Genomic DNA, 72,089 nt, shown 5'->3' on the forward strand with positions numbered 1-72,089 from the left:
TTATGGACAAAACCAGTGCTGGTGTCTGTCAATCATAAATATGTGTACAATCAGAAGCAAATCCTGCCCTTTACTATATAAATTAACTTAAGAAACGAATATAAACACAATCTACTTAATTTTCTATATATATTTTTGGGCCTAGGGGTGCCGTGGAAAAATTCTGATACTCTAGGGTGCCGTGATTCGAAAAAGATTGGGAACCCCTGCTCTAGACTCTAGGGGAGACAGGCAGGTAACATAAGGTGCAGAAAAAGTAACAAATCTACTTTTAGTAACCAATTACCTGAGCATTGGGAAATAGCAGCATTTGTAGTTTTAAGGGGAAGCATAACAGCTACTTTTCCCCCATTCCTACTTTGCCAGTGATCTCTCTAGTATTCTATTACTTCATAGAAATTATCTCAGTGACAAAATATGGCCCTTTTGTTCCTGTCAGAAATCTAAACTGCGGCAGTATGTCATTTCAAAATCAACATGTTTAGACAGGGTGTGTGGTATAGCTCACAGACCATGTCTAATTAGACAGTCTATAGGTCGACACCAAAATGTAGACATGCATTAGTCAGACATTGACAAAAGGTAGACAAGCATTAGTCAGACATTGACAAAAGGTAGACAAGCATTATTAAATATGTGTAAATGGACACTGTATAAGTGTACCGTGTCCCCTCGCATGGTTCACTGTACTCACAATGAATCAGGCATGGTGCCTCGCTGTGCTCTGCACACTATTCTATTCTCCCTCTATGCCCACAGGGATGGTAAAGTATGAACAAGTCGGTTTAAAATAAAAGTTGGTTGTCGGTATATTGAGTGCGTTGGCATTTCTAATTAATTCAAGTCTAATTTTTGTCAATGTCTGACTAATGAATGTCTAACTTTTGGTGTCGACCTATTGACTGTCTGGCTAGAAATTGTCAGCCTTCTAGAACCCCACAATGGCTGACTACTGGAGACTATTATGTTTTCAAATGCTCTCTTCTTATTGTGGAATGCAAAATATTACATACATTAGTGTAAGGAAATGACTATATAATAGCGTAAATCTGCATTATTCCCAAAGGTTTACTGAGCATACACAATCACTCTCATAGAGAAACCTCTTCTGGGGCCACATTACTTGCCCAGCAAGAGACTGTCAATTTTTGAAGGTCTTCAAAAGAGGTGAGAAAGCAGAAATGCACATTTTTAAAACGATTACATTTACATGTTATTGCAATTTATGCTGCAAGACTTTGTGAATAACATTTATGATTTACGTTTTTATCCAGTTTTACACAATGCATTACACCCCAGGCATGTCCAAACTATGGCCCTCCAGCTGTTGTGAAACCACACATCACAGCATGCCTTGCCATAGGTTTAGCATTCCCTAATAGCAAAACTGTGACAAGGCATGATGGGAATTGTAGTTTCACAACAGCTGGAGGGCCATAGTTTGGACATGCTTGCGCCTAATATGTTAATCTTTTTAATGATTTGCTCTATGGCCTGCTCCTAGTAGCAAAACACTAAGAGAAACCAATATTTATTTAAGGAGGGAGACACCTATTAGAATCTTTGGATCATAGTCTCTCTACACCAACCTGCTATTGCCATTTAGTACCTTGTTCTAGTTCCAAATTGCATGTAATCTGTATATGGTTATTTGGACTGGTAGCAATATACTCCATTCCTCTCACATCAAAGATATAATTATACTAATCTATGCCTTGAGGATCTTGTTGGTAGGAAGTGATCTAGCCCTTAGAAGCAGTTAAACTAATCCATCGATCTTTGATTTAGCAGGTGACCCAACAGCATATGTAATAGGGGAAATGGAATTTATATCCCTAGCACTTTCTGTATAAGGTCATGTACCATTAATTTAAGAGACAAAAGACTTCCATTTCCACAACACGTCATACAGTGACCACTCCTCTCCTCATCAGCATGGAAGAGGTAAGGGAACATGTATCCTGAATAGAGTACAACTGGAATATGTTTTGGATTACTATATTGATATGTTTTAATATTGTCATTATACAATAAGACTAGAAAGAGCATTTTCCAACCTTTTCCAATCTAATCTCTACTATAGTCAGTGTATCATATAGCTTTATTATCATACTCTTCTGGCAGGAATCCTGTCCATGTGGTGCAATTTCACAAAGTCATATCTATATACGATTGTCTCCGTTGCATGTACATTAAAGTAGTTGGCCATACACCTAAAGATGTATTGCCCGATCCAGCTGGTTGGAACATCTGGTAACTTATGGGAGCAAATAACAGTTGACCATTTGCTTTGAAATGCTGGAAAACTGGAACAAAAATCTGGTAATATCTGAACGACCGTTTTTGTCAACCAGCCTGATAAATACAATAAATCTTTAGGTGTATGGCCAGCTTAACTTGGTCCAATTAACTTGATACAAAGGTCCAATTGTTCCTTATAATAAAAGTGTAGCATGCTCTTAAAACATTGATCAAACTTCTTTCACTTCTTGAAATGTGTTGACAATAATGGGCCATATACAGATTTGGACACTATTGTAATTTTAAAGTTACTATAAACAAAACATTTTTGCAACCTATTTTCATGTTTGCAGCTGTGGCCCTCTCCCCATCTGAGTTTGAAGCCCTCTTTATTTATGTAAAGTCACTTTTTAACCACAAATGCAGCCGTTTTTATGGTTGAAAATGGGTGTGTTTTAACTGTTTGTGACCAATCAGGCATAGTCATCATCATCATCATCAGTGTGCAATTTACTACAACTTGCACTCGCAAATCCAACACTTTGCTGCAAAATACCAGTACAAGCCCACACAATAGACTTACTGTACTTTAAGAGGCCTATGTACTAAGCCCTGGGGAGAGGTAAAGTGTAAATATCCATCTGAGACTTTGATGCTTTTTTTTTGTCCATTCTGGTGCATGTCTGTTTTAAGATGGATTTGAGACTTCACATCAACAACCCCAAGTAAACTCAAAAGGGTAAATTTCCTAAGATGGGAGTTGAATACTCGTATTCACTATACAATGGAATACGTGTCCCGACCAAAATGACTGCAGTGATCCTTGAGAGGGAGAATGCTCCATTTAACAAAAATAAGTGGGTATGTTGCTAAAGATCTGTAGATTTCGCCTTAATTGTGTTACACAGGTTTTGCAATAGGTCTGTGGAGTCAAAATAATGGAGGGGAAGTACATACTACATCTTTCAAAACGATATTACTCATTGTGTGTGCCCAATCCTACATGCTTGGTCTTCTTGAAAATAAATACATTAAATAGAAAGTCCCTTAAAACAAAAGTCTGGTACATCTGGAGACATAGGTCCTTATTCGGATTGACTCAGACAGGTACACATTCGTTCGGATTGTGTATTCCTGCTGAGTGTGCGTGCGTAGCCTATGCATTGCGCATGTGCAACGGCGGCACAACACACTCGGATGGATCGCTACACAGAAAAAATGTCCACCGAACTGTTGGACAATATGGGCGTAATGTGGGCGTATCTATGGGCACGGTTTCACAAAGCTCACTTTAAATCTGTATTTAATGTTTTCTTTCCTGTTCATTTTCACAGGGTAAAGCATAATGGCAAACTAAAACATAAGTGAAAAAAAAAACACAGGCAGGACAAAATATAGCATCAGCAGAAACATCTCTCACACAACAGGTGTTTTCCCAAGTGATTTACCACACCACCACTGGCTGGGCATCAGCCAATAATCCTTGCAGCCAGGGTCAACATGAAGAAACAAATAAATAGCAACCTGGTACCTGCAATTTGGGTACCCTTTGCACAGAATTGGATAGAGATTACCAACAAGAAGCTGGGCCACACAACAAAGGACAAAAGTAGGGACAAAATAATGGAAGAGATCAATAGGGATGGCACCAAATTATTTTTTCTGGGCACTTTTGGCCTTGGTAGGCCCCTTTGCTGTGCCCACAGCTCTTCAGCCCCGTTGGGCTTGGGGGTCAGCTGCTGCGGAAGGGGGTGATGTTGTTCCCCTTCACCCAGCAAGGAGTGGTGCTGGAGGATTAGTGGCAGAAACGGCAGAGAGTAGGGCCCTATTGGTGGTGATAAGCTCTGCCACAAGCTCATTGTGGCGGAGGAGGAGGTAATTTTGCTGGATGGATCTAGGGAGGTGAGCTCCAGATGTTTTGGAATTCTGCCTGCCAGGTGGTGATAAGCTCTGCCACAAGCTCATTGTGGCGGAGGAGGAGGTAATTTTGCTGGATGGATCCAGGGAGGTGAGCTCCAGATTTTTTGGAATTCTGCCAGCCCCGGTGGTCTGGCTCTGCCTCCACCATCCTGCCAGCTTCTTCTTGAGGTTACTTTTGAAATCATGCCACCTAAAAAATAGAAATGACCACTGAATACAAAATATACCAATATGGCACAGTATTTGCTCCAGGGTCCGGTGCTCCAGGGTCCAGGAGCCGATAAATTCAGCTCCTGATTGGCCACTAGGCGGCCAATAGAATCACTGGGAGGCGAGGCGCTGAAGAGGATACTTCAGCGTCTCTCTGATTAGTCTGTGAGAGGGTACTGGCTGGGACAGTAGCTTTTTTTTAAAGAAGACCTGGACTACATCGGAAAGAAGAGGGCCGAATGATTCTATTGGCCGCCTAGCAGCCAATCAGGAGTCAAATTTCTCGGTTCCTGATCACATCCTGGCTACTGTCTTGTAGAGGGTGCTACATAAATAAGAAGGACACTCATATTGGTTGCCCATAGCAATATCATATGTGAAGGGTATTTTGCATCTAAGTCTATTTCAAACCATACTTCAGACACATATAACCATCATTGACCAACCTATTTGTGGGTGTTTAGTAAAAACAAGGGATGTTTCATTTATCCTGTATAGCTTGCTAAATATCCTATATCCAGAATGTTGTGATGGACACTACAATGCTCAGTACTGTAGCAGCATGCATGTGCACCACACAACTCAACATTTACCTACTCTATACCACCAGATACACATTTGTCAGGTACACGTGACATACTGCTGTTTTGATTTTTGACACTAACAAATACATAACTACAAACACACACTTGCCTTCGCTTCACACGATCCATATCACGATGCTGTGTACGGGGAGGGGCAACTTGCGGCTCCACCCACTCGGCACCAAAGGAGGCCAGGTCGTGCTAGAGTCTTCCGCTCATGGGTGACCCTCTTTGGGATGCCCGATGATGAGGTACTTACTAGGTACAGAATCTCTCTTTAATCAAGAGTGATCTGGAACCTCATCATAGGCTCAAGACAGCAATACCGCCACTCACCCAGGTGTTGGCGGTGTTGCATTTCTGCGCCTCAGGTTCATTCCAGCAAGTAGTGGCAGTACTTGCTGGGATATCCTAGCCTGCTTTCTGCAGAATCCTGAGGCATGTGATGTCTGCCATGTTTAGGCTCAAGGAGCACTTCATGGCCATGTCTTTTGCCCAAGAAATCCTTGATAGGAGTAAGCTGGCATTTCAACAACTTGGTTGCTTCCCTAATGTGATAGGAGCTGTGGATGGGACCCATGTACCATTTGTGCCACCATCACGGAGCGAGCGGATCTACCGGAACAGGAAGATGTTCCACTCGCTCAATGTGATGGTGGTATGTGGCCCATCCATGGAAATTCTTGCCTTCAATTCCAACTTTCCCGGAAGTGCCCAAGACTCTCATGTTATCCGACAAACCGGGATCTGGAAAAGATTCCAAGAACTGGAAGGCCATGATTGGTGGATTCTGGGAGACTCCGGTTACCCCTGCACGCCCTGGCTGCTTACTCCTTACAGTTCCCCAACACCGGGCCCACAGGAGTCATACAATGGGGCGCATGTCGCCACCAGGCAAGTGGTGGAGCACAAAATTGGCCTGTTAAAGGGCCGTATTCGTGTGCTCCACCGCACAGGTGGCGACCTGCAATATTACCCAGAAATGGTGGCAAGGATTGTGGGGGTGTGGTGCTTCCTGCACAATATCGTTGTGAGGCGTAATGTTCCCTTTGCTGAGTCGGAAGTAACAACATCTGAGCCACAAGACGTTGCCCTGCTCCCATCCTGCACCCCTGAAAGCATCCGGGGATACCAGCTGCAGGACTGTGTGGTGGCACACTACTTCAGGTATCTGTGTTAATGGACAATATACAATATAATCTCTTAAATTACTTGATGATGTTATAAATTCAGAAGCAATTAAAAATGTGTTAAAAAGGTGACATCACAGATTATTTGACATTGATAAACAATGCACCTGTAGGCTACATAATAATTGTGGTGTAATGGTTTGGGGGCCCAGTCATGTATGAACTGGGTGATGTATTGCATGTTTGGGAAATGTCCTAAACTATTTATTTTATCTCTATATAGCTGATGATTGACGCCATGTCAGGTGAGTTCATTTGTATGTGTATTATACTGTAACAGTCATGTTGGTATGTGTTTTGTGTGTTTGTTGAAGGTAGGTATTATATGGTGGTTAAGATTGTTGAAATGTCCAAACTACTAGTTGAGTGGGTATACAGTCAGGCAAGTATGGTCAGCAGTCTAAACAATAAAATCATGTAGGCAGGTGACATGCACATATTTGTATGGGTATATTTATGTAAATTGACGCATATACATACATGCATAGAGTAAGTATTGCGATCCGTTCCGATAGCCTTGGCGAGAGAAATTTCGCATACATACTGTTAATGTAAGTATTATCAATAAAGTTAATACCAAATAAGAATCAGAGAACAGCATTATTAATAAATGTTCCTGCATTTGTTCAATGCACCATTGCCAATATGTCTACACAGACGGCAGCACCCTTTTCCATGGCCGAGCTGATGGCCCTAGTGGCCATCATGGAGCGGAGGCTGGGGCGGGCAGGCCCCTATGTTTCACACAGAGACAAGCGCCGGGCCTACCTTGCGGCCCGGCGCCGCATATTCGCCCGCACAGGCGTGCGGAGGATCATCGCCCAATTGGAGCGGCGATGGTCCCACTTGAGGAGGTGCCAGCCGGACCTCCTCCAGCACCTGAGGCGCCGAATTAGACGCTGTGAGTATTTTTCCATTGAACACATATTCGCTGTTTATTGCTAATTTTTGCATGCAATTGTTCTTATTTGCCCATGTTAGGCCAAATGTTTGTATTAGTGTGAGTGTGAATGAGTGTGTGTTTTTTTTTATTTAAAAGCATTTTTACCTAACCTAGTATGCTAGTTTAAAAAGAGTCATGTCTATTGGTTTATAACTTCAGCAGTGAATTCCACCTACAAGAGCAAATCTTCAATTGGACAAAATATACACAGCACGACAAAGATCCAGAGTGGAACGGCGGCAGGCCCGGACCAGGAGGGCCACTCCCAATCCCCTACCCACTACCAATCCCCTACCCACTCCCAAACCCCTACCCGCTCCCAATCCCCTATCCGTTCCCAAACCCCTACCCGCTCTCAATCCCCTACCCCTTCCCAAATCCCTACCCGCTCCCAATCCCCTACCCGCTCCCAAACCGCTACCCACTCCCAATCCCCTACCCACTCCCAAACCCCTACCCGCTCCCAAACCCGTACCCACTCCCTGCCTTCACCACCCACCTACCCTTTCCCCAGCCAATCCCCTCTCCCACCACCTACCTACCCTCCCCCCACCACCCAGCATGCAGAAATGGGAGCACAAGATGGGGAGAGTGGTAATTACATAATATGCCTCATGTACTTGAAATCATGTATTTGGTATGTAGTGTACATGCCACATGTAAGGTACTATGGTGGCCATTGATCACACAATATTTGTGTCTAAAACCCATTAAACACCACTTTTTGGGGTTCAGGCACAAATATTACGTGAGCCCATAATGTATTAATGTGGGTGCTTAGCATGAATCTCTGATCCCTGCTGCAATCCCCCTTCACCACCGTCACCAGCATCCCCGATAGGTTTCTATGGGTTTATCAAACCTGGGCGATGTATCAACATTGGGGAGCCAACTTCATATCCCTGGCCTATTGCCATTCTGAAATGGAAATAGCCCATTGTAAGGTACGGCTACGGGATTGAACTGGGCGTCGGGCAGTGGGCTCAGCAGGGGTCAGCGCATAACCACACATGCGCACACCCCCCAGCTTCCGAGTCTGCGCTTCGCAGTGACAGGTTATTTTTGGAGTCCTGTCCCTGCACTGTCTTGGATCCATAGGAAATGATTACATTTCCAATGTGATCCTGGGTGGTAATATTCCTACAAGATTGCATTGTAAATGCACACACACCACTCCAGTTCAAACAACATTGGTATTTGGTGTGTGCCATCCCACACACACCAATGACTACTGTGTGCCTACCACAAAAAACACTTTAACCTTTGTTGAAGCTTGCCATTGAATCCATGCAGTAAACCTGCAAGGAGAGCCACACCTTACCCCCATTACATTGACTTACTGTATAGTTGGTGATGGTTGTAAATGGCAAGGACCTTACATTTTAGGACCTTATCAGTACATTGCTTACTACAGATAGTGGTCCTGTTTGACACATCCACAAGCATAGAAACATAGAATTTGACAGCAGATAAGAACCACTTGGCCCATCTAGTCTGCCCCTTTTTTTAAACATGTTACTGTACCTCAAACCATATTTGATCCTTAGGGCAGCTTTGTGCACATACATTGTTTTTTTATAGCACAATACATACAATGAATACACTAGACACCTGTGTGTCTCTCCATCAGCGTAGTTAGTAACATGTTGACAGCAGGACTCTCTTTCATCCTGTGTAGAAAGGTTGGTTATGTTCCTAGCTCAATGAAGAGAACTTTAGACACAAAATAATAACATGTGTAAATCATTCTCAACACTAATGTGAAACTTCATTTCCCATGCCAACAGATTACCTGACCCAAATTCCCCGGGCCGTGCAAGGAACCCTGGCAAGGCTGCGGCTTTTCCTGCTGGTGGCAGCCCAGCAGGTGGACCACCTATCCAATCTGTTAAAAAAAAAAAATTAATTTAAGTTTTTTGTTAAAATAAAAGTTTATGACAAGTTAGAAGTTGTGTGTGTATTATTTGTGTATTTTGCTATGGTAAGGGAAATAGGTACATAATGTATACACATTTGTGATTGCATTTTTCTGTGTGGTATAAAGTGAAGGGTAATAAATACATGTTGGTGAACGTGTGGTGGGGTGTGTGTGTTTTCAGAATAATGGGCATAAAGTGAAGGGTAATAAATACATGTTGGTGAACGTGTGGTGGGGTGTGTGTGTTTTCAGAATAATGGGCATAAATATGACCGTCACAATTAATGCATGAATGTATACAATGGTAACAGCAGACACTGGTTTGGCAAACACATGTACACATAGGCACACATTTGAGTCCAATTCAGAAATTGTGTTTTGCAATGCTATCATAGATAAGTGGTCAAAGAGACACGCGTACTGGGCCACATATGTATGGGAATGTAGTATATGGAAGTGACAGCATTGCATGACACAATATTTGTATACTGGAAAATGACAATAATTAATTTCTTATGTGTAATGTTTAGGAAAAATATTAGATGTAGATTAAATAATGGGTACTCAACTGTGGCAGTTATAGAAATGGAAGGGGTGTTGCTTAAACATTATATTGTAGTGGTGCAAAGGTCATTGCAGTATGCAAAATTGTTGGACACATAAATGCAGGTATAATTTGGAAACTGCCACATTCTAACAAATACATTGTAATGTTGTAAGGGTTAATGTAAAGTGCAATTTGGGTGTACAAGCATTTAATTGAAAGTAATAGAGACCATAGAGTTTGGCTAATTGTTTAATGGGTTTGAAGCACGAGTTCCTTGCGGATTTGTGGTGTGTTCAGTCGGCTGTCCGGCCGCTTGGACGCTGAAAGACTGTGTAAACTTGGTGAGTTCCATCCGCATAGTGTTGATGCAGAATCATGCCACTCCCTCTTATGTGGTAGTCCATCCAAACGGAGGCAGTGGCCTTACAGGCGTGTCTTCGCTCAGCGTGTTGGTGTGCCGTGTGTTCGGTACGATACGTCCGAACACACATCCGAACGAGTGAACCAAAATAAGGCCCATAATACCTTGTGTTCTCAAATTTTGATTCCTCTTTGTTTCAATGTTTCCTTTCACATATTTTAGAGATGACAAAAAATTGTTCTTCAAAATGACCAGATCAATACTGGCACAGCTGCTATGGAACCTTTATAGCTGTAGGCACTTTAACATCTGGAAGCACAATTGATACTACAACTGTTGCACCTCTCAGACAACTTACTTGCTCCACCTTTCAGCCTCCCCTTGCAATTATAGCTAAGGTTTGTAGTCACCAGAATACAGAGCAACTAACTTACATGGAGGCTATTGAAATTGAACAATTGAATCCAATTTTGTTGGACTTTTTTTTTTTACCCTCCAATTCATGGAATTATACAGTAAAAAAGTATTTATAGTTGTGTTCATTCTGAAGAACATTTTTCTGATTTATGTGGGATAAGTCGAGCTACAGTGACCTGTTTGCTTTTTATGAAACCAAGAAAAATACAATAAACCAATTTGGGTTTGCAAAAGGTTTTACCAATGTTGCACAATAGCAGGATAAATTAAACGGACATATAAACAAAAATAAACATACTTTTGGAAAATACAAATAGAAAGAGGGGAAAGATTTGTTATCTTTGGAATTTTTTCAAATTGTGTCCAATTTATAGTAAAAGATAAATGACTTCCAGACCTAAAATAGTCCCTTGACGTTAGCAAAAATATATGAAAATTTGCCAAGATACAGTAAGGTTTTGTTTAATCAAGTTTCCCTATTATCACAAGCATTGCATAATGTGCTATGTGCAATTCAATTAGATAAGCAATCATTTTGGCACTCCACATACATGGTCTATTTAATTAAAATCGTACTGGACTGTAAGTCCAAGATCCCTTGCACTGGCGAGCGCCGGCGATAGAGACTGGGATGGCTGCACACGTGCGTCCCAGTATCACGGCGGCTGGGCAGTGCCTCCCTGCCCGTCTCTGCTTCAGGGAGATGCTGCCCAGTTGGGGGGGGGGGGGGTCGGGGCGATGAGGGGGACCAGCGGGGGAGGCGGCGGGGACCGGCGGCTGGCTCCGTTTGCCAAAAGGCCTGCAAGCATCTGGCGGTAGCCGGCCGCTGGCGGGGCTGGCGATAAAATCACCATCCCCTGCAAAGTTAAAGCCGGCTCCATCTGTACAGTAGTGTATAGCCTCAGGTATTTCAGTGCTGAAGATGTGTGAGTTAAAATATCAAAGACATACTATAAGTGAACTTTCACATATGCAGTCTACATGTCAGTGCTTTATATAAGGCAATATTTATATGTTTTATTTATATGTTATTGGATTTAAATTTATTGTTTAAAATAATTATTTGCAACTAGTACTACTGAAAACTATGCTTAAATATTTGAAAGCAGTCAACAAGACCAAATTGAACAAGGAAGTATTATAAATTTATGACACATACTAAACAGCCAAGGTCTGATTGCTTAGGAATTGGTAAGGCAAGGAAGAAAACTTGATTGACCCAAAATCTCACTGCAAACCGTTAACAAGGGGAAGTTAGTGTGTTCCAACATATTAAATTACATCCTGACAAATATGGATATATATCTGCCTGGAACTGTGCAATCTTTACTGACATGCGTGTGTCCAAATTACTTTCAAGATGCATTACATTGCACCAGGGGTTAAAGTGTGTGTGTGTGGGGGGGGGGGGGGGGGGACTGGATGGAACGGAGTTCCACCACCTGTAATGGTAAGGGGAACTGAGTTCCACCACCCTAGCCCTGCACAGTAATTTCAACAGAAAAGCCCTTCCCAGTGGCTTCCTTTTCTGGTATAACGTAAGTGATGTCATGTGTCAAGTGAGGAAGAGCCAGCGAGAGCAGCAGGCCCTGTGCATGCTGAAGACAAGGTGGGAAGGGGATGGAGGGACACAGTGCATGAAGTGACAGAGACAGATGTGTGTATAAGGGGTATGAATGTGGACATTATTTATATAAAGGGCATTACTGTGGGAATTATGTGTAAGGAGTGCTACTGTGTAGCCTAAGTTAAATAAGGGGCACTACTGTGTGAATAAGGGTCACTACTATGTGGTGACATGAAAAACACACACAAAAACAGCACTGGTACTACATTGTACTTCTTTTTGTGTGTTTGTTTGTGATTTATTTATAGGGATTGACTACCCCTATACCCTAGCAGCTGCTTTCTGAGAATCAGCTCATATCTCAGGTGCCCCGATTTATTCTTTAATAGAATAAAGTTATTTTCTCTTTTTTAGTTACTATGTGATGCATTATGAATCAGGGGAACTACATAGAATCAACTTTATTGGCCATGTGTGCCAGTGCAGCATCAAGCAGGGATGAAAGGGGGGGTTGCATTACATACATTGCATTACATTGAGACACTGCATGCACGCTGAGCAGCACAGCGCCTAGGCAGCCATCAGCGGCACACTGGTTGCTGCAGCAGCCAGGTAGGTAACAATATAAACAGGGACAGTACAATTTCACACAGGGAACACATACCCGTTGAGCTGCATGTGGTGTAATGTGAATATGATTGTAATACTGCGTGATGTCATTTTACTTTTGCGTGACCACACCCCTTCCTCGTGGTACCACTATCCTTTTATAAAGTATGGAAGTTAGTGCAATTTATAGCTTACTGGGGGGAGGGGGTGGGGGATAAAACCCTCACTCAGGCTTGGGGTCAGGGAAGATGAGTTCCACCACCTCTCCAGGACCACTTTAAGCTCTGCATTGCACTGATCTAAACTGATAGACATAAAGTTATTTGAAGTATAGTACAGTATGTCAATGGCATTTAGACAGAAATTTCTATAGTGCATCAGTTGGGCACACAGGAAGGACTGTGTAGTGTTGGACTGGGGCATGAAGGGCCCACCAGGAAAATGCACTCACACGGGCCCACCAAGGGGCGCGGTCTTTTTAGAGGGATGTGGCCACCTGACCAGAGAGGAGTGGCTATACACTATGCGATTTTGGGCCATTTTCATCCGATTTTGGTACTTTGGGCCAATAATCGGGCGAAATCGGCCCAAAATCACAGGTGTGTGATATCTGATCTGTAAATCCCCCACCCTGATAATAATGCACATAGGTCCCACAGATAATAATACAGCAAATAGCCCCCCCCCAGATAATACAGCACATAGGTCCTCCACACACAGATAATAGTACAGCACATAGTTCCCCCACATATAATACAGCACATGGGCCCTTCCTCACACAGATAATAGTACAGCACATACAGTAGCCCCCCCAAATATAATACAACACATGGGTCCTCCCCACACAGATAATAGTACAGCACATAACCCCCCCCCCCATATAATACAGCACATAGGTCCTCCCCACCCAGATAATAGTACAGCACATAGGTCTTCCCCACCCAAATAATACTGCACATATGTACCACATATAATACATAACATATAATACAGCACATAGGTCCTCCCCACCCAGATAATAGTACAGCACATCGGCCCCCTCCAATATAATACATTACATAGGTCCCCCCCCCTCAGATAATAGTACAGCACATAGCTGCCCCACCCCATATACCACATTACATAAGTCCCCCCACTCAGATAATAGTAGAGCACATAGGTCCCCCCACATATAAAACAGCACATAGGTCCTCCCCACCAGGATAATACCACACATCTGTACCCCCACATATAATACATCACATAGGTCCTCCCCACCCAGATCATATGGCACATAGGTCCCCTCCCCCCACAAACAATACAGCACATACCCCCCCCTCAAAAAAAAAAAATATATAAAAAAGTTAATACAGCACATGGTTAGTTACCTACCAGTTTGCAGAGGGGAGGCCAAAAGCACCTCACTCTCCACCAGCTGGGAGGAGACCTCCCGGGACTTCTTCTTTTCCACTGCAGCCCCAGAGGCATCCTGCAGCCCCAGAGGCATCCTGCAGCCGGGGAAGGCAGTGGCCATGCGGGCGGGGATCTGTGGTTGGGGCCCCAGCGACGGCTGCTCCAGTCTTGTGCAGACTCCCATGTGCTGCGCCAGCGGGCCCACTGTGCAACATCATAATGCGTCAAATGTCATGACGCAGCGTGACAGCATCCCCTGCCTGTAGGGCTACTTTTCCTACTAGCTTGCAGCCGCCGGCTCAGCCAATAGCTATTGCTATTGTGGCGGCATCGGCGATAATGAGCGATAGCCTGCAAAGGCCCCACCCCCCTAAACAAGTGGGCGGGGTCAGAAATCACTTGGGCCTACCAGGGGATCCCCTGGTTCCCCACCGGGCCAGTCCCAGCCTTGGACTGCGTAATAACAATAGAAAACTTAGATGTCCCCTTCAAACAGAACCTAAAATTAATTTGCAGCAGAGAATTTAACAGAGGGTTCTTTATTTTGTTTTGGATTCTCTTCTATAGTGAATGTAAGCACTGAGCAGCAGCTGAGTATCCTGCTGTATACTGTGGTTCTTAATTATGCATTACCTTTTGCAATTTCATTCCATTTGAATTGTTAATATGTTCATTGTTTACAAATTGATAGAACACAATAGTGTTACATACTGTAGTAACAAAAAGAAATTACAATTTTATCTGAGAAAAAAAATATTTACAACCAGATTCCAAAATGTTGGATATCACTTTTCTGAACAAACTCTTCCATGTTTCATGTAAAGTATACCTGTGCAAAAAGTATATGGGTCTGCATAACCACATGTTTTCTTACTGAGCTTGTGCAGTCAAATTCACATAAGACTAGCGGATATGCCCATTCAACCAGCCAAAGGTTTGATGGGTGGAACATTTTACCACTTTTCACCCCCTTCAGAGTCGATACACCCCTTGGTATCCCTGCTTAGTGGGTGGCTGCACATCACTGGGACAGTTCTAAGGCCACCTGGCAGTTACATGTTCAAGGTCAACAACAGAATTGAAAAACTGTCACATTTTCAATAAGCTCAGTGGTGATGCATTGTGATTGGCTGGCAGACCGATTAAAGCACCAAGGGCCTGATTCTGGTTCACTTGCAAAATCAAATTCACTCTCTAATGGACAAAACCATGTGCACTGCAGGTGGGGCTGATGTATTTTATTTATTTACAGTTTCTTATATAGCGCAGCAGACTCCATTGCGCTGCTGCAAGCTTACAATCTATAGGGATATAGGAGGGAAACACAAGGACAGGCATCAGTAATAGCATAGCAGTCCCACAAAGTTACAAGTCCAGAAGGGAAGCTATATAATCAAATCAATTCAACTTTATTGGCCATGTGTGCTTGCGCACACTAGGAATTTTTTGTGGATTTACAGTGCAGCATCCAGCAGGGATGTGGGTGAGGTTGGTGAGGCATTACATACATTACATTGAGACATTACATGCGGGGAACACATGCCCGCCAAGCAGCACAGTGCCTAGGCAGCCATCAGCAGCGCCACTAGTCCCTGCAGCAGCCAGGTAGGTAACAGTATAAGCAGGGACAGTATAGTATCACACAGGGAACACATACCTGCTGAGCAGCACAGCGCCTAGGCAGCCATCAGCCAGTGCCACTGGTCACTGCAGCAGCCAGGTAGGTGACAATATAAGCAGGGACAGTATAATGGCACACAGGGAACATATAACCGCCAAGCTGCACATCGCCTAGACAGCCATCAGCGGTGCCACTGGTCGCTGCTGCAGCCAGGTAGGTAACAGTATGGGAAAGGACAGCACAGTTACAGCAGAGACAGTACAGTTATGATACAGGAGACACGGGGTTACATATAGCTGAGTGCACAGATCCTAGGCAGCCATTTGCGGCGCCAACTTCCTGTAGGAGAACCAGCATGGGGCGTGGGGGTGATTTGGTGGAATAGAGAGTCACTGAGGCCTGGGGAGAGTCAGTGAGGCCTGGGGCTGGAGTTGGGCCCTCCCTTGGCTGAGTTCCACGCCGCTGTCTCCTATAGTCTAATCATACCTCCTCCCTTGGGGGTGGGGGGGGGCACCGCCACAGCATAGAGGGCTCCCGCATCTGCTGATGCTGGGGGGACAGCAGCTGGGGCCTGCGGGCATGATCTTCCTCTTCCTTAAATACATAGGTGCCTCAGAGGGTTATGCATGTATAAATTAAATATGATAGGCTTGCCTTAAGAGGTGATTTTTCAGGGAACACTTGAAAGTTTGGAAGCTAGTGGAGAGTCTTACTGTGGGTGGAAAGGCATTCCATAGGGTGGGAGCAGCCTGACGAAAGTCCTGTAATAGTGAATGGGAGCTAGTGATCCGTGCCGAAGAGAGACGCAATGTCTGTCGTAATGTGCAGAGAGATTTACATTTGGGTGGTATTTTGTTTCTGTGAGTAAATACTGACTGCTTTATTTTTACACTGTAATATAGATATCCATTTGAAGTATAAACCCCACCCAAATCTAACTCTCTGTGCATATGTTACATCTGCCCCACCTGCAGTGCACATGGTTTTGTCCAGAGAATTTGCTTTTGCAGAATCAGGCCCCAAGAGCTTTAATTTGGCCTATGGGAATGACAAATTGCCACTTTTAACACCATTTCTGATCTACTTTAATGTATGCCAGTTTAGTACTCCTTTCTTCAGGGGCAAACGCAGGATTTTCAGAAGGGGGTTTCCAGAGGGGCGGAGCAAAGCACGGAGATGGACACTTAGGTGACCCAGTATATGCTGGGTCAGTTAAAGTATTACAGATAGACCAAATGTATATAAATAATAATAATAAATAAATATATATATATATATATATATATATATATATATATATATAAATATATATACATAACAGCAGTGTAGACCCCTGGGCATAGCAATGTATTAGGGCCCCCACCTATCCTCCAGTGGTAGGGGTGGGGGGTGCTATGAGCGGAAGCTTTGATGTCCCGCTGGTGGTAGGGGGTATTATATCAACCGCTAAGCATGTAGGGCTCAGTAATTTCCACTAATTACCCCTTTACTGCACAGAAGGTGGGAGATGGGGTGGGAGAAGGATGCATTGGGCTGAATGAAAGGGACCCAATACATAACTTCCAGGGTGGTAGAGGATGTTTAATACGCAGAAGAGGGGTGTATAGTGGAGTGGGCTTATTATTCATAATTTTCTGGTGGGAGGACAGCTTGCTTGACTGCAGATATCTCCAGTTACCGAAACTAGATTTCTTAGTTTTTGAATTTAATGGAATTAAAAACTAGAGAATCCCACCTACCAAATGGTACTGGGGACTAGGGGATCAGAGTTCAGGAGGCAGAGCAATCTTCCAATGAGTATATAAAACTACATACCAGGTGTGCGGAGGTGGAGCAGTAACCAGCTGCTTGAAGGCTGATATCTCTGGTTCTGGGCACAGTAGAGACAAGCTACTAGTGTCCCTCAGGGAGAGAGTCCCAGCTTTTGGAATATACCCTCAGAAAAACTCTAAGTCAGACAGAAACTGAAATATCTGACTGGGGAGAGCAATTAACAGGCTTGGATGGGGACCACTTTGAAGTCGGATATCTCCGGTTCCCCAGGGCCGATTTTTAAAATTCTTGTACCCATGGAAAGAGGGGACCCTCAGCTTTCAGACTAGTGTCCTCAGATTCCTGGGGGGGTTTCTGGGTACTCAGAAACCCCCCTGCGTGCGCTACTGTTCTTCATATATAAATATAAAATTAGGGTTAAGAAGGAAGAATGAACTTGCAGAAAAAGTACTATTTAATACTAAACATTAGTAAAGTAAACAAGGCAAGAAATTACATAATAGTTGCTGAAGAAGCATTTATCCATGTTTGGGAAAAATAGAATTATCACGCTCACTGATTTTATTTTGTTGTTATTAATAACACTGGTAAAATATTACTTGTCCTTTATGAAACCTTGCTTGGACAGGGTGTCTGGTTTGCACATACTCTTACTGATAATGAGTGTATTGTTATGTATACGTTTATTATTTACTTGTTTATCATCTTTATATACTGCCTACTCAATGGATGTTGCAGTCTACAGTATATTCAGTGACGTAACTATGCTGAGACAGACCGTGGCTGCTTGGGGGAGCCAGTGCTGGCGGGGTCTGCCGGGGACGCCAGGGGCGCCCGGTCCAGGATGCTGCTGCGGAAAGTGGCAGGCTCGGAAGCTACTGCCTGCCTGCTTAAGCAGCAGAGACCAGACTCTGTAGCACCTGCTTCCCTCTGCCTTCTCCCTCCAGAGTGCACCACGGGTGTAGGCGTGCGCACGGGATGTGCACACTCCCGTGCTATCCTATTGGCGCCGTATTTGTGTTTTTAATAAAAGTCAGTCATGTCAGCAGCTACTCCAGTTGGTTCTAACGGCTGTCCCCCAGCAGGAGCATGTGGGGGGATGAGAAAGGGGGGAAGCCCATGGAGGGAGACCATTTTAAAGGTTTAAATATTATTGTTAGAAATTTAGCGTGTAGTGTAGGGGTATAGTGCAGCGTGTAGGAAGATGTAGTGTAGCATATAGGGGAATGTAGTGTAGCATATAGTGTAGTGCAGGGCTGGGCAACAGCGGCCCGCCAGATGTTGTTGAACTACACATCCCAGCATGCCTTGCATCAGTTTCAGCATGGCCACATAGCAAAGCATCCTGGGATGTGTAGTTCATCAACATCTGGAGGGCCACTGTTGCCCAGCCCTGGTGTAGTGGTATAGTGCATGGGCAATGTGACTGAGATGATTGGCTCAAGAATCGGTACAACATTTCAAATGTCCAAGGCCTTGTAGATGAAGCTCCGTAAGTGCAGGAGGTACAGGCATGGTGTCTCCCCTTTGAAGTGTGACAGCAGCGGTAAAGGTCAGCCCAGAGTGGAGAGTCCACTGGGGACATTAATTCTAAGAGGAAATGGGGGGGGGGGGTCATTCATTGTAAAGGGAAATGATGGGGGCATTGGTGGAGCATTACAGTGTGTGGTATAACGTGTGGGTGGCAATATGCTGTGTGGCATAATATGAATAATCATTACGGTATGTGGCATAATGTGTGATGAGCATTCCAGTGTGGGGCAAGGCCACACGCCTGGCGACGAGGTCACACACCGTTTTTGGAATGGACACACCATAGGCATGCGCAAATACTTTTGTTCTATATGTTTAACCTTTTTTGGGGAGGGGCACATATTTTCATTGTTCGCATTGGTAGCCAAATTGCCAAGAATCAGCCCTGTTTGTATTACCAAAATGTGTGTGTGTGTGTGTGTGTGTGGGGGGGGGGGGGGCTAGAGACTTTTTGGGCAGGGAGGAGCAACATTTCTAGTTACACCACTGAGTATATTCGTGGTAGGCAATGAGCGGAAATGTAGTTGCTATGGACATGAACATTCAACTTGAAACACTCTTGCTGTTAGAACACTCTAAAACTTTGTCAGGAAACTCTGCGGTGAGTAGTTCTATAGAAACTGGAGTGCTGCAGTGCTGCATGTTTCCTGTCCCTTATCTTAACCCTTTGAGTGCCAACATCTCTGTGAGAGATGTGCAAAATATCTGCTAAAAATGCCAGCGTCGTTCACAATTAAAAAAATTGATTTAAAAAAATTGATTATTTAAGATTATAATTCCTTCATAAGGTAAATCTTACAGGTCATTATGATGAATAAAAATGTTGCTTGACAATTTTAACACCAATTTTGACAAATTCACTTGGCCCTAAAGAAGTTAACATACTTGCCGACATTGGCAAATCCCTTTTTTAGCAAAGGAGGCCATGGTAAGTGGGTTGCGGATGTTCTTTTTGACTCCACTCTATAACCATAGACAAGACGATAAAGAGGTTTTGTCTGCCAAATACGACCTCTTTATCTTCTTATCTATGGGTTCATTTTGTATGGTTGTTTAGGCTGCACCCCCTTGATTAAGACTAAAAAAATATGAAATAGTAGGGATATATATAAATAAGGAAGTAAAGGTCTTACTCTATTAGAGTTCAAGACAAGGGCGCCTATATATGAATATATATTCGAGAACAGCGCCTCTATACTACAATGTATGACACACAATCAATAAAATATAATAATATTTATGTAAAAAAAGCTGGCTTCGACTGTTTGCGACCACTTGGAGAAGTTCAGGGCCACTTGGGTGTTTCAGGTTCAGGAGCACTCGGGTGTTTAGGCACTCATCCGTAAGTCTGTTCAAGCATTCCCGTATTTGGACAACCGAACACACAAATTGTCGACCGCGACCAAACCTACCCAAGCAGGCCTGATCCTCCCCGAGCAGCAACAGGGAGGATCGATGAAGGGGGCGGTGACGGGGAGGATGAGCGGCTGGGGGGGATGGTGGTGCACCAGTGGTTCACCGCTGGAGTCATCACTGGTGCACCAATCCTTTATAGTGGCATGCATGGAAGTTTCTCTGGGTAGCCCCCCCCCCCTGCAGCGCAGCCCAAGAAATTTACGGACATACCACCAAAAGACTAAAAGAACCTATAAGGGTCCATTAAATTAAAAACATGTTTACTTTATAAAACTTTTGAACATTGCCTAAGCATAAACACACACTAACCCACACTAAGTCCCCACAGATGTCCATGAAAGAGGGATGTCCGGGGAGTCTGATGATGCAATTCACCCGGTAAACTTGATATTAAATAGTAGAGGGTGGGGGGCCCCATAGTAGAGGAGGCTCCACCCTTACTTAGACTGACTTGACTTAACCCTCCCAGATAGGGCAGCCAGGAAGTTGGTACGCATGTATTAAATGTTTAAACTTTCAAAAGGATATCTGTACTATTGCGCTTTTTGTGCACTTCATACCCATGGTGGTAATTTACAGGAGAAATGAAACACATTTAATTCTTAGATACAATAAAAAATAAAGGTGAAAAATCTTATTCCTATACATGTTGGATTGCAATAGATTGTAAACCATATCTAGCAGCTGTTGTTGTAATTTTAACCCCTGATGGATATCAGTGGATTTCTTCAGGATGATTAACCCCAATTCTATTTAGTGCTAAGGAGATTTTCTCACACAAGTAACTTGTGTGTGCATGGAAGTGCTTGTTTGTTGCATATAGATTTTTGCCTTGGTTGTGTATTTGGCATTTTGGATGAACACCTCTTTTTGCAATTGTTAGCTGAACGCCTCTATTTTATTCCACAAAATTCTAAGGTATTTATTTCTCTAAAAATGAAAACAGATTCAAAAGCTGTCTTTGATAAATTTACAGAATGTTATCAACAACTTTATGGCCGGGATGCCAATCCTGATCCATCAGATCATAAACTTTTGAAAATGTTGATTACATAACTGAAAGCAGACTACCAGGTACATCTAACAATATATTAATAATAGTACAGGTCGAGTATCCCGTATCCGAATATCCGTTATCCGAATTATTCCGAAAACCAGACATTCAAGAAAGTGAAAAAAAAAACCTGAAATGACTCAGACTTGCAGTCACAGGGCGGTTCACGACGCAGACCTTGGCATCACCGCGCCCTGGCAATGGGGTGACATGTTCTGTTTTCTCCAACACTAGGCCACCACGCCCATCCCTCCCATGAACTCCTCTGTCTACCAATCAGGTAGAGGCATTCACATTAAAGAGATCACAGGACCTGTCCTGCACATGCGCAGAATGGGTCCTGTGCATGCACAGTTTCCAAAACATCAGGAAACTGCACAGGGATCGCTTATGCTACACCTTCAATAGGACATTTAAACAAATAAACCAGTCAACAGAAATAAAAATTTATGAAACAGACACTTGACCAGGCTGAATTATGATACTAGACCAGTAAATGCAAGATTCTCTTCAGGTACTAAAGAGATTTCCAATAAAAAAAATGTAAAGAACACATGCTTTGTCCCTGACCTTAAAATGTGCTTGATAAGGAGTCAGGACCCAGGTTCTTAATGTGTGTGCGGAAGGGGATATCCAATTTTTATGATTAGTATAAACTAAGTGTAACAGGCTGTGTACACTGAGAGCTATATTGACAGAAAAATGTGTTTGAGGTACAGTTTTGATAGACTTTTTAATGTAAAACATTTGTATTTAAAACCTAAACCTCATGCAGAACCATGATCTGTCTTATATCAGTTTGCTTAAACTAAAAATCTCTTCCCCAAATATTTTCTTTCTTTCTTAATAATCTTTTTAGGAAATATCTTGGGATCTCTTTGGGAACTGGTATACAAGAAGAATTGCTGTAGAAAACACTATCACATATTTATGAAACACTTGCAGCACTATTACATGGTGGTTTCCACTTCACACGCACCTCCAGGCCTGGTAACAGTAAAGGAGGTGGGGTAGGCATATTACTGTCCCAGTTGTGCACATACACAGTCCTACCACTGGTTCCATCACTCACATACACATCATTTGAAGTTCACTCTATCAGGGTTTGACCCCTTTCTCTCTGCGTGTCACAGCTATCTATCTCCCACCTGGGCTTCCCAAACAACAATTTCTGGAAGATTTTTCTGCCTGGCTCCCACACTTCTAATCTTCTGACATCTCCCCTATCATCATGGGTGATTTCAATATCGCTATTTACGGGATGCGGTTAATTTCCCGGCGGTCGGGATCCCGGCGGTCGGAATCCCGACACTGGAATCCCGACCGCCGAAATCCCGAAACTTTCTCCCTCCGTGGGTGTCCACGACACCCATAGAGGGAGAATAAAATAGCGTGCCGAGCGTAGCGAGGCACCGGGCCCGCTGCGTGGCGAGCGCAGCGAGCCCGCAAGGGGGGGCGATCCATGTCCCCCCCTTGTCGGGATTTCGGCGGTCGGGATTCCAGTGTCGGGATTCCGACCGCCGGGATCCCGACCGCCGGCAAATCATATCGGATCCCTATTTACAGCCCACTTTCTCCTCATGCCTCTAAACTCCTCTGTCTAATCTCCCAAGGGTCTGACTCCTCTACTCACAACTGCCTTGAGCTTGTATTCACTAGGCTATGCTCTGTTTCTGAATTCACTAACGCCCCATTCCTTCTCTCGGATCACAACCTAATCACCTTCTCAACTTCCTCCATTTCTCCAAACTCTTAATACCTAAATCATGCAAGCCTCCTCTAACCCACAGAAATACTAATGCTATTGATTTTCAACAACTTTCTACCTCTCTGCAACAACTGCTCTCACCCATTTCTACACTTGCCTGTCCTGAGACAGCTGTAACCCACCTCAACCAGACTCTACAAACTGCCCTTGATGAAGCTGCTCCAGCTACTCCTTACAATCCACATAGGCTTAGATGCCAACTGTGGCACTCTAAATTAACTAGATACCTGCAAAAACTAAACGTAGATTTGAACGTCAGTGGCGTAAATCCCAAAGTCCAAGTGACTTTGTCACATTTAAGACTACCTACCACTCCTATTGTAATGCTCTAGACACTGCTAAACAAACATGTTTTCAATCTCTCATCTCTTCTCATGCCACTAACCCCAAGCGACTTTTTAAAACATTGAAATCACTTCTTTACCCTTCTTCACCCTCCCCACCTGCCATTATTAGTGCTTGCTTCCTTCTTCAAGGAAAAGATTGCTAAAATCCAAGATGAAATGGCATGATCTTCTTCAGTCAGTGACTGACTGACTTACTTCCTTTCCTGAGCCATTTGCCACTTTCTCCTCATTTGACCCCACAAATGAAGTATCTACACTCTTCTCATTATCCTACTCCACTAACTCTCCTCTTGATCCTATACCCTTACAAGTCTGTAAAGCTTTGTCTCCTGTGCCTATCCCAGGCTTAACTAAAATCTGTAACCTCTCTTTCTCTACTGGTATGTTTCCTTTTCTGGTCAAGCATGCACTTATTACTCCCATTCTAAAAAAAAAAAACAATTCTGGTCCAAACTGTCTAACTACCATCCTATCTCCCATGCCTCTCCAAGCTACTTGAGAGACTTGCCTACACTCGCCTCACACACTATCATAACTCCTACATCTTATTGGACCCACTTCAGTCAGGCTTTCGCTCTCAACACTCCACAGAGACAGCACTGACTAAAGTAGTCAACGATCTGGCCACTGCTAAATCTGAAGGCCATTTCTCACTTCTTATTCATCTAGATCTCTCAACTGCCTTTGACACTGTTGACCACTCTCTTCTAATACAAACACTACAATCTCTGGGTCTTCAGAAGACAACCTTTCTTGGTTCTCTTCCTACCTATCTAATCGCTCTTTCACTGTTCGCTCTTCTGATTCTACCTCCTCCTCACTACCTCTGTCAGTTGGAGTGCCACAAGGCTCAGTCTTAGGTCCTCTGCTTTTCTCAATCTATACCTCCTCACTTGGGAAACTAATCAACTCTTTTGGATTTTAGTGTCATCTGTATGCTGATGATACTCAAATCTATCTATCCTCCCTGGAATTATCACCATTAGTATTGCTCCGTATCTCTGAATGTCTTTCTGCCATTTCATCTTGGATGTCATCTCGCCACCTCAAACTCAACATTTCCAAAACAGAATTAATAATATTCCCACCAGCCAAGAGTAACTACCAACCTGATATCTCTATCACTGTTGAGAACACAACATATAATCCTAATCCACAAGCTCGCTACCTAGGGGTCATCCCCGACTCTGAGCTGTCCTTCATTCCTCACATTCAATCTGTATCTAAATCGTGTTACAGTATATGCATCTAAAAAAGAACCATAATTTGTCCATACCTTACACAAGACACTACGAAAACTCTAACCCAGTGGTAGCCAACCCTAGCCCTCGAGAGCTACCAACAGTGCACATTTTCCAGACAACCTAGCTGCTGCACAGCTGCAATCATTAATCATTGACACATTTTAAAAGATACACAGATGGAGCTAATTAGCTCACTTGTGATTCTGTGAGGAGACCTGCAAAACATGCACTGTTGGTAGCTCTCGAGGACTAGGGTTGGCTACCCCAGCTCTAGCCCATTCACTCATTATATCACACATTGATTATTACAATAGCCTCCTCACCATCTTCCTAAGAAAAGACTCTGACCACTACAATCCATTTTGAATGCAGCTGCAAGGCTGATATTCCTGGCTAGACGTTCATTGTCTGCTGATCCGCTCTGTCAGTCCCTCCATTGGTTGCCTGTGTATTACCGCATTCAATATAAAATACTTCTACTTACATACAAAGCCATTACTCTAATACAAGTTTGAGGGGTGCTGGTGCTCTGGGGTTGCAGTGAAGGGTGAGTAATGTCTAAAGTCTCTGGGTGTGTAGTCTGTGGCGGGGAGCAAAAACTGTAGGCTGGGTGTTGGGAAAGCTGTCCGAACTGCTTCGCTGTAGTTGGAAGTGTAGAATATGCTGTCCCACGAAGAGAGATGTTTGGCTCAGGGGGACTTATGGCTGGGAGTTCTGCAATGTGGGTCCCTTGCTTCTGAGATAGGGTGTCCGTACCTCAGATGTAAGAGCATGTATCAGGATAGGTCAAAATCAGAAGCAGGTGTTTGTAGTAACTTACCCTTAGGTTTTGCAGAGTCGGCATGCACTCCTTGCCTGGATTGTTCCATGTGTGGAAGTATGATGGCAGGAGGGGAGCGTAGAATAAGTAACTGGAAACTAGTAATTGGATAAAAAGCACAGTTTATTTAACAATATAAGCAATAGTACAAAATTACAAAGATGATAGGTGAAACTATGGGGTGAAAGGGGGGACAAGGACCCCCTTCAGGTGCAGGCTGCTAAAGGTTCAGCACCTCCCCCTTCTGAGCACCGTGCAAACACCATTTATCCATCAAAGCCATTACTCTGACTACAATGACTTATATCTCTTCACTTATCTCAAAATGTATCCCCACCCAACCTCTCCGCTCTGCACAAGATCTGCGTCTCTCATCCACACTCATTACTCGCTCCCACTTGTACTTGCAGGATTTTCATTGGGCAGGACCCACCTTATGGAATGCCCTTCCCTAGCCTGCAAACTTTCAAGTGTTCCCTGAAACCTCACCTCTTCAGGCAAGTTTATAATATTCAGGAACACCCACACAACCTCCAGTAGCATTCCTATCTAACTGCATCCCATCAGGACTGTCTTGTAATCTGATGGGACTGCCATGCTATGGAATTCTATCCTTATGTATACCTCCTATTATCCCTATATATATAGTAATCTTGCGAGCAAGGCCCTCCTACTTCCATTTTGGTTTGTTTCTACCCAGTTTTTTTAGTCACTGTTGTAAACGCAATGGAATATGCTGCGCTATATAAGTAACTGTAAATAAATAAATGTAAAAAATTAGAACCATTACTACCCAATCAGACTGATTGGGTACTGAGCGTTACAGAACCTCCTTGGCTAAGCACTACATGGCCCTGGGAAATTAGCAAAATAAATATTTTCCTAAACCTGTAGTTTTGTAGCATTCAATGGAAACAGTTAAAACACGAATGTCCAACCTCCTTTAACATTTGGAAAAGCTTGAAAATATATGAATCAATCAAAATGATATTGTATTTTATCAATTCAAAGGCCCAGATCATGACTGAGTTACAATCATCAGTAAACCCCAGTTTTATTTATGTTGCTCTTGTTCCCAATTTCCATTTAAGGTTTACTTTTTGTGCACATGACTATTGTTAAAATTAGTTTTTTGGGGGGGATCGGTATTAAGTCTGTTTTAAAACCAAGAGGTATCGTCATTTATTGACATCAGTCTGCAGTGTAAAAATACTGCATTTACTATTCGTCAGTTATGTCATTTAAAAGCAGATGCCAAAAGTTATGGGTTTGGAAACACCTATTTTGCAATAGATTTGAAGGAAAAGACACCATTAATCTGCTGTGGAGTGGAAGCCCTGCACAGATCACTATGATCTATGCAGGCTTCTAGGCACTAGGCTGCTTCCATGGAGCTGATACTATAGCACGGTGACACTCAGGTTTGGATCCCCATGCCATAATGGCACCCACCCAAAATTATACCCCTTTTACACCAAGGAAAAACCCAGGTTGGACCCAGGTCAGCTTTGGTGTAAAAGGGGCCAACCAAGGTCCAGTAACACTGGTCTCCTACCCAGGTCCTGACCAGGGTTGAACACTGGTTGGACCTGGGTCGTGGGCGGTGTAAATGATCCCAACCCAGGTTGGGACATCTGAGTAGTGCTGAAAGGATACCAGAAGTGCTGGACGCCTTTCCACAGTGCGCTGCAGTGGCAAAAGGCAGCAGCCAGGAAGGATACGGGCAGTGCACACAGAAATCATAATTGGGGGGGCTGGGGGGAGCACATGGGAGATTCGGTCTGCTGCTGCAGGGGAAGGGGCTGGGGAGAGCACATGGATGATGCTGCACTTTTATATGTGTGCTTGAGCACTGAATAAAACTTTTTGAAAAATATTTTACAAAATAAACAAACCAACATTTTTCAATGCTAACTAGTCAGGTCTTTTATTTTTTTATTTTAAATCATTGAAGGAAGGTTGGATGGCAGTTTATCAGTCCTAAAATGGACATTTTTAATGTCATCCATAGGGAAAAGCAGGGCTGACCCAGGTTCAGTGTAAATGGCACAGACCTAGGTAAGACCTGGGTCACAGTGCTGTGTAAATGGGGTAGGAAACTGGGTCCAACCCTGGAAACTCCTGTGTTCAAAGACCAGGGTCTGACCAGGGATTTTGGTGTAAAAGGGGTTTTAGCCTAGTGCTGGAATCCCTAAGGGAGGGGCACAAAATATTGTGGTGGCCCCAGCCCAAAGACATACCACACTGCCAGTATGCCTGAACATTAAGGGCCTGTTTTTATCTACAGTTGCTTGTAAAAAATAAAACCATAGACAAGATACGCACATTCAATGTATGTTTATTAAATAACACACCACCACACATGCCGCATTATTACCAATCTATTACTAACAATATGCACTGACCACACCTTTTTCATTCCATGTATGAATCTTAACACTTGGCAAACAGCAGAGTTCCATCGCAAAGGAGAGGTCAGTAGGGATAGATTGGGGCTCTGTAACAGCATTTGCAACGCAAGATGGTGCGATAATCACTCATTGGAGCATGTAGCTTTTTGTAAGCTACATTTTTAGCCATTGAAAACATGGGATGTCTACCTTACTGGCACTATATAAGAGTGTACAGGACAGATTAGTGTGTATTTCCAGCTGAGTATTCATTACTTGGGCCCTGTGGTGGCTCCAGAGGAGGGGCTACAGCACAGTGCAAAATTCAAATAAGGTAGTCGCACCAACTGCCAGTGAGTCCTGCCCAGTGATCTTTGCCAGTGTTTGGATCACCTATTTGAATTTTGGACTATGCTACAGCCCCACCTCTGGAGCTACCACTGCTTGTGCCTATTTAATTTGCTCATGGGCTCATTACACATGAGGAATTATTAACTGTATTCATTATTAAGAGCATTATTGAATTGTATTCAATTTAGAAATAGTTCTACATTTGGTGCAATACACATTTTTTGACAAGTAGGGTATTGCAAAACATGAGTTAATGGTACCATGTGTTCCAAAGAGAAGGATGCTGATAATAATAATAATAATAATAATTGTATTTATATTGCATTCCAATAGGACTGAAGGCGCTTTTGAAAGCTTATAAGCACAACAATTATTGGTAGCTGTAAGCATGCAACAAGCAGAAAAAATGGATAAATCCTACAATTTTCTATCCCTGATTATGTAACCCCAAAGTTTGATGATCCTTTTCTGTACTGTTATTTATCTCTTACTTGTAACCATCAGTCATGAAAACGTAACAAAGACGCTATTCAGTTTATCTATAGACAGCTAAACAAACGTATCTTGCTTGTCCGTTATCTTCTTGTTAACAAAACACTATCAGGATGTTCTAAACATCAGCATTTACTGCAGAAGGGCTCTAGTCTTTATCCATGATGATATATGGCAAGTCCCTCAATTAGTACAAAGGGCTCTGGATCTGAGCTATACATCCGGGCAAGACATTAGGCTATGACAATATATTGTATTAAAATATCCATTTTTTTTTTCATTTCCAATTAAATTACAGTTATATAAAACATTTAAAATCTTTTTTTCAGAGCTTTGTCCACATTGGATATGAATATAATCACATTTGTATTGCAAAATGTGCTGCTCTGACCCTGATATATTTCATTAAGGGCTCTTTTCACTACTCTATTATTACAAATAATGGTTAACATTCTGCCGCATGTGTTGCTAACACTGACAATGAGATTGATGCTGCTCCGCTTGTGACTCAATTGATTTTTTTTTTTAAACTAATATTCTATTTTTGCTGAAAACGCTCCACTGCGGTTTCAGGAGGGAGGTTGCGCCTTCCAGACACCTTGAATATTATCCAGGCCTGTGTATAGGGGATACGTAAACTAAAGGTTGATTTTCATCAATCTAAAATCGAAGCAAACAGAACTAAATTGATGTTGTTTTTCAGGGTCTAAATCACACATGTTCTCAAGTATAAAAATAAATGTAATTTTTTTTTATAAAAGTATTTCCTGTTAATTCTAAATTTTAACCCCTGAAATACAACATAGATCTATTTTGATTTCCATTGATTTGAAACAGATGAACATCAACAAAAATAGTCCTTCTATTAAATATACCCCTTAAGGCGCATACACATCTAGTGATCCCTGTAGCTGCCGATATCAGTGGGGTATCGGCATTGGCAAGTGCATACACACTTGCCGATGCCGGTTGTCCAAGAGCAATGATGTGGGATGGGGAGGCTGCAGCATGGCCCTCCTTAACGATCTGCTCCTTCATCTGTACACGCACAGACAATGGAGTGGGTTTTTAATGACCCACAGAAGCATGCAGTGATATCAATTACAAGGGCTAAACTCAGCGATATATCTCATTTTATTGCCCAGTGTGTAAGTATGGTCATCCCAGAAAATGTAAGACTTGACTTACTAACATCTTTACTTGCGTTTTAACATCATAATGTTGCACATGCTTCACTTCTGTACCACATTATGGGAGGTCCATAACAAGACAGTCAGGTCGGTACTCCACATCGTACACCAATTACCAGGGTACTAATCCCCAATGACCCCACACAGGTCCTCAATATCCAAATATACAAGCAGCACTTGTTAGCTTTCCAGACTCAGTAATCATACAGTCCACCAGTTACCATAAATAAAAATGTTTATTTATTAATAGTTATTTATAAAGTGCACCCATATTCCGCAGCACTTTGCAGAATATTTTGCTATTCATCAGTCTCTGCCGCAATGGCCTTTACAATCTATACTCCCTACCACATGCGCGCACACACACACACACACACGTTATTTATTTTTTTGGGGGGGGGGGGGAGCCAATTGACCTACTATATTATTTTTGGATTGTTAGTAAACCTGGAGGAAACCTAAGCAAGGAGGGGGGAATATGCAATCTCCACACAGTAAGGTCCTTGGTGGGTATTAACCCCCAAACCTCAGTTCTTTGCCTAATCATCACACCATCCATTAGTGTAAACATAGGTCACTTTATTATACTGTACAACTGTAAAAACATAACAGCACCGCTTAACCTTGGACAACAGTTTCCGGTCTTCCAATTCATTTGAACTGCTGTTTCGGAGAATGGAGTGAGTGATATGCAGGTGGAAAATGATGTGAAAAAGGTGGCAATGGGCCAGATGCACTAAAAGCTTCAAAAGTGAGAAAATGGAGAGTGATAAACAACCAACCAATCAGCTCCTGCCTGACATTTTTCAAACACAGCCTGTGACATGGCAGGTATGAGCTGATTGGCTCATTGTTTATCACTCTCCATTTTATCACTTTTTGAAGCTTAGTGCATCTGGCCCAATATCTTAACAGTAATAAGTTGAAATAAAATCAAGTCTACCATGAAAGTTTTGCAATGTAATGTACAATGTTCATTTATATTTACGAAAAAAAAATGTCACTACTCATAAATAATGCAATGTACAGCAACGAGTACATCCATTAAATATGTTCTTTATTATAACTTTAGTAGGAAATGTTTTTTCCCTCCTTGATTTCTGTACAGTTGTTAGAGTTTGGTCGATATGAGATGATGTGGTTCCATTAACAGGCAGGTTATCTGCAAGATCCTATCTTATATATTACATCTGGAAAAACTCAGTGTGGAGGGTCAAATGTTTAAAGGGAATTCATGAGGAATTTTAAACTACACTACTTGGATGTGAAGTTCTCTACAAACAATATTGTCGTTTATTATTAAGTTAAAATAAATATAAATTATGTGTTAATAAAGTATTAATGTTGCCTTTTTATTAATGGTGGAAACAGCATAGTATTATTTTTCTCTTGAATTTATTTTATACAAAAATTTAAATATAACAAAATACAACAATATATAAACTCAGTATATTCTACATAATCTCCATAAACACATTGAATATATATGCAATATTGTGCAAACATGTACACCAGTATAGATTATTGGTAGTAATATTCAGTATGGATGTGAAAGCAAAATACAATTTATGATGTAGTGCCTTATTTGACTGACTACTGTAGTGCCAGGGCCCAGCAGGTAAACTTTGGTGGGAACAGATGTACATGCATTCTCTGAGAGAAAGAAGAGGGAAGGCTATAGGTAGATTTATTAGGAGTTTGAGTTCCCCATAACTGTTATATTGCCCATCATACTGATTTCAAGAACCAATTTATTGTAACAAGGTTATACTATTCAAGGCTTTCAAGTCTTGACCTTGCCTGCAGTCAAGAGGAGGCAGAGTACAGAGCCTACACCGTAACTGTTGGGATAATGAGACAAGATAATCAGAGATCCTAGAGAGAGGAGTTTGAAGTATTTCAATACAGGGCATTCATTCTGTAATGCCACATTATGGCCAGCAACATTGCAAGTTTCTCCATAGAATTATATAATTTTATGGCAGATAAGAACCACTTGGACCATCTAGTATGCCCATGTGCATACTGTACATCACAGATATGTGCAGAAAATGTTGTGTTGTTTAGAATATCATATATGGTGTACTGTATATGTGTACAGCCAGGGCCTGATTAAGGGTTCCTGCCACCCTAGGCAATTCCAAAGGTTACAGCCAGGGCCTGATTAAGGGTTCCTGCCACCCTAGGCGATTCCAAAGGTTGCCACCCCTTCCCCACCACTGATTCTTTTCACATATTCAGCTAAAAACAGACATGAGCTTCAGATCTATTAATATTGCCACTTACCGCCTTAGCAGTGCTGGCAACTGTGGCAGTGGCATCAGTCATAGCCTTGGAAGTGGAATCAGCCACGGCTGTCACAGGATCTCCTACCAGTAGGCACCATTGCTCCCACAGTTCCTGGGGGAGATCTCATAAGATCTTGCTGAGCCCCAACTCCAGCAGCAACAGGAAGTGCTCCCATCCCAGTGCAATCTATTATGCTGGAGCTGTGCCACCCCACACAGTGACAGGGATTATGCAACAGTCAATGAACTATGCATCTAACCCATTGAACTATAACCAAACATTAAGTAGAGATTATACAGAATACTATAAGACTATAAATCAGATGTAGAGTGGATACTGAAATTTACTGCAGTTCCCTAAAGGCTCAATATAAAGTCTGTATTAAACATTGTTTTCACCTCTTGGAAAACTACAATTGGATCAGACAATCAATTAGTAACTATTTTTAGGTTTAAGCCACATGACCCCCAATACCTGGGCTCCTCCAGTTTCCCAGTAGAAATGCATACCCCAAAAGGGATGTGACGGCATGGACTAGCAGAAAGCTATTGGTCCACAAAGACACCTTAACCTACTCAAAACCATAGGTGCCGATTTCTGTTTTTGCTGGTGGGTGCTCAAGCCAACAATATAGAGGAGTGGCTTTATGGGGAAGTGGTGTGGCCACAAAATGATACCAATTTATATTACAGAGCACAGTTGTCTCCAATATTCAAATTACAGCAACAAAGTTCCACATTCATAAATGACCCCACAGTGCAGGTACATAAATGCCCCCACAGTGCAGGTACATAAATGACCCCACAGTGCAGGTACATAAATGCCCCCACAGTGCAGGTACTCCACGGACAGAATACACTCTTCCCGGCATACTGTTTCCCAGGTGGCGGGCCTGGCAATGTGGGTGCTGCAGCCGCAAATTAGCAAGTTAATATGGCGGCCCAGCAGGGGGACTCGGGCCCACAGAATCGGCACCTATGCTCATAACCCATTTTATCCGGGACATTGCAAGGACGTGCATTTAAATGCCACCAATGGGTCTCCAAGAGATACCCCTGCATGTATACTTTGTGCCCTTGATTGTAATAACAAGAAATAAAGGGTGACATTTAATAGGATGAGAGATTCAGAAAGTGAGAGATTTGGTAAGAAATCTTCAGTTTTTTACAGCGGCAATCATTTACACTGCAAAATTTACACTGCAGTTTAAATGAATGCCGCTTTTAAAAAAAAACGGCGATTTCTTACCAAATTTCTCACTTTCTGAATCTCTCATCCTATTAAATCTCCCTCAAACTGTTTGTGCAGTTGAATATTTAGAGGAATGACTTTGAGGATAATTTGTAACTGTTTCCCCAGGAAATATACCTTGGGCGAGATTTATTGTGTTGACCGTTTTGGTGAAAATGCGATTTAAACTCAAATCGCTGTGTATCGCCATTTTTTTATATCGCATTTTTTTCCAGAAATCGCGTATTGAATGGCTGGCGCAAAGCCGCCTGAAAAGTGTGATACATGGCGATAGACGGCGATAAGGTGCGAATTGAGTCGATGTAATACGCCATAAAAGTGCGATTTCCGGGTTAGGTCATGTGCGTATTTGCGGCCAACCGGAATGCGATTTACACCAATACACCTGAACAGCCCATACAACATGCTAACCTATTGGCCCACCTTAGTCCCTTGCAATACGCATCACACCCCCTATATAAAGGGGCGCAGACGCCATTTTACCCTTTGAAAGGTAGTAAGGCGTTTGAGATGGAGAGGAGGAGGTTTTGTTAGGTGCAGAGGAGGCAGAGGGACAGCCAGCTTGGGCCCAAACACCCCAACCACTGGGAGAGGTAGGGGAGTGAGAGCCAGCACTGCCAGAGGCAGGACAGGGAGAGCCAGCATGCTCCCAGCAAGAGCTGCGCCAGGGAGAGGCCACATGGTGGAAGCTGAGCAGGTGGCTATGGAGGATGAGGAGGAAGCAGGCACAAGCCAGGTGTCCTCACAGGAGGAACAGAGTGCCAGGCACACAGAGGAGGAGCTGCAAGAGGGGGATTTCTCAGAGGTGGACTGGCCTGTGCAGGAGGCAGAGGAAGCTGAATTGGAGGTGCTGGGTGAAGAACCAGGAAAGGAGGAGGAGGAAGAGGGTGAGGCTTGAAATGTGGAGGAGGATGATGCAGCTCGTACAGCTAGTGGGAGGAAAGTCAGGTTCTCATATGAGGAGAATATGGCCCTGGTGCGTGCACTCCTGCCCCTGTATGACCGCCTACTTGGTCCTCACCATCATCGCACAAGTGTGGCAAGGAAGAAGGGGATGTGGGACAGTATCACCTCCGCGGTAAATGCAGTTAGCACACACAAGAGGAGTGTGCGCAACGTCAAAAAGCGATACAATGACATCAAGCGCCTCCTCAAAGCCAAGCTTGCCCTGGAGAAGAAAGAGGCCTGTCGCACAGGAGGTGGCCCTAGGCAGGAGGTCCGCTTTAAGGCCTATGAGAGGCTGCTACGCCGAATCATCCCACCGGAGGTGCTTCCCGGCATCCACATTGCCGTCACAGACAGGCCCCCCACTCCACCGCCAACTGGTAAGTGTCCACACATGTCAATGTAACATTTTGCTATGTCATGTGCGCATGCTATTATGGTGCTATGCTTTATGTGTCCAAAAGATTTCTGTGTGTGGAACTACATATCCCAGCAAAATCACATTTTGCTACCTTGCATTGCTAAATAATGGACTCTGCATTTTGCTGGGTTATGTAGTTCCACAGATCCAATTAATGTGTGCTGTCCTAAACACTGTAGGCCTGCAGTGTACTTGATTGTTAATCCATATCAATCCTCTGGGTAGTTGGAAAAGCACTTTACAGTCACTTTTACAGGTCTAATCTGCTGGTCTTTCAAGTGGATGCAAAATATCGAACACAGTCATAATACTCAAATAACCACTTCAGTTCAAAGTCTTCAAATTCCTTATGTAATCATATCAGGGTCAAAAAGTTTGATTGAGGGAAAGTTTGTATCTGCATATTTCGAAAAGTGCCAGTTAGGTGCAAATGATAATAATGGAAAATGTCTTCTTCTTTCAAACAGCTCCAGCTCTGGAGTCCCAGCCTGCTGTTGACCAACATCAGCCACATCCGATTGGTCACACTGTCCAGTCTGCAGGTGAGATATCATAGTGTTACACACACACATTGCACAATTCACACATGGCTGTCCCCACCACAGTAGCCTGTGTCAATGCATAATGCATGAGCAACACCTAACCATTCCAACTAAGGTAACATGACCCACCATACACCAATCTGCATAGCATACTTACCACTCTTTTCTCATGTGTAGGTCCTTCACAACCGATGCCTGAACCAACGGATCCCATGCAAAATATGGACGACATGAGTGAAATCATCTTGGAGACGGTGACATCGTTGGAGCCTGCACAAAACCAAGCACACCCAGTCAATGAGGCCCCCTATACGCAGTCACATAGGCAGCAGGCCACAATCATTGCAGCCACCGACACCCCCACTAGTGCGGAGGAGTTGGCGCAATCCATCCATCTTTTTAAGGGGAAACAACTTGCTTTTATGGAGGTGCAGACCACCCAACTAGAAACGGTGAAGGGGTATGTGCGGAACATAGCTCTGCAAATGAGACAAATTTCTCAAAGTGTGCGGGCTAATGTAGGGACACAAATTCGTCTTGTCTCTACATTAGACACACGCTTAGCAGAAATTGGCCAAGCCATTCAGGGTCAAACTACTAATTTTAGAGGTCTAAATGCCAATATGGTTGAACAGACCCAAGCAATTAATGGGCAAACAACTGCGTTGATGTCCCTACAAACGCAAATCAGCCTCAGTGCAACTAGTTTGTTAGGTCAGCACCAAACCACATCTACCCAAAGCAGTAGTGTATCCTCCACACCCATGAGTGGGTCCCCCACTACTCCCCCACGGCGTAGTGTCCGTACTAGGGGTGGTGGTGCCACTAGTGGTAAGGGTGCTAATACCCGGGCTGTATTTAAACATGAATAATCTTCTTTGCATTTACATGTGTATCATGTTCATTCTTTTTTTCATTCACTCTTGCAGTGATTGTTCCTGCAAATGTTTGATATGCTATGGCCTATGGCTAAATTTTTCTGCAAGTAAAAATTATTTGTATCCAGCAAACTTGTTGTCATTCTTTACAAATGATTACCCACACTGTTCTATTATGTATTGTCAACTAGTCACATTTTAGCAGACACGGGACTTTGGGTTGTGTGTGCTTATTTGTAATGGGATTGTAAGGAAATAGTCACATTTGAAGGGGATAAGCATTGGGAATTGCATACTGTATGTAGCCGCCACTTGTTTTGCAACATTTCAACCACCTCAGATCAATGATCGATGTCACCTCCATCCATTAAGCCTATGTTAATTTGTATTTGCCAACATTTGTACACACAGAAAACTACAGTACTTACTTGACATTGTTATAGGTGTTATCATGTTGCCAGGCATAAAGTATGCTGTGGTGGGGTAGCTTGCAGGTGTTGCCCATTATTGTTGGTCTGCTTCTGGGCAATTAACATGGACAGGGAAAAATGTCATGTTACCAATGTATGTGTGTTACAGGTTCCCCATTACTATTCATTGTACACACACAAATTACCTGTGAAATGCTGCAGGATCATCCGTGTACGAACCAAATCCCCCCTCCGTGTACTTCGCACTACAACATCAGTAGTTTGAGCTTCCTGTACGACTGCTGCAGGGGCCACATCTACATAATTTGGTTGACCCAAAGCTATGTTATGCAGCATGCAGCAAGCCTGGACAACCAAAACCACTTTGGCAGGGTGGTATAGCAGTGTACCTGCTGACCTGTCCAAACACCTAAATCGGCTTTTCAGCACCCCAAAGGTGCGTTCCACTACATTGCGGGTAGCAATATGTGCAGCATTGTAGCGGTGCTGTGCAGGGCTTTGTGGGTTCCGCAGAGGTGTCATGAGCCACGAATGACACCCATATCCTGAGTCACCTAACATGTAAAGGGATTTGTGTGGTCACATATCATGTGGGTAATTGGTACATAATAGTAGCAGCCTATACTACATTGTTTGGCCTGGTATAAAGAATTACAGCAGAAATGACTCTTGATTAGAAGGTTACACACATGGATGTTAAAGGTAAAGACATAGGTAAGCAAACAGCATGTAAACAGTGGTAAGTGACTTACCAAGTAGCCAGCCCTCTGGCATGGTGTTGTTGTGGAAACGGTCCCAGAGAGCTGAGTGCTGCAGGATATAGGCATCATGGCAGTTCCCGGGGTAGCCTGCAACCACACTGAGAATTCGGAGGTTGGCATCGCAGACCACCTGCACATTGAGGGAATGTCTGCCCCTGCGATTGACATAGACATGCTCCCTCACGTGCGGGGCCCGAATCCCAATGTGGGTGCAATCTATGGCTCCCAGCACATTTGGAAATGCTGAGAGCTGATAGAATGCCACCTTCAGGTCCTGCCACTCGACTCACAACGTGGGAATGTGATATATGTGCACCACAGCTTCTTTAATGCATTTAACACTTGAGAAAAATGTTTAGAGAAAGTGGCTTGTGACACCCCCAAGGCCCATGAGCTCACAGACTGAGTGGAGCCTGTGGCAAACAAGTGGAGGGCGCACATTAATTTCTGCAGCCCAGACACTGCATAGTTGGCCCCCCCACAAGGGTCCAAATCATCTCTCACCTGCTCATATAAGTTCAACAGGTTCTGTCGGTTCAACCTAAACATGTCCACCACCTGTTGATCAGAGAGGGAGTCCAGGTACACCCTAGCACGGTACCGATGAGAAGCACGGAGTGGTCGGGGTACCTTGATCTGGTGGGCAGCAGCATCATCCCTCCTGCGGAGCTCCTCCAAATGCCCCAGCTCACACACTAGCACCTCCAGTCCACTCTGCAAAATGTCCATCTCAAACAGCCTCACAGGTGTCCATAATCATGTGGGAGTATATGTAGGGGAGTTAGTAAGTGCTATATGGGTCACCTGTGAGATATTTAACCGTTTCTACGCTCAAACGCTGGCGATTTTAAGCAAATCGCCACCCTGTACTTGGTCTGTTTTTTGGGGGGGCAAAAATCGCATTTTGCTGTCGATTTCCAAATGCGGCAGACATTAAATTAGCGATTTGTATCTTTTTCAATGGGAAAACATCTGGATGCGATGTTGTAAATCGGCACTTCAGAAAGTGCGAATTAGCGGCAAAAAGTGCGATTTATGCCGCAAATCGCCACCCATTAAGTAGTCGATTTGGGGGGGGAAAAAAAACCTGCCGTTTTTGCGATATAAATCGCCAAAAACACAACAACGATCTCTAATAAATGTCACCCCTTATGTAACATTTTAAAGAGTTTAAGTCTATAAAGTCATAGTCCAACCCTGGAATTGAGACAAAACACTAAGGGCCAGATGTATCAAGCTTCAAAAAGTGATAAAATGGAGAGTGAAAACAGCCAGCCAATCAGCTGCTAACTGACTTGGTACTTCCTGAGTTTGAAAAATGACAGGTGGGAGCTGATTGGCTGGTTGTTTATCACTCTATAATTTATCACTTTTGAAAGCTTGATACATCTGACCCTTAGGGCGGGATGCTATATAGCAGAAATGCGGTAAAAACCCCGTTTTCGGGGTTTCTACCGCATTTCTATATGCTATATGCCCCCTCCGCAGTGCCAGCGCTGCGGAGGGAATCGCCAGCTAAAGCTGGCGAATCCCTGCAGAAGCCTATGGGCTTCTTACCGCAGCGCTGTTTGAGGGATCCGTCACGGATCCCTCCCAGCGTGCCCTGCGGCCGGCGCCGGGGTCTGCGCATGCGCAGATGGACTCCCGGGTCACAGACCCGGAAGTCCAGCGCCGGCACCGCATCGCAAGGGACAGCTCTTACCGCAAGAGCTGTCCCTTGCATGAATAACGGCATATGTTACAGCATATGCCGTTACTAATAATGCGGTAGCCGGCGATAATGGGCGCGGATGTTACAACATCCCGCCCTTAGAGAGAAACCAAATTATGTCTGGTAATTGATTACTGGGCTGTTTGAGCCAGTGCTGGTTATAAAAATACAGGGAACAATTTGCATGAGGTTTGCATGTATTTAAAGAACCAGCACTGGGTTCTTGGACCGGTTCCAAACATATGGGGGAAAAATACTAGGTATTCCCACGTATGCACTATAATGCTTTGTTCGATCCACTGATATTTGGGGGATTGGTAAGATAATTATTATGGCATGTATGCCCAGCATTACTGTTCATCACACATTTTACTACTGAGCTTCAGGGGGAAGTCTAAGAGCAACGCAACAGGAGCTGCTAAACTTATGATTTAAACACATTATATAGCAATCTGTGGTTAACACATAACTGTATGCTTAATTATTTGACAATTTCCACAGAAGATTATAAAACAGACACAGAAAAGGGGGATGCACTCAGGATCTCAGCAGTCGGGATCCTGTCAGTAATAATACCGACAGTGGGAACCTGATGGTCAGAATCCCAATGGAGTACATAGGTTATGGTGAGGCACCAGGGAATGGGTTAGGGTTGGGCTGCGGGGGGTAATGCTTAGACAGGGGAGGGAACTGTAGGGGTTAGGCTGCTGGTGGGGACAGTTTGGGTTAGGGCTAGGGTTGAAATAACTACCATCGGCATAGTAACTGCTGGAATTTCATACACAACCAAAAGAAGGTATTTAATCCAAGAATGCGTAGGACTTGATAAGAACATCCTGTTGCCTAATTCAGCAAAGAGACTTATTTATATGTTATTTCCTAAATAAAGGCTTTCTCAAAAATACTACCATTACCTAAACTTCAGTTACTGCATTTACAATAATATACACCTAGCGTATACTGTACATATTAAATGCATGGGCTTAAAACATAACTGGGAATTTCTAGACACACTAGTAACATATAAAGCTGTTAGAAAGCTGCAGAGTAGTCCAATATAGGTCACAGAAGCCTGAACTGCCTCTAATACAGTAGTGGTAATAGCTTGTTCTACCCCTCATTAAACACCAGGTTTTCTAATGAACGTGATATTCGGCTATTATTTGATCACATTCATACATGTATTAGCATACTGACTGAACCCCTTCTACATAAAACCTCTTTCACTTTTGGCTACTTGACCACAAACATGGAAAATGTTAATGAGCTGAATGTGTGAAACTAGAAGTGGTGGCATCAGTTCCCTTTCTAATGGAAGGAATGGGTTCCTGTAAAGTTAGTGAGGTCATACCCAGGCCATTTGGAGTGAGGTTACCAACTGCCAACAGTGCCATATTACCATTAATATGTGAGCAATCTACTATATCTCCTAGTCCTCTTCACAAGGAATCCTGGTAAAACCCCATATGTGCGTCAGATTTCAGAAAATACATTATCTGTGTATAGGAGTTATTGCAGATGGTTGTAATGTGTTCTGCCACTTCAAAATATGTTTAGCACATTTGGTATTATAATCAGTGGCGTAACTATAGTACCGCAGCCCCCGCGACCGCGGGGGGGCGCTATGCATGTGCGGGCGCTGGGGGCTGCAGTGCTATAGTTACGTTACACCCGCCGCCCGCCGCACCAACCCCCGCAAACCCCCCCATCCCCAGTCTTTACCTGTGTTCAGTATGCGCTGGTCCCGGCTCCCTTCTTCTGCTGAGGACCACCACAAAATGGCCGCCCCCATATAGCACACAGTTCTCTGAAACTGTCTGCTGTATAGGGGTGGACATTTTGTGGTGGTCCTTATAGCAGAAGAAGGGAGCCGGGACCAGCGCGTACTGAACCTAGGTAAGACTGCGGGGGTTGGTGCGGCGGGCGGCGGCCGGCGGGCGGAGGGCGGGTGAGTGACTGGGCGCCCTCCCTTTAACGGCGGGGGGCGCCCAAAATGTAGTTACGCTGCTGATTATAATACAGAATTCTGGGTGTAAAAAGATAATTATTTATTTGTTGTGTACACGTGGCTCATTGCACCATCTATTAATTTACCTGGTCATACACTGTATACATCCCTAAACATTAACATCAGTGGAGCTCCAATAAATAGCTTTCTCTGTGGCTTCAGGATAGCACTGGGAAATAATGATGCAATGTTATGTTAGATGTACAAGGCTATAGTCCAACATTCCCTGTGTAATTACCTAGGCTTGGGTCTTGGGCATGGCAGGTTCCGAGGGACCTTGGCTGGGCACCATAAAAATCTGTCCCATCCATCACAACGGCTGGCTGCTAGTTGTACTTGTAATTGTGTTACACAGACCCAGTAATGATGCTCAGACTTGTATTTATGTCACTAATACTGGCACTAGGCTCCATTACTGTGCCTCCTATAGGAACACTATTGGACTCTGACTACCACATGACGTCACACAAACCCACTTCACAGTTCCACCCAGAGAGGGCCCGCCACCCAACCCCAACGTCCTGAGTACATCGCCGCTATGCTTGTCACTATTGGCTGGTTGCTTATGGTTGCTCACTTTATTTATTTATTTACAGTTTCTTATATTGCGCAGCATATTCCGTTGCGTTTTACAATTGGAGCTTAAGTGATAAATAAGTAATTGTTTATTTCTATTTCTATGTAATGCAATAAAATCTGAAGTGTAATAGTGTATTTCATAGCTAAAGTTAGTCAGGTACAAATTAGTTCTTATGTTACAATTTGGATAGATCCGCAATGTAGGTAAGTTTACAGAAAAGTTACTAAGCTTAGAATAACATTCACACTGGCCATGGGAGCTGCAGAGTGCAGACATGTTCCAATGATCTAATTAACACCACAGGTAGGTCTCTATTGTCATCTCATCTGTGGCTTGGATCATGTTTAATGACGGAACATCTGATATTTATTTATTTTTTAGAACTCGCTAAAGGGGCTATGAACTCCATTCATTAATTAGCAAACAGCAGTAAGCTGAAATGCCCTAGAGTTTTAATGAATTAATAAATCAATGAAAACTATATGAAGTCCAATCTTTTAAATACTGTTTTACAAACCTATATAAAAATTGAGAATGCAAGTGCATATTTACCTTAGGTACAGTGAGTGCAGCTGCTATGGGGCCCAGGACTGAGAGGGGCCTGCTTTCCTGTCAAGTTAAATGTGTTATATACTTTTTTAAGCATTGGGTGGTACATAGGGGCCCTTGCAAACTTTTGTTTTGGGGCAAAATTGTACATTTTAAATGTTGTTTAAAATGAAATGGAGGGAATTATGATGTTACATAATAGGAACAAGGCACCATAATGTGGTTCAATATTAAGTGGGTGTATAGTGTGCCATATCATGAACTGGGGACAGTGCATGACATACTGTAATGTGAATTGGGGATACTGTGTTGCATAATGTGTACTGCCAGCCATACAATGTAACATAATATGAACTAGGGAATTGCTAAGGTTTTTATGCAGCATAAAATGAACAATTGCAGCAGAGTTGTCTCTCTGGAAGAATTTTAATCGGGGTCATATCAAAATGTTGCTAAAGTTCTGGGTACACCCCTGGAGTGGAAGTATTTTGTAAATTATATACCAAGACATCTAAAGATTTAATTATGGAAAATGTACCCATACTTATTTTAAACAGAACAATACATTAAATTAAGAGTACAAATAAACTATAACTTATCTATAAAGCATTTCATAAAATCATGTTTTTCAATACATACATTGCACACTTTAATGCGTATTATAATAGTATTATCAGGTTACAATGCATGGAGTGTATTTTAAATATCTGGATAAATGAATAATTGCACAAATATTGTAAGGTTTTGGTTCTTTGGATTCTGTGCTGTGCATTTTTACAAACTGGTTGAGAAAAAACAAAGGCTTCCTTCATTTTTAACTTAAATTTTTTAAGGTGCCTTGAAATCTTGCCCAAGCATTTCCATTAATCCTATTAGCTCCTAGTGTATCTTTCTGGAAACTGCTGATGTAAAACGTTAGAAAGAATTTCAATACATATTTCAATAGGAGGAAAAAAAACAGAAGATATATGAATGTGTCAGTGTGGAAATGATCAAACACAGAAACGGTGTATTAACTTCAGACTCAGATTATTGCAAAGTTCCTGCATTCTTTATCTACCTGCAATGCCAAGGTTTCAAGCATGAATTTGTAATGCATTTTGGTAATTCAGATACATAAATTATTATTTAAAGATGAATACAGAACAATTAGAGACTGACTATCTGCTTCCTGGCTGCTAAATTGTTTACAGGTGGTAAGGACAATGATGCCTTTTTTAGCGGTGCACTCTACAGGCAGAGTGTATTTCTGGTACTCTGGTCAAATTAAACAATTTAGAGTTTAGTATGTCTACTCCTTTTCTCTGAATATTACAATACAATGTGAACCTGGCTGCAAGAAATTCCACAAGTGGTATGTGGACAGTAGTGAAAGTATTGTGGTCAATAGTGGTGGCTCCAGTGGTGGGGCTGCAGCACAGTCCAAATTCAAATAGGGGAGCATCACCAACGGGTATGGTATAACTCAACGAATGTTGGGATTTTGACGTCTCTACTGTCAGGAACCCAGCAGGGGGACAAGCACATTGAAGCCCCTTGCAGGCTTGGTGGTGAGCTGTGCTCGCCATGCTGCGGGCTCTGTGGCGAGATGCCCTCGCCACCTATTCTATTCTCCTTCTACTGGTGTTGTGGACCCCCACAAGGGAAAATAGTCCATGCAAGTTAGGATTCTGACTGTCAGGCTCCTGACAGTGGTGATTACCTTGTCGGGCAAATGACCATCGGAATCCCAACTGCAGGTAAATATTCTGAGACCCACACCAACTGTCAATGAGTTTGGAATGGTAGTTGGTGGCAGTTGCTATGCCTCCCCTATTTGAATTTTGAACTGCATGGCAGCCCCCCATGGAGCCTCCCCTTGTGGTCAAGAAAAGGATGGCCAGCTAATTAATGACCACTCGTTTTGCAGTTCAGATGTCAGCAACAAATTCTTCTTCACTACAGCAAGCAGCCTATGGTTTACTACAAGAAATAATCCTGGAGGTCCAAGATGCTATTGACATATCCTGGGCATACACACTATCATCTAATATGTTATTACAAAAATACAAGATCTTGGAAAAAAGATATAACATTTTAGGAGACTGGCTCCCAATGTTACTTTGATATTGGGCATAGCACATGAGATTGCTTACTATGGGCATTTCATTTTGCTGGCATGCCACACACGTACTGATATTATATGTGTTAGCAAGCTTTTTTTTTCATTTATTTAGTGAAATTCATTTAATGTATTTTTAACTGTGCTATTTAAATTGAAAACTAGTACTGTAGACAACAAGCCCTGAAGGGATATTTGCACCAAATTGAGGTCATGTATGTTTATGCATATCAGACATTATTTATAAAAAAAATATATTTATTTTATTCATTCACTGTATAATCTGATCCTTAACAGGTTATTGTTATGAATATGTAGATTGACATCCCATGACAATTTGACAGCAGTTTGTTTATTAGGGCTTTTTACAAGGATAATAAACCTGAAAGGATCTAATTAGGGAGATTACACTCCCCCAACACACCCTCGGTTCTCCAAACATACACACTAGATTTATTATTTTACCCTATTCTGCACCTTGCAGTCATCACTCATCATACACATTTAGTGATCATATGGACAGGAACGGCTGCCTTACACAACCACTTGTAGCTGTAACTTCCTAGGGAGCCAGGATTGGATTTTATCTCAATTCATTTACTCTTTTACCTTTTGTATTTTCTTAATGGACAACTAGAGCATACATTTCTCTGTATTGGTGGATAAAATATATTGTAACATGTGTTAATAATGATAATACAGGTCGAGTATCCCGTATCCGAATATCCGTTATCCGAATTATTCCGAAATACGGACATTCCAGAAAGTGAAAAAAAATTTTTTTTTTGCTAAAAACTCACTGGGGACATATGTAACAGCATCACTGGGGACATGATATGTAACTGGCACTATATATGTGCAAGACAATGATTGCTTGCCATTCAAATTCAGTGCTGAGATAGTACACACATTTTGTTTCACGTTTTGAAACCTTGTTTTTTGAACAATTAAAATATATTTGTGTGTATTTTATGTGGTAATAAAATATATTTGTGTGTATATTATGTGTTTATACAGCATAAATGCAAGATACTTCAAAATACATCATTGAAATATTAAAATATTCCGAAATACGGAATAATCCGTTATCCAAAATTCTCCTGGTCCCGAGCATTTTGGATACGGGATACTCAACCTGTAATAATAATAATAATAATAATAATAATAATAATAATAATAATAATAATTCTATGTAGTGCTCTTTCTCCAGTAGGACTCAAGGCACTTAACAGTTTGAACATAATACAGTACAGAAACTATGAACATAGGACACCACTAGTGGTGCTTATTGTGTGTAGTGCACATGGGGCAAAGAATCTAATAGGGTGCGATTTTTTAGGAAAATCGCACCATATCGCACATGTCACATTTTACATTTTCACCTAAAAATTGTAAATGTAATAGGGTGTGGTTTTTTTTAGACAAAGTCAGAAATGGTGTGGGGTCCCTCCTGGGCATAACCAGCCCCAGATCACAAAGTATGGTGGAAAAAATAGTGGGGATCCCCTGTATTTAAGAAATCAGCACTGGGCTCTTGGACCGGTCCTGGTCCCTAAAATACGGGGGACAAACAGAGTATGGGTCCCATGTATTTTGGAACCAGCACCTGGCTCCAGCAGCCAGCGCTGTCATGCCACAGCAAGGGGACACTTTTTACACCAGGTCCCCAGGCAGAAACATGACCCCTGTAGCTTCACCCATCCAGGGCTGAAGCCCGGCACTGTCCACTGCGTTCTTGGGCAGTGGACACAGGCTTATATTTTGTAGTAAAAAAATAGATTTAATAGATTTTTAACCTTGGGTTGTTCTGTAGAACTAAAAGTCTTAGCAAGCCTCCCCTGCATGCAGGGACTTCCAGAACCACAAGTCTCAGCATGCGGGCATGAAAGGGCCCTTTGTACTTGTAGTTCCAAAGCATGACCAAGATTAAAATAATTACACACACACACACACCATGGACAGTAAAACTTTATTACATACATGCATAGACACATTCATGCATGCAGACATACATACTCACCTTGCCACATGCTCCCCCGCTGGTCTGTCCAAAACAAAAAAGAGGTACAGGAACCCCAGGACTCAGAAAGCAGTCTGTGTGTATTATCCCAGGCTGCTCTTCTCCGCTGCTGACAAGCAAACCCAGTGAGGTCAGAGCTTCTCACATTCGTACAGACCATAAAATCCTTTCAATGGTTCGGGAATTGCATATGGCTTTGTGAGTGGATACCCTTTAGAGATCCATTAGCAATTCTGTCACAATTTAGCAGGGGGAGTTTTTCTGTTTCTGTCTGGGCAGCGGCTTACTCCTCGCTGTCCTCGGTGAAATCTCACATTAACAATCCATGCTGAATTAGCCCCTTTGTTTGCAACATTACTTTACAATCCAGTTCAGAGGCAGAACTACCATTGGTGCAGCAGGTGCATTGCACCAGGGCCCTTGAGGGCTAAGGGGTCACTTCTGCCCAGAACAACAATGAATGGGCCCCCCGCAGACCATTTTGAGCAATGTCAGATGAATGACCCAGAGTAGGGTGGACCCCAATGCATGATGGACCTGCTCCTTACCTTAGGGTGGCAGGGCTGATCTTTTCCATGCCAGCTGATTGAAGAGTCCTGCCACCTATCAGCACTATTGATCACAGCCATATGCTGCCTGTAGTTTCTGAATCGCTGTACATTTTTTCCCATTACCTGCTGACTGTGAATTAAAGGCAGCTAACACTGGGAAGCACTGAGGGCAGGGACATACTAGAGACCACTGTGTTCCTGCCCCCACCAAGGTACATTCCCCCTGTTCTCCACACCATACAGGACATTGTGCTTGTACACCTGTCACCCACTGCCTCTTCCTGTACCCCACTGCTTCCCAGCACCTTCTGCCTCCCCACTGCCCCCTGCCGCTGTCATCCTCTGCGTCTCATTGCCTTTTGACGTCACTGACTTCCTCTATGTTTACCTCTCCCTGCAATATGCTGTCACCCTCTGCCTCTCCCTGTCACCTGCCTTCCACTGCCTTATGCTATCACCCTCTGCCTCTCCCTGTCACCAGTGCTTGATTAAAAAATAGGCTGATTAAACTGCAGCCTAGGGTGCCAGGACGTGGGGTGGGGGTGACTTGCAGGTGATAGCCGAGGAATTAAATTAAGGCCTAATTTATCACATGCTTCTTAGCTATCAACCATCCCGATGTACTGTGTGGATTAAAGTACATAATGTGACTGCTGGATGGCTATGCCAATGTAACTTTTGGGGCCTACAAAAGGGGCGATTTCAGCCCATTTTCAAAGCAATCTGACTAGATCTCTCACAAAATTACCCTACATCACTCAGTGTAGTATGGGGCCATAGCGATACGATGCCCAGCCCTGCTCAACAATATCGACAGGTGATTAAGATCCTGCATGCAGGCCAAATCTAGTCAGATCACCAATCGCTGTGCAGCACTGTGAGCTGAGCAAACTTACTGAGTGTCACCAACTGGTTCCCTTGTCCTTCTTACACTCACTGTCAACCTCTGCCTCCCCACGCCTAATACTGTTACCCTCTGCCTCTCCCTGTCACCCACTGCTGTGTGGCATATTGTGAACTAGGGTTGTAGTGGAGGAGAGGGGCCCAAATGATATTTTTGCATCTGGGCCCCTCACCACTCCAAGTTCCACTGCTACTGGTCCCCACCTCTGGTGCCTGCTGGTCCCAGCCACCCTGCCTGCTGGTCCACACAGCCGTTCCCAACCCCCCATCGCATTCCCAGGATTGGCGCATGGGCAGTAGCTCCTTTGGTACTGCACATGCGCTGGTCACCAGTCTCGATAGGCTGCTTTGGCAGCAGTCCATAGAAGTTTATACAGGTATCCAGGACCAGCACATGCATAGTGTCGTCCTCTGTACTGCACATGCGCAGAACCCGTTTATTTGGGCTGCAGCCACAGCAGCCCATAGAGGCATCCTGAAGGAGTGAATCCTATCTTTGAGAAAGCGTTATATTAATATTGTTATTAATATTATTATTATTATTATTATTATTATTATTATTATTATTATCATCTTACAGTTACAATGGGTGTTATAGTGAAATTCCTCTTGCATGTAGCTTGGGTCAAAAAGCCTCCTGAGATCCACTGGCAAATAAGCTCTCATTACAGCCAACTGACAAAATATGCCTGAATCAATTCAATTAGTAGCTATTTGTATCATCCATGCATTGCGTTGGACACTGAACAACAACTGAACTATGATCTGATATGTATGGTTTAGTGACAATAAAAAGAACATCAACATTAAAAATAGAACAATCAATGATGTCTCCACGCTTCAGAGCAATATTAATAGACTAGAAGAGTGGGCACAAATTTAGAAAATGAGGTTCAATGTGGATAAATGCAATGTTATGCATCTTGTGAGACATAACCAGTGTGCTAGTTATAATCTAAGCGGGGTTCCTGTGGATATTTCAGAACTGGAAAAGGATCTAGGAGTCCAAATTTATAACAAACTGGGGTGTAGTGCTCAGTGTCATGTAGCAACAAATAAGGCAAACAAGAAGGGGTATGGAGACTTGGGACTCAAATGTAATTATGCCACTCTACAAAGCATTGGTTAGACCACATCTAAAATGTGGAGTTTAATTCTGGGCCCCACACTATAAAAAGGGCATCCTAGAACTGGAAAAAGTCCAAAGAAGAGCAGCAATGCGAATAATACCCCTTTCACACCAGAAATGCAGAGACAAACCCTGGAATTAAATTCCAGGGACAAGCAGGGACATTCCCGGGTTGGGACCCATTCACACATGCTTTTGAAGCAGGGACAACCCGGGTCGGCACCTTTCACACTGAACCCGGGATGACCCTGCATTTCTATTAGAATAGCATTGAAAATTACCTTTTTTAAGCTCACATTATATTATTGATTATTAATAATTAAGACACAAAAAATTTGTAGTGTTTCAGCCTTTGTTTACTTGTATAAAACAAAGTAAAAGGCATATGAAAGCATTTTCCCCTCTAATGATTAATAGCTCTCTCACCTCCTCATTTGTCCAAGACATGGCACACATTGCAGGCTTTCAGGGGTTAAAATGAACTTCTGGGGTCTGTGGTGCCACAGAACATGCACACTGTCTCCCTGCACGCTGTATGCTGTCTCTGGGCGTGTCTGTGAGTGTCTACCACAACAGGATGTTGCCCTGCTAGCAAATCAGCACTAGCAGAGGCAACACAAGAAGCAGGGACATGTCCCTGCACCTTTCACACCAGCCAGTAACCCTGGAAGGACCCGGGAGCAACCCTGCTACGTAGCAGGGTTGAATTGCCGGCAAATTAACCCGGGAATTTGTCCCTGGAACCTTTCACACCAGAGCTAGTCCCGGGTTGTTCCCGGACCCAACCCGGGAATTTAGGCTGGTGTGAAAGGGGTATAAAGGGGTTGGAGAATTTAAACTATTAAGACAGATTGAACAAATTGGGATTATTTAAAAAAGAGACATTTAAGGGGAGACATGCTAAACTTGTAAAAATATATTAAGGGCCCATATAAGGAACTGTCAGACAACCTTTTTGCTTTGAGGAAGGACTCTAGGACACGTGGGCATGATCTTAGACTAGAGGAAAAAAATGTTGTTCCCTTAGAAGGAACTATTTATTTACGGTCAGGGCAGCCAAATTGTCAAACTCTCTTCCTGGAGAGGTGGTGTCGGCAGACACAATGAAAACATTTCAAATAAGGTTGGACAAACATCTATTGGGTAAAAACATCCAGGGGTACAAACAACAGTCATAATCTGTCTTTAAATAAATCAGAATACACAACGCATAAAAAGGATGTAGCAAATGGATCATACACACTAACCAAGGTTGAACTCGATGGACGCATGTCTTTATCCGGCCTTAACTACTATGTAACTCTGTAACTATGTAACATGATGGTACTATTCAACAGTTGCATTAATTACTTGCATAGGCAAATGCAGAGGGGGTAGGGGGCAGAAGACCTTCTCTCCTTGGCAAGTGGCTCAAACTATAACATCAATAGAAATGGTATATAATATGACTACTAGAGCTGCTCCCATGTCATGCAGTTTAAGGGTCAGAGCAGTACTGCTGTACATGCACAGTGGTAAACGTCAAAGAAATATGGGGTTTAAAACCACTTTGCGCTGCTAGTGGATGGATGTTTATAGAATACCACCGGACAGAATGATACTGGACACACTGTTCAATATTTAAGTAAATTTATAGAGAAAAATATAAAAATGATACATATATCAAAAAAGGACATAAATTACAACATAGATTCATATAATAGTATACAATGTTAAAAGCATTAATCTATATGGCCATGTGTTAGTCACGTTTGCAAACTAATATTTGTAGAAATACTCCGGAGTATATTGGTAATGAGGATTAGTAGCAGTCATTCATAGTAGTTTGAATGCATAAGCAGGAGAGGGGAGGAGGAGAGGGGTGAGGATATGCGAAGCAGGTTAGCCAGCGGCACAATCAGATGTAGCTCAGTCAATTCAAGCTTAAACAGCAGGTTAGTGTGAAGCTGAAAGGTATGTGATATATCTCACCCTCCGTTGATATGTTTGAGGGGATACGTGTATCGGGGAGCTTCTGATGGTAATTGGCTCAACCCGACCACAGTGCAGAAATAATGCGGGGAGCTTGTTGGATCTTACCGCTCAACCCGGGATCCAGTAGTAGATATATATGCCCAGAAATCGTCCGGTACGGGCGGCTGTGATGGAAGCCAGATAGCGGAGGGGAGCGGGAGGGGAACCTCGACCGCCAGATGGTATTCACTCGCTGCTGCCAGATGACGGTGGATCACAAAAGATTTTCAAAGGACCGCGGCAGACCAGCTCGTGTGATGGGCGGTGGGAAGGGAGACACGGAGGTTTGCAGACGTGACGTGACGTGACGTGACCAGTGACGTCGACGCGTTTCGTCTCAGGAGGCGGAGACTTTTTCAAGACGGATTTCTTTCCGTCTTGAAAAAGTCTCCGCCTCCTGAGACGAAACGCGTCGACGTCACTGGTCACGTCACGTCTGCAAACCTCCGTGTCTCCCTTCCCACCGCCCATCACACGAGCTGGTCTGCCGCGGTCCTTTGAAAATCTTTTGTGATCCACCGTCATCTGGCAGCAGCGAGTGAATACCATCTGGCGGTCGAGGTTCCCCTCCCGCTCCCCTCCGCTATCTGGCTTCCATCACAGCCGCCCGTACCGGACGATTTCTGGGCATATATATCTACTACTGGATCCCGGGTTGAGCGGTAAGATCCAACAAGCTCCCCGCATTATTTCTGCACTGTGGTCGGGTTGAGCCAATTACCATCAGAAGCTCCCCGATACACGTATCCCCTCAAACATATCAACGGAGGGTGAGATATATCACATACCTTTCAGCTTCACACTAACCTGCTGTTTAAGCTTGAATTGACTGAGCTACATCTGATTGTGCCGCTGGCTAACCTGCTTCGCATATCCTCACCCCTCTCCTCCTCCCCTCTCCTGCTTATGCATTCAAACTACTATGAATGACTGCTACTAATCCTCATTACCAATATACTCCGGAGTATTTCTACAAATATTAGTTTGCAAACGTGACTAACACATGGCCATATAGATTAATGCTTTTAACATTGTATACTATTATATGAATCTATGTTGTAATTTATGTCCTTTTTTGATATATGTATCATTTTTATATTTTTCTCTATAAATTTACTTAAATATTGAACAGTGTGTCCAGTATCATTCTGTCCGGTGGTATTCTATAAACATCCATCCACTAGCAGCGCAAAGTGGTTTTAAACCCCATATTTCTTTGACGTTTTCCTTATGAGCTCTAGCTAACTCATATAAAACCATCTGCAGCAGCAGTGGATCAATTATATTGAACCACATTTGTGGTGTAATATATATTGCATATATTTTCTATATTTGATATATAACAGCGCCAGAATAACTGTGCAATACGAGTTGAATTTGTCCACTCATATTTGCGCATTCCCCCCCTTCTACATGCACAGTGGTAGCAGCATCTTTTACCAAGTTTGCTGTGTGTGTGTGTGGATCTGAGTACTCAATCAGTGCACTCGATCAAAGGGCAGCTAGCAGGAAGAAGAGACAGGTGCCTTACCATGAGTTGGGAGAACATGAGCTTAGAAAGTGCAGTATTGGTTCTATTATGAAGAGAGAAAAAAAGGGGTTGCGGAGCGCTTGGAGGTGGTTATTGGTGGGTTGAAGTTATGAATTATAATTCAAAATAACTAAAAGGTCAATTGGGTATCACAAATCATATACATTTATTAAGACACTGATAAAAAATGAGTAAGTGATAATGATACACTTAATCACATATAATAATTAAAAACCACACAAATATGGTGATAGATTATAAAAGAAATAGGACTGAGCCATATACTTAGAGCGTTCTCCCTTATGCCCAATAGCTGGATCTATCTGTCCTCCTTATTCACTGGAAGTTATTAGTATGGGTGTCCATGAACCATGCTGGGATATTGTTGCCACTGTGTTTTTAGGAATTGCTGTCTCTGTAGATGGAATGACAGGTTCCACAGGCTGGTGGTAGGCTTTCCCAATAATGAGATGGTGGTGGTGTCCCAAAGATTTTCTTCCAGTGTAGAAATCAGGTAGGATCACAAATTGGAGGTTGGTACCAGGCAAATGATGGTATAGGGAGTGTCCCGCAATATAGCTCAAGAGTCCAAGGTATTGGTGGGTATCCTGACGCGTTTCGTTACCCTCACTGGTAACTTTTTCAAAACGTCATGATACCCACCAATACCTTGGACTCTTGAGCTATATTGCGGGACACTCCCTATACCATCATTTTCCTGGTACCATCCTCCAATTTGTGATCCTACCTGATTTCTACACTGGAAGAAAATCTTTGGGACACCACCACCATCTCATTATTGGGAAAGCCTACCACCAGCTTGTGGAACCTGTCATTCCATCTACAGAGACAGCAATTCCTAAAAACACAGTGACAACAATATCCCAGCATGGTTCATGGACACCCATACTAATAACTTCCAGTGAATAAGGAGGACAGATAGATCCAGCTATAGGCAGGGGCTGGCTGGCAACTTTCAGCCCAGGGGGAAAACACCAGTAAATGGCCCGGCGACCCCCCGCCCAAGATGGTGGGAAAGTCTCCCGAATCACTGCTCCAGCCTCCATTCCCCCCTTCTCCTCTGCATGAAATCCCGAATTTTGTGGGTCCGCGGGGAGGACAAGGGGCTAAAATTATGCAAATCGCTACTTCACCTACTGCCACACAGCACCCCCTCAATCCCCTCAGTGTCCCCACTACACAGTGTTTTCCCAACCCATTCAATGTGTACACTTAAAGCATCCCCCCTGCACTCTCCCTGGGCCTCCAATATTCAACCCCCAGCGCACACAAATTTATTTACCTTTTCCCTAGTGAAGTGTGCAGGCGGACAGCATGCTCTCAGCTTCTAAGCGTCACTCACTTTACAGTGCAGATCGCCGGACAGGAAGTGTCCTCTGTGCCTGCAGCCTGTCTCCCTCACACAGCCGGCTGTGAGCAGTGTGACCTTTGAACCCCCTTGTTCCCGGTCCTGGCAGATTGCGCAGAAGACAGACAGCAGAGCTCAGCTGTCAGGAGGAGCGCAGGCTTTACCAGCAGTATCTGACAGCCTCCTGACTAGCTGCTGCTGCTCCCGGAGGCTCTTAGGGCTAGCACCGGCATTCTATACCCGGGAGCCACAAGCTGAGCTCTGCTGTCCATCTTCTGCATGCCCCGTTCGCCAGACACACAAAGCCTGGCCCAGGACACAGCAATACATACCAGCCCGGGGGGCATGTGGCACCCTGCCCCCCGGCCCAGCCCGCCACTGGTTATAGGGCATAAGGGAGAACGCTCTAAGTATATGGCTCAGTCCTATTTCTTTTATAATCTATCACCATATTTGTGTTGTTTTTAATTATTATATGTGATTAAGTGTATCATTATCACTTACTCATTTTTTATCAGTGTCTTAATAAATGTACATGATTTGTGATACCCAATTGACCTTTTAGTTATTTTGAATTATAGTTCATAACTTCAACCCACCAATAACCACCTCCAAGCGCTCCACAACCCCTTTTTTTCTCTTCTATATATATTCCTAGGAATTGACATTCCTTGGTGTGAGCTGGAATCACACACACCCCATTTTTGGCGCCCACTTCTTGCCTTCTGGTAAGAAACCCCCCTTTTTTCTCATTGGTTCTATTATGTTTGTGTATTATTTATTATTGTATGTTCAACCTTTTCCTGACCACTTATTTATAAAATACTTTGTCATTTTTTTCTTATACCTTATCTTTATTTTTTATTTTTTTATTTTTTTTGGGGGGGGGGGGGGGGGGGTTAAATGTTTTTCAGGAATCTTAGAAGCAAAAACAAGATTTTTAAATAATTTCACGATGTATACTCTGCTCTCAATATACACGAGGAAGGTGAAGGGATGCTCAACACAGATCACAAGAATAATGGGCACTAGGCCATCTTCTGAGGAAAATCAATTATTTACAGTGTAACTATGTACAGTCTCTGGATCTAACATAAATCTTTCAGTGCATGCAACCATGCTCTCAACATCCAACTCTCACATAGGTCAGGTTCATCTGCACCATGAACTCTTATAGTCAATATATCTGGGTGAATATTTCCAGGGCAGATTTCTTTGACCTGAGCATCTTTAGAACTGGTGCAGGTATAACTTGAATAGGAACTTCCATATTTGTTCCTCCTCTTTAGGAAACAACATGCACCTGATGATCTGTGGCCTGGTGCATTTTTTCTGAGCAATTTAGCAATTTAGGAGTTTGCCTTTTCATCACTTGCCTCCTCAGTTCCACAGATGGTGCTGGAGATGGACAGCATGACAGGTTGGCAGAGCCCAGACTGGTATTTGGCTCTAATTTGTCCTTGCAGGACTGACATATCCTCCTCAAAGCTTTACTTGAACTTGAAGGCATAGAACTAAGCAAACTTAGGGGTCTATGTACTAAACTTTGGCAAGAGATAAAGTAGATGGAGGTAAAGTACCAGGTATAATAATGAATGAATGTGTCATGTTCAGGGCCGGTGCAAAGCACCGGAGCGCCCCAGGCGAGTCGGGTGGGGGCGCCCCGGTGCCGGGGGGAGGGGGGGTGGTACCTGTGGAAAAAACTTGCGGCCCCGGCATCCCTGCAGTGCTGGGGTGGTCAGGGGTGTCCGTGCCGTAGGGGTACCTGAGGCGCCGTCATGTGTATAAAGCTGGCTGCGGCCGGCGGGGTCCCTGTAGTGCAGTGGTCTCCAACCTTTTTTGGGTCGGGAGCTACTCGCGACAAAATAAACCGCTCGAAGAGCTACTAAAGTAAAAAAAATTAAAAAATCTGCATAATATCCCAAAAAATGCCCTTTACACATAATGCCACAAACTGTAATGCCCCTGACACATTATGCCACACACTGCAATGCCCCAAAACATACCTCCCAACACTGGAGGCAGAGGAGAAGAGTTATCTGCGCGTGCCGTAGGCACGCGCCAAAAATTAGAAGTTTCAGCTACTACCGTGGAACTCCTGCGAGGCTACATTCCCCATTTTTTCCACACACACACACGATGCCCATTATACATATGCCCAACAACGTGATACTCCGTTATACAAATGCCCCACACCGTGATGCACCATTATACATATGCCCCACACCGTGATGCCCATTATACATATGTCACACACCGTGATGCCCATTATACATGTCACACACCGTGATGCACCATGTTACATATGCCACACACCGTGATGCACCATGTTACATATGCCACACACCGTGATGCTCCATTATACATATGCCCCACACCAGGATGCTCCATTATACATATGCCCCACACCGGGATACTCCATTATACATATGCCCCATACCGGGATGCACCATTATACATATGCCCCACACCGTGATGCACCATTATACATATGCCACACACCGTGATGCACCATGTTACATGTGCCACACACCGTGATGCACCATGTTACATGTGCCCCAGAACTTTGAACTCCATTATACAAATGCCCCACACCGTGATGCTCAATTAACCATATGCCACACACCGTGATGCACCATGTTACATATGCCACACACCGTGATGCACCATGTTACATATGCCACACACTGTGATGCACCATGTTACATGTGCCCCAGAACTTTGAACTCCATTATACAAATGCCACACCGTGATGCTCAATTAAACATGTGCCACACACCGTGATGCTCCATTATACATATGCCACACCGTGATGCTCCATTATACATATGCCCCACACTTTGATGCTCATTAATTAATAATCATCCAGGTGTGTGGGGCATATGTCACACACATGATGTCACACACATGATGCACATTATTCAAATGCCCCACAGCGTGAAGCTCATTATTAATGAGCATCAAGGTGTGGGTCATTTCTATAATGGGCATCATGTGTGTGGCATCATGTGTGTGACATATGCCCCACACACCTTGATGATTATTAATTAATGAGAATCAAGGTGTGGGCCGGGGCATATGTTTAATGGGCATCCTGTGTGTGGCATATGTTTAATGATCAAACATAAACATATGCCACACACATGATGCCCATTTTACCTCAAGGCTCAAGCAGTAAAATTATTTATTACCTGTCGCAGGACTGATTTTCATGCAGGGCAGGCGTCTGTAAAAGCTGTGGCGCAGGACTCTGTGCAGGGCTGCAGGCTATGCTGCAAAAAGAGCGCAAATTCCTGCGCTGGGGACGTGCTGGGGACGTTATTGGGCGGCTACCTCCGGACCTAAGACCTCCTGCCGCAAAGCGAGGAGGTTACACACTGCCGTGCCGTGAAGTCGGGTTCACACACTGCTGTCTGACCTCCTGCCGCCAAACAAGGAGGCGCATCGCGGCAGGAGGTCAGTGGGAATGAAAAGCTGCGCCGAGCTACCACATAACGGCAGGCGAGCTACCCGTCGCTCGCGAGCGACGGGTTGGCGATCGCTGCTGTAGTGAATAGAAAATAACTAGCGCTTCCCGCGCTGCCGCGCGCATAGCGCTAGTTATTTTCTATTTAATACAGGGACCCCGCCGGCCGCATCCAGCTTTATACACATGACGGCGCCGCAGGTACCCCTACGGCACGGACACCCCTGACCACCCCAGCACTGCAGTTCGCTGGGGGTGAGGGGAGAACTGCCGCCCTGCAGGTGCCGGCACCCTAGGCAAATGCCTAGAGCTGCCTAGTGGTGGCACCGGCCCTGGTCATGTTTTGGTGAGCAGCTCAATTGGAAGTGGTAAACATAACGAAGAATGGGGCAGATGTATTAAGTCTGGCGAAGAGAGAAAGTGGAGATAAAGTGTAAGGAGATAAAGCACCAGCCAATCAGAGTGATCAATGCATTTTGTGTCTTTAATTCACTTTTTTAAGATAAGAAAGTACCAGTCAACTAGCTCCTAATGACCATGTTACAGGCTGAGTTTTAAAAATGGCAGTTAGCTGCTGGTTGGTACTCCGTCCACTTTATTTCTCTCCACGGATTACTACTTAAACCCATTGGCCTATACATTGGGTAAATGGGTGTAGTGTGCGCAGTTCATGCATTCACCTCGACGTTCTATGGGGGACAAGCCAAACGCCTTTCACTAATTTTTTTTCAATATTTACACTGCAACCCTGCAGATGTCGCCCAGAAAATGGCAAGGTGAAAATGTACGCATTCAAATTAGTAATATCACTGGGACAATGGCTGCCATGCCATTTTCCTAGAGACTTGCACATGCGTACTAGACTCTGAGGCAGCACTAGGGTCACTAGGAGACCTTAGTGACCAGGGTCTATTGCTCTTCTGCCTAGAGGGGATGGGGTCATGAAGGAGTCTGCACATGGGTCTTCTCCTCTCATGATGCGCCCCTGCATAAACCCTATATCTCTTCAACTGGTTCATATTTACAAGAATCTAATGAGCCAGATTTTGCCACTCTCTCCACTAGGGCATGGCAACATCTATGTATTGCAGTCAATAACCAATTGGTGACATATGCTTCTTCTTGGGGAGAAGCAGATTTAAGTCATAGTGCTGGCACCAGGCTCCCTTAGCAAATGTATAGCAAATTCATCTGCTCAAATTTCTTCCCGTTGAAGAGGATCTATAGAAGCACTCCTGGATGGATGACCATTTCAATATCTAGCATACTTGCTTTCCACTGAGTAAGCTGCAAGAGCTCAGGGCACCGTAGGCAGTGCTTATCTGAGGCATTGTAACCCATTCTCGAGATCGACCTAGCACCCTAAACTCCTCAGACTAGAAGAGCTGCACTTAGGTGTAACATCATTGTCAAGCATAACACTCTTAGCCTATCACAGACTTTGAGGATCAGCAGCTGTGATGTAAGCCAGATAGGCACAGCGGATGGAGATGCAGTGGAGGTTGTGTGTGGCTCACTATAGGGGAGTGCATGTGACATGACCTAAAGTCAATGTAGGGGGTGCAGCTGCACATCTACCTAATTGTGGCTTGGGGTAGAGTTGGGGGGGGGGGGCCTGGCTTCAATAATGTGATTCACGAACTGCATACTTTAATGGAAGGCTTCTGGGGGGTTCCAAGGCTTGCAAGAACTCAACCATGGTCCAGGAGACTTGCCAACTCTTTCAAATGAATACGCAAGTAAGTATCAACTACCAGCGATCCATGTGTGGAAACTGTATGTACAGTGTTATAACTAGCACTGTGTCATGAACACAACCATCCTCAGCAAAATAACAATTATTATTATTTATATGATGGTACAAAGTTACACCTAGAAAGCAATGATACAAGCAGAGTACACATAGCAATAACATGTATTTGGTCAGCATCTCAGTAGTCAGGATACTGTTGTTCAATATACTGATGCCAGCAACCTGGCTGCTATCAGGACACAGGTGCCAGAACTTTGAAAAGGATCAGGATGCTGACATTGGAACTCCAACAGCCGGCATTCCTACCAAGCGGCCTGGTTAGGTTTAGGAGGTGAGGTACTGGGGTTAGGTTTAGGCACTAGCAGGGAGGGAGGGTTGGAGTCAGACTGTAGGAGAGGAGGGTTAGGGATAGGCTGCTGTAAGGGAGGGTTAGGGTGAGGGGGTAGGGTGAGTGGGGGGTTAGGGATAGGCTGCTGTAAGGGAGGAGTAGGGGGAGAGAGTAAGGTGACTCATAGAGCCACTATGAGGAGTTTCCTTATTAGGATGACATGGTTGGTCTTTTGACTGCCAGCATCCTGGCCGCCTAGATATTGTATGACTCACTGGCAGTAGGGTTTCTGACGGTCGTTTCTCCGACATTGGAATCCCAACTCTCAGGAGCCTGACAGTTGGAATTCTAATTTACATGGGCTGTTGTCCCTCATGGAGGCCCACAAACCCCCATTGAGGAAGAATAGAATTGATGGTGAGTGTAGGGGCTTGAGTGTGCTCGCCCCTCTGTCGGGCTCCTGACAGTCGGGATTCTGATGAGAAATGACTGTCGGAATCCTGACTGTCGGAGGGATATACCATACCAAATGGTAAAGTTTTAGAATCAGTATGGAGAGTGAGGAAACAAGAGAAGGAAGGGTACTACGTAAGAGTGCTTCTACTGTGAGTGGAGAGGGAAGAGTGGTCCTGTGATCACATTTACTATTTCTCCATCTTTCTCCCAGGCGAAGGGGTCAGCACTTTCTGTCAACTGTTACACAGGGCCATCTGAACTTTTTTTGAATCTCATTTTATGTATTTTTTACACCATTTACCCAATGTTTAGCCCTAATGTCATTTTTTTACACTATAAATGAAGAACATTTCCTGAATTAATAAAAATCTCCAATGTGAATACACAAAATTGTACATCTGAAATAAAATATAAGCCATAGAGTGTAATGATCCAGGAATATAATTAAACTAAGAGTTCAGCAAATACCTTCTTTCTGATAAATCCGAGGGCCACACTGTCTGCTTATTCTGGTTGACTTCTCTCTTTTCCTGCAAGTCCTTAACTTCCTCTGTCTGCGTGACTTTGCCCTCTGCTGGCTGTCCTTCTACTGCCTCTCTGTTCATTCCTTCTATGTCTCAACTTCTTCCCTATTCCCACTACCTGTACGTGTTCCCCAAAGGTTTTTCTTGGACATCTTCTATTCTCCATCTGTCCATCCTCTTTAGGGGGGTTATTCTCGTTCACTCTTTCTGACAAAGTCCTTCTTAGATGGACAAAACCATGTGCACTGCAGGGGAGCAGATGTAAAATGTGCAGAGAGAAATAGATTTGGGTGGGGTTTTACTTCAAAGTGAGATCTATATTGCAGTGTGAAAATAAAGCAGCCAATATTTACCCTTCACAGAAACAAAATAACTCACCCAAATCTAATTCTCTTTGCACATTTTACACCTGCCCCCCTGCAGTGCACATGATTTTGTCCATCTAAGAAGGATTTTGTCAGAAAGAGTGAACTAGAATAAGGCCCTTAGTGAGCTCATCAGCTCTTTTGGCCTCCTATATCATCTCTATGCAAATGATACTCCCATCTACCATTTCTCCGCTGTTCTCTCCTCATCTCTCCTCACTTGTTTATTCACCTGTCTGCCAGCTATTTCCTCCTGGGTATCCACTCACTTTCTTAAACTTAACATGTCTAAGAGTTGATCATCTTTCCACAATCCCAAATAAACTTGCCCCCTACAATTTTAATTTGATTGACCGCACAATAATTCCCTTTAGTACCAAGTGTGCTGTCCTTTAGTCATCCCTGGCTCCTCCCTTTTCTTCAAATAGCATATTCAGTACCTCTCGCAGTCCTGCCTTTTTTCAGCTTCAAAATATTTCCAGGGTCAATTTTGCTGATCATCTCCAAGCTGGACTAATGTAACCTCTACCTATCTGTCCTCCCTAACTCATCTTCCTCTTCAAACATGCTACTTCCTTTCCATTTCCTAACCCAATTCAAACTCTTCACACTCACTTACAGAGCCCTCACTCAGGGGGAGATTCTGATTAGCTGGGTAAGCTGCGAAGCTCATGTTGCAGCCCAGGTGTTGCAGCCGCGCCGTATACACTCCCCCCCACCACCATTTCCCCTCGCAACCATGCAAGGGTATGTGTAATGAAGACATCGCGGACCATCGAATGATTTCTCTTGCCATCTCAAATAAAAGTCAGTCTGAACTGGCTTTTATTTGCTGGCGCCAGGACAAAGACAGGGCTGGCGGCTGATGTTATGTGACATCAGTCTCCCGCCCCCCGGCAGGGATTGGCCCACCCACGTACCCAGGGCTATTTTTGTGCAGGCTCTAGCAGGAACTGTGGCCCTTATTCTAGTTCACTCTTTCTGACAAAATATTTCTTAGATGGACAAAATCATGAGCACTGCAGGTGAGGCAGGTGTAAAACCCCACCCAAATCTAATTATCTCTGCACAAGTAACACCTGCCTCACCTGCAGTGCTCATGGTTTTGTCCATCTAAGAAATATTTTGTCAGAAAGAGTGAACTAGAATAAGGGCCACAGTTCCTGCTAGAGCCTGCACAAAAATAGCCCTGCACGTACCCATGGGAATGCCCATAAAACGCTGGGTATTCTTACAGCCCAGCGCCTCCGCCCCGTCCACCCCATCTGCCCCCATCCCTCCCTCCCTGTGTGACTCGTGCGGCCATGCAGAAGTGCGCATGTGCAAGCCCAGACCTTCGGGGAGGGGCTTAATTTGGATCACTGCGAATTATCCACAATCAGAGCCTCAGTTCTCCCCTATATACCTCTCTGACCCTATCTCCCTTCTCACGAGGCCATGCCCATCGGTCCATGTCCACAAACACAGTGATGCTCACTCTCCCTCATCTGTATCACTTTTGTCTGCCTGCCCTTGCCTTTAGATTGAAAGCTCTCACAAGCAGGGCCCTCTTCCTTTATGTGTGTTTTACTTCCTTATACCATCATCTGCTGCCTACGGTGGCATCCAACCCTGCTGCTTATTTTAGTCGAGTAAAATCCCAGGTAGAGCCAGTCTACCATACCGTAGTCCTGGGATTATGCGAGTACACGTGAATAATTCCATGATTTTTGCGTATGTCTGAAAGTGGTATAATTCTGTTTCTTTTAATGTACTTTAAAAGGTGCTGAAGACACCTTGTGGTGCCATATAAGTACAGGTATATTTATTATTATTATTAATAATAATAATAATAATAAATAAGAAATTCTCTGATAAGGGGAATGGGGTGTCCCAAATGATAAAAGGCTGCAGGTTCAGTGCCTGTAAAAAAAGAATTCTATGCAAATAATGATCACTATTCAAATGACATAATGTGTAATAACACATTACAGCGAGACTGCCAGAGATATGTTTGATATGCCTAGCAAGCCTGCTGTGCAGTGCTTCTGTTTATATGGTTAGACTGGGCAATCTGTTTTGGAACAATAGCTTCCATCAGTGGTTTGAGATTAGAAACTGACCTGAATGGACGCATAGTGATGTGAAGAATATTTCCATCATCTGGTCCTTACAGACAAGTCAACATGGCAGTTCAAAAGTCAATTTACCTGGAACTGAATCACTTGTCAGATTTTGTCTTTTCTGTTTAGCAGAATTTCTGCTGACAAGCATTGCTGTCCTTGTGATTAGTGACACTAGGCATCTTTATAGGACAAGTGAGAGCTGTCTGAGGAAAACTCTACTTGCTATAAAACTATAAAATGCAATTGATACCTTTATTAGGGCTACATCAGGCAGTGAAACTTAACTGAAATTAACCTATTTATTGCTATTACAGTGTGCAGTGCATGGGGATAGTTCTGAGTTTCAATCCCTGCTGGCCTTCCCGGTGTTAATGACTAATACTGAACAGACGTTCTAGACAGTGGTGTAGCTAGGTGCCACGGCGCCCGGAGCAAGGGCATGTTTTGCACCCCCCCAAGTAGTACGTGAGGCTGCTGCGCAGTGAAAAGTGGGCACGGCCGAACATTATACCACACACCGTAATGCCCATTGCACATTTTAGCAAACTTTGTAATACCAATTACACATAAAGCCACATGCCATAATGTAAATTACAAATAAGGCCACACATGATGCCCATTGCATACTATGGGCCTTATTCTGGTTGGTGCGGCCGGGCCGTACGCGTACGTCCCGGGGTTTTTTATGATCTGCGCATGCGTACATTCGCTAATGCGCAGGCGCGAACACTCCACAACGCTTACGGACGGGGTCTTAACGTGCGAAAAAACCTATACGCGAGTGTACGGGCATTGGGGGCGGCATAGGGGCGTGATGAGGGGAGCGGCCAAAATAATGAGGGAAAATGGGCGTAAATATGGGCGTACATGGGGGTGTGCACCAAAAATGAGCGGTGCTACTACCGCACGATCGACTAAAGCACCGTTCATTTCGGACACAAAACAGGCGGCCGCCAACCGCCATCTCAAACCACCCCTACAGATACCGCATGCCAGCGTGCGCCTGGATTTGCTAATTTACGCTGATTACTACCAAACACATACACCTGAATGTAATAACCAATGCTGCAGTCTATTAAGTCCAAACCATGATTTCACTACCTGCAAGCCACACACAGCACTCAAACACATTGGAAGCTTATCTTTCTATACTTCTCTACATTTAAAGGTTTGTTTAATTTAAGGTAAGAATCTTTGTAAGACCTGCTTATATATGCTAAGGTAGGTATTTGTTAAACAGTTAGACACATTCACTACGTGCTTTCATAGACTTTACACAGTAGCACACTCAATCTACACAAGTCGACATGTGTCAACGTGTTCACTCTAATACAAACATAGGTTTTGTATTTAGGATACAATAACATAAACCACATCTAACACCTACAAAGGATGTTTCAGCAATGTTTTAAGCCCATGCCCACTATTTTGCACATTAATTAATTCAATCAATTAATTAATTTTCATAATTATAGTTGAAAGCCAAGATTTGCAGGTCCATATATGTGAAGGGTATGTCAGCGTACACGGACGTACGCTCACTCTCACGAGCGGTGACATAAGCTGACTTTTCTATTGAAAACAATAGGGACCCGTCCGTGCAAGCTGGCGTACGCTCAGATAGCCGCAAGAAGTCGGTGGGAAGACGGACGAGAGACGTCCGTAAACGGTGGTGTACGCTCAATTGTACGCCAGTTGTCGGAGTGTAAGGGCTGGCCCGTCCGTGTACGTTGGCGTACGCTCAATTGTACGCCACTCCCCTTTGACGTTGTTTCTGGCCGTACGTATGCGGCTGAGTTGTGGGTGGACTTAACCCCAACGGCCGCGTACGGATAGCGTACGTTAATAGCGAACGTACGCACGTTTGGCCGCTCCGATCAGAATAACCTCCTAAATAACACACAGTAATGCCCGTTGCATACTATATAACACACCATAATGCCCGTTGCATACTATATAACACACCGTAATGCCCATTGCATACTATATAACACACCGTGATGCCCATTGCATACTATATAACACACCGTAATGCCCATCACATACTATATAACACACTGTAATGCCCATTACATACTATATAACACCCTGTAATGCCCATTACATACTACATAACACACCGTAATGCCCATTACATACTATTTAACAAACCGTAATGCCCATTACACATTTAACACATAAGTGCCACTTACCTACATGCTCGATGCCAGGGGCTTCATGCTCAATGCCAAAGGGGACTGAAATTGCTCATAGCCAATAAGCGCTCGCAGTCCAGCAGCCACCAGTTGATTGGCTGCTGGACCGCAAGCACCTATTGGCTAGCGGTCCAGCGGGAGACGTGAATTTTAAATAGCAACACGTCTCCTGGACACAGCGTGGAGCCGGGAGCTGGCGGGGGAGACGGAGTGGGCAGACGAGAGTGCAGGGGTGCGGGTGAGCTGGCGGTGTCGGCACGGCTCCGGCACCCTGATAGCTTCCGGCACCTGGAGCTTGTGCTCCACCTGCTCCACCCTCGCTATGCCCCTGGTTCTAGACCACACACATTTCTGATTGCAAATATGTCAAGCTGACCCATTCCAAGCTGGAGATATTTGTCTTACAAACACAGAACAAACAGACAAGCTAGGCTACGATACAATATCACTTTAAAAAATCTTTTTAAGATATTATTAATGAAAACAGAACTGTATTAAGGTTTGTGGGGGCCCCAAGACAACTCACTTGTGGGGTCCACTACTGGTACAATTGTCAAAACTATATACTGACAGCTTGTACTATTCTTAATCCAGTACTGGTAACAGGGAAAGTTTAATATATTAATGCCCTGTTGTAAGAGATGTCCCCGTTCACAAAATTCTTGAAGTAAAAGCCATACTAGATGGAAATAAATATTTTATTGGTGATTGTTTTCTAAAAAAAGAAATCAGTAAAAAAAATGTATTATACAAATTGAAAATACTGAGACAAAGTTAAATGCAGAGTGCAAGTCACAATTCATTGTGTATTTCTCATTCCTATCTAATTTATTTAGATCAGTGGTTCTCAGTCTCGGTCCTCAAGGACACCCAACAGTGCACGTTTCCAGGTCTCCACACAGAATAGCAGGTGAAGTAATTAGCTCCACCTGTGGATCTTTTAAAATGTGTCAGTGACTATCGAGTGCACCTGTTCACCTGCCAGGTAACCTGGAAAACGTGAACTGTTGGGGGTCCTTGAGGACCAAGGTTGAGAACCACTGATTTAGATAATCTAAGAATCTTTTTATTGTATGATTTAATAAGGCATGGCTTCATGACCTGACCCCCTTTTTTGTCACTCTGGGACTCCAGGAGATGCATGCTGATCCCGGTGACAGTGCAGGATGCAGTGCCAGTTCTTCTAACACTGTTACAGGAGCCGGGAGCAGCACCTAATGTTACAGTGCAGCACCTAACTCCTATCACTGAGCATAAACCAGCATTTTAGTATCAGCCCAAGGTGGGTGACTCCTTCGTGTGGCCCGCATCCCCTCCAATCCACTGTAGCGATGCTACTGATATAAAGTAATATATTTATTATACGTTTTAATGTACACCCTACTGTATTATTGCTGTGGATGTTAGAAGCCATCTTGGATTTCTGTGACATTATTTATTTATTTACAGTTTCTTATATAGCGCTTTTTTCTTTTTTTTAAAGAAAACTGTATATAAGAGCTAATGCAGTCCATTCTATAAATGATTATAAATGTTAAATATTCACTTTGGAGAATTATGTTCTCTATAACATCACTGCACATACTTATGCATTTATCTAATCCTGAAACTCCTCAATGATGTCCAACTTTGTGATAGATTACAGTAGGGTAGTCACTATGCTATATATTACATAAGAATGGTTCTAAGAAAACATTGGAATGTTGTGACATTTAAAAGAGTGCACTGGGCCTAATTCAGACCGGATTACACAATTGCGAATTTGTAGGCTGAACGATAATTGATAGACTGTGCATGTGTACCGCCCATAGTATGCATGTGTGAGGCCATCCTGCGATGAAATCCTGCTATTTCTTTCATCACTGGCCATACGCAAGTTGATTGAAAGGAAGCCAGCGTTGGTAAGGGAAACAAAGGCATGCGAAAACATGGGGAATCAGTTTATTTTAATCTGATAAGAATTAATAGAGTGGAGAGGGTATGTGGTCACTGGGTCGACAATGTCTAGACCGACAGTGACTAGTTTGACCACTAATGATTGACAGTGAGTAGGTCGACACCTGAAAATAGTCAACATACCATAGGTCGGCAATGACAGAAGTTTGACACAAACTTAAGGTCAACATGGACATGGTCAAAATCATGCACTTGGGTCTCAGAAATCCAAAGACTCAATATAGTATAAATGGCACTATAATGGAAACTACTGAGGAAGAGAGGTCACTATTTCAGGGGACTTAAAAGCAGGTAGGCAATGTAACAAAGCAATAAAGAAGGCAAGTCAGATTCTTGGTTGCATAGGGAGAGGTATCAGCAGTAGAAAGAAAGAAGTAATAATGCCACTGTATAGGTCATTGGTACGACCTCACCTAGAGTATTTTGTTTAGTTCTGGAGGCCATATCTCCAGAAGGATATAAATACATTAGAGACTGTACAAAGAAGAGCAACTAAAATGGTGCATGGCCTACATCACAAAACGTACCAGGAGAGGAGAGGGGGCGTGACCACGGCAGGGCGGGAGTGAGGTGTAGCGAGGTGAGCTCCCTGGAAAGATCCTGTGAGCAAATAAGGCTGCCTAGCGCTGAGAGTTCCAGGAGCCTGAGCAGAGGTGCAGTAACCCGGCTGTTCCCGCTGTCCCGTTGACCCGCTAACTGTTCGAGTGGAAGCTGATATGCCCGACACGCCGTGGTGCGTGCGGCGACTACCGTGGTGGTGAAGTAAAGAGCTGTCCCCGCTGCCCCGCTAAACCGCGTGAGCGGTGACTGACCTTCCTGACACGCTGCAGCGTGTGTGGTGATTGCCGGGGACCGGACAGAGGAGAGATCCTTGGGCGCAGCGGCGGTGACGCGGCATCCTGTGAAGGAGGAAGTGTGCTGACGGGCAGAGACGTCTGCAGAGAAGCCGCGCGGCACTAGAGTGAAAGTATCGCTGCAAGCCCCCGGTGAAACAGACGGTCGGGTGACAGAGCCTACAGCCGAAGCGAGGGGCTGCGGGTCCGGTCCAGCAATAGACGGAGGAGAATAAACAGCACATAGAGTCTGGTCTAAGCTGGGGGAGAGCCATCTGACCAGAGGAGGTGCGTGTGTGGCCCGAAGAGAGGGGTAAAGGATTGCCTCGGTGGCGTGCAGACGGTGGAGCAGATGAGAAAATCGTTTTGGAGGCCTGTGGTCAGTAAAGAAATGGGAGAGTCTGCCCTGGTGGAAGCCAGCGTGCCCCAGCAGCAGTAAAGTCGACTACTATTGTTGCGCTGAACACCTGCATACAGACACCTGGAAAATACGTGTGGGGACAACCATTACTGCCGTTCAGACCTACTGTAAGCTCCAGTCTCCCTGATAACCTGTTAGGAAACAGCGACAACAGGTAATACAAGCCAACTCTTTATCTGTTTGCAGCGACTGTTTGTGATATACAGGGCCCAGTGTTGTATGCAAGAGAGAGATAACGAAGGCACAAGTGGACATATCTGCCCTGCACATTAAGCACACCTAAAGGCTAGCTCAAAACATACTGTGAGACAAATATTGCCTAGGACAAGGTCACTGCAAAGACTTATTGCTACAAACATGGGTAAAACTGGAAATACAAGTGCCGCGGCACGGTTGGAAAGGTACGCACGCACACAACCCAGTAACAGTTCAAAGGTGCAGACCCCAACTAATACCCCTATGTCAACCCCAGTAAAGGCCAGTACCCCTCCAGAAACACAAGATGTCACCCTACAACAGCTAATGGAAGCGATAACAGGCTCTGAACAGAGACTTATGGTAAAAATTTCAGACATCCAAACTGATGTGGCAAATATGAGACAGGACATTAAAATAGTTAAAGAACAACAAAAAGAGACAGAGTCCCGGGTCTCACAAATCGAGGACGGTAATAACATAATAGAGGCGAAAGTGGACAAATTAAATGCCCAAATGAAAGAGATGAAAATTAAAATATCTGATCTCGAGGGGAGGAGCCGGAGGAATAATTTAAGGAGGTACTTGTGGAGTATCACGGCTCCCACGACCTGCATCGTATGCAGATCGTATGCTAAAAATCGCATCGCATAGCATCGCATGTGGCATACGATGGCATACGATGCGATGCGATGTTTTACCGATTTTTGACTATATTAGCTCAAAAATCGTATGCCATCGCATAACATCGTATGCCATATGTAGTGGCATACGATGTCATACGATGCGATACGATGTTTTACCGATTTTTGAGCAAAAATGGTCAAAAATCGGTAAAACATCGGATAACATCGTATGCCATATGTAGTGGCATACGATGTCATACGATGCGATACGATGTTTTACCGATTTTTGAGCAAAAATGGTGAAAAATCGGTAAAACATCGGATAACATCGTATGCCATATGTAGTGGCATACGATGTCATATGATGCGATACGATGTTTTACCGATTTTTGAGCAAAAATGGTGAAAAATCGGTAAAACATCGCATGGCATCGTATGCCATCGATGCAATACGATGTTTTACTGATTTTTGAGCCATTTTAGCTCAAAAATCGTATGCGATCGCATCGGATGCCATACAATGGCATCCGATGCGATGCGATGGCACCCGATTTTGCACTGAAATGCATCAGAATGCATTGAAATGTGTATTAAAGTAGTGAAATGCCCCCAAATGCCATTTTTCATAGTGCACCACCCCCACTATCAACGTCAACCCGAAGCGTGGCGAGCGCAGCGAGCCCGCGAGGGGCGGCGGTACGCGTCCTACGACCTTTTCATACCCCCACTATCCACGTCGGCGTGGAGTTGAGAATAAAATAGTGTGGCGAGCGCAGCGAGCCACCGAGCCCGAAGCGTGGCGAGCGCAGCGAGCCCCGCGAGGGGACGCGGATACCTTCACAGCTATACGCGTCTCCTCGCGGGCTTTACAGGTATCCGCGTCCCCTCGCGGGGCTCGCTGCGCTCGCCACGCTTCGGGCTCGGTGGCTCGCTGCGCTCGCCACACTATTCTATTCTCAACTCCACGCCGACGTGGATAGTGGGGGTATGAAAAGGTCGTAGGACGCGTACCGCCGCCCCTCGCGGGCTCGCTGCGCTCGCCACGCTTCGGGTTGACGTTGATAGTGGGGGTGGTGCACTATGAAAAATGGCATTTGGGGGCATTTCACTACTTTAATACACATTTCAATGCATTCTGATGCATTTCAGTGCAAAATCGGGTGCCATCGCATCGCATCGGATGCCATCGTATGGCATCCGATGCGATCGCATACGATTTTTGAGCTAAAATGGCTCAAAAATCGGTAAAACATCGAATCGCATCGATGGCATACAATGCCATGCGATGTTTTACCGATTTTTCACCATTTTTGCTCAAAAATCGGTAAAACATCGTATCGCATCGTATGACATCGTATGCCACTACATATGGCATACGATGTTATCCGATGTTTTACCGATTTTTGACCATTTTTTCTCAAAAATCGGTAAAACATCGTATCGCATCGTATGACATCGTATGCCACTACATATGGCATACGATGCCATGCGATGGCATACGATTTTTGAGCAAAAATGCTCAAAAATCGGTAAAACATCGTATCGCATCGTATGACATCGTATGCCACTACATATGGCATACGATGCCATGCGATGGCATACGATTTTTGAGCAAAAATGCTCAAAAATCGGTAAAACATCGCATCGCATCGTATGCCATCGTATGCCACTACATATGGCATACGATGCCATACGATGGGAGCCGTGATACTCCACAAGTACCTTTAAGGATAGTAGGATTGCCCGAGAAGGAGGAAGGAGGGGACACAATAAAATACATGGAGCAATGGCTACGTGAAAAATTTGATGGAGAAATATTCTCGAGGTTTTTCTCAATAGAACGTGCACACAGAGTTCCCTTTAGACCCCTCCCTCCGGGGGCACCCCCGAGAACAATGATCATAAAGTTGCTACATTACCAGGATCGCGATGCCATAATCAGAATGGCCAGAGTAAAAAGCCCAATACTGCATAACGGGGCTAAAATATCAATCTTCCCCGACTATCCAACCGAGACACAGAAGGAAAGAGCGAGATACATAGAAATCAAAAGAAGATTAAGGGAAAAAGGACTTTCCTATTCCATGTTATATCTTGCTAAGTTGAGGGTGGTGGCGGGAGGAGAAACTGTATTTTTTACAAACCCAAAGGACGCAGCAAGTTGGATCGACAAATGGGCTCCGGGAAAACATCAGCTGGAAGGCAGTGGGACAATGACTGAGTAAAAAATCAGCAGGGGGCTCACCGCCCGTTGGTGGTCAGGAATAGTCTAGCCCCTAAGGGAAAAAATACAGGGATAGGGATCAAGTATACTCAGCCTGGGAGAACTGGTATATAGGGTGGGGGGGAAGGGGGGAGGGGGGGGGGACGGGTGTTTCTGTATTTGTTTTTGTATTTGTTATATGTAATGTCTGTCATAAAAGCGTGGTTTCTGAAAAATGTGGAGGCTTAAAATGCGAAAAATTGGTTCATTATAAGGGCAGATTAAGAAACTGGGAATCCATACCAAACTGTAAGAAATGGTTAAAATTCTAGCATGGAATACACGAGGCTTAAACGATGGGGTTAAGCGATCCCTTGTAATGAACCAATTGAAAAATTATGGAGTGGATATTATGTGTTTATCTGAAACACATTTAGCCAAAAATAAGCTACAGGTCTTAAAAAAACCTTGGATAGGTTATGCATACCATGAACCATTTACTTCATCATCTAGGGGAGTATCGGTTTTAATTCGAAAATCAACTGCTTTCTCCTGTAACAGAGTCGCTACTGATCCATATGGGTGTTATGTATTTATAGATTGCCTGATTAACTCAGTACAAATGATGATCTTAGCAGTATATGTGCCACCACCGTTTTCTTTTAGGGTCTTAAATAAGGCCATAGAATTTATGACAACTTCGCCAGATGTACCTGTACTGTGTCTTGGGGACTTTAATAATGTCCTGAACCCCCAGATAGACAGGCAGAACCGTGAGGGAA

The 72,089-nt window shown here is 43.8% G+C and overlaps 1 protein-coding gene across 1 annotated transcript; it reads left to right on the forward strand.

Moving 5' to 3' along the window:
* Positions 1 to 34,343: 34,343 nt before the first annotated feature.
* Positions 34,344 to 55,137, forward strand: LOC146073007 (uncharacterized). Its single transcript, XM_083180180.1, has 5 exons — positions 34,344 to 34,763; positions 35,272 to 35,346; positions 35,524 to 35,608; positions 52,934 to 53,026; positions 55,086 to 55,137. Exons 1-5 carry the CDS (start codon positions 34,406 to 34,408, stop codon positions 55,135 to 55,137), a joined length of 663 nt encoding a protein of 220 aa, XP_083036306.1. The 5' UTR covers positions 34,344 to 34,405.
* Positions 55,138 to 72,089: the final 16,952 nt, after the last annotated feature.

The sequence above is a fragment of the Crinia signifera genome, chromosome 4 (assembly GCF_055691185.1).
Source record: "Crinia signifera chromosome 4, ASM5569118v1, whole genome shotgun sequence".
Classification (NCBI taxonomy): Eukaryota; Metazoa; Chordata; class Amphibia; order Anura; family Myobatrachidae; genus Crinia; species Crinia signifera.

Excerpts from the sequence above, each read along its gene's own strand:
- LOC146073007 (XM_083180180.1), top strand. The coding sequence starts at position 34,406 with ATGGCCCTGGTGCGTGCACTCCTGCCCCTGTATGACCGCCTACTTGGT. Across the intron at positions 35,609-52,933 it reads ATCTTGGAGACGGTGACATC|ATGGAATGACAGGTTCCACA; the intron begins GTTGGAGCCTGC and ends CTGTCTCTGTAG. Across the intron at positions 53,027-55,085 it reads TCTTCCAGTGTAGAAATCAG|GGCAGATTTCTTTGACCTGA; the intron begins GTAGGATCACAA and ends GAATATTTCCAG.